This window comes from Phaethon aethereus, assembly GCF_964289735.1.
Source record: "Phaethon aethereus genome assembly, chromosome: 2".
Classification (NCBI taxonomy): domain Eukaryota; kingdom Metazoa; phylum Chordata; class Aves; order Phaethontiformes; family Phaethontidae; genus Phaethon; species Phaethon aethereus.
The window spans coordinates 39,618,200-39,690,288 of record NC_138582.1 but is presented as its reverse complement, the minus strand read 5'-3'; the positions used below and the strand labels follow the sequence as shown (position 1 = coordinate 39,690,288).

Genomic DNA, 72,089 nt, shown 5'->3' with positions numbered 1-72,089 from the left:
AGGTGAATCAGCTCAGCTGGTGCGAACAAGGGGAGCAGGCCTTGCAGCCAGGCCCAGCACGAGGAAGGCGACAGGCATGGGCTGCCCTGTCCTGCTGGCCAGAGCGGCTCAGCCGCCTGCCGTTGCTTGTCGAGGTGCAGCGCGAAGGAGGAGTGTCGCGCTGAGATGACGAAGCAGAAGACATGCAGTTGGAAGCAAGGTGTTAGAAGTGGAGAAGGTATCCAGTAGGTGAGAGGCAGAGCTGCTGTCTGCCTCCACAGACACCCCACTTTCAATCTGTTATTTCCATCCTCTCTTCATTTTCCTTCTTGCTCTCTTTATTTTTTGCAGGTGCTAGTAAGGTGGGCGGTGAAGATGAGGCCAAATTCCTCCTGATCGCCCCAGGCCAGTGCAGAGGGGTAAGCACGGAGGGGAGCAGCTGCTTCATAAGCAGAGACTTGCAAATATCTCCTCTCTTGCACACAGGTTTTGTTTTTTTCAGAATTAATCTTGAAAAACCACAAAGTGAATGAAAGGGGGTGAGTGTGTCCAAATGGCTGGTGGGCATATAACAACAGGAAGAAAGTAATTGCAAACAGGAGTTTGCAGGGGTGGGGGTAGTGTCTTTTTCTAGTTGGGCAGATTGGATTTGCACCTATTCCTCCAGCTGGCAGCCAGAGAGGTGATCCACTGCGTGTCCGGACCAGGCATGGCTCCCATGTATTCCCCCAGGGATTCCAGGGATGTTGCCCCTCCTGTGATGACAAGACGAAGGGTGGTGTTAGAAAAGAGTAGTTTCTCAGACTTCCATGCGCTTCTGACAGAATTGCTCTGAGCAAACAAGGCCACTCAGTTTTGGCTACCGGAGCACATACTGCATGCAAGAACAGCTGTGTTGTGGTGCCCTGCGATTCCGAAAGCAGGTCCCAGTGAGATGGGCCCTGCTCGAACCCAGGACAGGGCTGCAGCCAAGAATAGTGATTTGAGGCGGAACCTTGGTCAAGCAGGGAACCATCCTCATGCCTGGAGGAAGCTGAAGCTGGAGCTGAGAAATCAGGCTAGTGGCCCAGGGAGGGGATGAATACAGGTAAGATCTGGAAACGAGAAGGGGTGACACAAAGGGGTGGGCAGGTAGGGAAGGACGGGTGTGCCTGACAGTATGCCAAGCCTGCCTTTGGTGGTTGCTCCTACCTTTTGATAGCTTTCCTGGCAGTGAGGCAGGCTACCAAAATATGTAGTATTTTACAAACCTTAAGTTGGTGGTTCAGTTCTGGCTGATGGGGGATTCTATCCTTTCTTCTTGCTCAGCACATGGTGCAAGGACCACATGTTCTTTCACCAAACAATAAATCTTCCAACAAATGCCACAGAAGCCCCTGGGACTCAGGTCTCCCTGGTTGCTCCCATCCTTAGAAGACACTTCTTCCCTCCTGGTTATTGAGGGTCCAGCAGGGCCCTGCAGCTGAGGGAGGGTGCATTCAGTAATGCTTTCGATATTAAGGAGAACGAGCTGGCAACCCAGAGTGCTTGTAAGGTGCCTCAAGCTCTATGTGGAGATTTACCACATCCTTTGGTAAGGAACGAGTCATTAGTATCCAATTACACTGAAATCATACTTAATTCAAGACAGGTTAAGACAAAAAGCAAATCAAAACATTTACTCACACTTGCCAAGATAGATAAACTTATAAAAGAGGTAGGTGGAGAAATGAGAGAAAACCAGGCTTCAGTTCCTGGCTTTGAAGATTAAATCAGCAAGGCCATTCCCTCATATCCAGGCATTTTGCCGCAGGCTCTCCTGACACAGAGAGGAGCAGAAAGCCTACCTCCCTCCACACCTTACACCTCAGTCTGTGTTGCCCAAAAAGTATCTCCTCATGGGGGAACAAAGCACCTTTCATGTCTAATTTCCTCCTAAAAAATCTTCCCTTCTAAGGAGGTCCACCGCTTTAGCATGGAGCTCTTCCTATTTCTTCCCTATCCAGGAGATGCACTGGCCATTCCTCTTGCAAAAATTAGAATGATTTCATTCCTTTAGCATTACCTTGCCAGCTAACAATGCTTTGGCTCGAGTGCTCAGCCAGAGTGCTGTCTTGGGAAAGGCACTGGCTCAATGCCTGAATGCATTTTTTTCTTTTTTCCTTCTTTTTTTTTTCTTTAACTTTTTATTCTGCAATAATGTGAACATCTCTTCTCTGCCCTGCCTGCTATCATTATTCTGGTGGGCATACGGCAAAGCGTGTGCGCCCGGTCAGCCTTGGTTTGGAGGGGATGTCTTGCTTCAAGTTGGTGCTGGCAGCGGGAGCAAGGGAAGCGGTTTCTGCCCGCATGAGCAGAGGCTGCTTTTTGGTTCACAGGACTTGTCTTTTCAGGGAGAGGGTGAGACAGTCCACTCCCTCACGGCAGAAGATAAAGGAGCTGAAGGCTGATGTGGGAAGGAGGAAAAGAGGGTTGCCCTGGTGCTGCGGAGTAGAGATGGAGGTGGGAGGGTTGTGCTGGCCTTTGGGTAATCGGTTTAAAGGGAGCAGTGCTTATTCAACACAGAGGACATCCTGGGACTGTTGTGTCCTTACTCCTTTCTTACACTGTTACTGCATCTATTTCCCTGTGTATCTTCCACTTGCTTCTGCAAATATTCTCCTCCCAGTTTTGTAAAGCGGCCTCACATAGGGACCACACAGAGATACCCGTTAGCCCGCTGGCAGCACAGTTTCCTCCCTAAACTGGAAGGAAATGGCACAAGCACCTTTCTGCCCCCCTGCACGGCTCCTGCAGAGCATGGGGCCAGGGGAGGAGTGGGGAGAGCACCAGCCCGGGGCCAGAGAGCAGAGGCACTGGTCCCACTGCCTCCCACGTACTGGCTAGGCAAGCTTCTCTCAGAATCACTAGCTGTAACATGAGGGAAAGGATGAAAACGGCATCACCGAGGTGGAAAAAGGTGGAGCTTCCTGGTCTACACATTGGCCTCTTCAGAAGCTTTATTTCTCAATTTCCAGCCTCGTGCAACCTGTGAGGGTCAGCGTAACAGAGCATTTCACATGGGAACATGTTAAGTCACGAAAGGAAGGATGGGAGTGTGGTCACCTTCTTCAGGTAAGAAGTTGATGCCTGACTGGGTGACACCTGGCTTGACAAAGAGACATTTATACTTCCCTGCAAGTGAACGATGGCTGACTTCAGTTCCTGGGAGTCCACAGCCAGTTTGGATGCATTTCTGATTGAAGTCTGCCAGAAGCCCAAAGAATTCCCTATGAGACCTGACATATTAGGAGCACCCAATGCAACCTGGGCCATGACTTGCAGAGGAAGCTTTTAAGGCACCACTGTACCTTCTCGGGGCAATCACCTGTACACCAGCTGGTGACAGGTGAGAGGTCTTGCCGGTTTAGGTTGGTAAGGGTTGGAGTCTGTTTAGCTTTTTTGAGTATTCCATAAATATAATCTATTTTGAATGGATATTAATGGATTTTTCATGGATAAATTATTTTGTTTGCATTTTTGTTTCACCTCTCCTGGATTAAGTGGGATTTCAGTGCTACTGGTTGCCCGTTGGCAATGCTTCCTGAAGGTAACAGTAAACTGTTACCCTGTGGCCACCTAAATCATATTGGGCTCCTTGGCATGTTCTCTACAGTGTTAAAGGATAGCAGTAGCCATATCTGCCCCATTTTGGCTGCAGGAACGAGGTCTCTGGTCAGTTCCTCTGGATGAGGTCAGGGATGGCACAGATTCACAGAATCATCAAGGTTGAAAAAGAACTTTAAGATCATCAAGTCCAATCATCAACCCAACACCACCAAGCCCACTAAACCATGTCCCCAACTGCCACGTCTACATGTTTTTTGAATACTTTCAGTGATGGTGATTCCACCACCTCCCTGGACAGCCTGTTCCAATGCTTCACCACTGTATCAGTACAGAAATCTTTCCTAATATCTAGCCTAAACTTCCCCTGGTGCAACTTAAGGCCATTTACTCTTGTTCTATTGTTAGTTACTTGGGAGAAGAGACCAACGCCCACCTCACCACAACCCCCATTCAGGTAGTCGTAGAGAGCAATGAGGTCTCCCCTCAGCCTCCTCTTCTCCAGACTGAACAACCCCAGTTCCCTCAGCCGCTCCTCATAAGACTTGTGCTCCAGACCCCTCACCAGCTTTGTTGCCCTTCTTTGGACACGCTCGAGCATCTCAACATCCTTCTTGTAGTGAGGGGCCCAAAACTGAACACAGGATTCAAGGTGCGGCCTCACCAGTGCCGAGTACAGGGGCACGATCACTTCCCTACTCCTGCTGGCCACACTATTTCTGATACAGGCCAGGATGCTGTTGGCCTTCTTGGCCACCTGGGCACACTGCCAGCTCATATTCAGCCGGCTGTCAGCCAGCAGCCCCAGGTCCTTTTCTGCCGGGCAGCTCTCCAGCCACTCCTCCCCAAGCCTGTAGCATTGCATGGGGTTGTTGTGGCCAAAGTGCAGGACCCTGCACTTGGCCTTATTAAACCTCATACAGTTGGCCTCTGCCCATCAATCTAGCCTGTCCAGATCCCACTGCAGAGCCCTCCTGCCCTCCAGCAGATCAACATTCCCACCCAGTTTGGTGTCATCCGCAAACTTGCTGAGGGAGCACTCAACCCCTTCATCCAGATCATCAATAAAGATATTAAACAAGACCTGCCCCAGAACTGAGCCCTGGGGAACACTGCTTGTGACCGGCCACCAACAGGATTTAACACCATTCACCACAACTCTCTGAGCTCGGCCATCCAGCCCGTTCTTTACCCCGTGAAGAGTGCATCCGTCTATGCCATAAGCCGCCAGTTTCTCCAGAAGAATGTTGTGGGAGACAGTGCCAAAGGCTTTACTAAAGTCCAGATAGACAACATCCACAGCCTTGCCCTCATCCACTAGGCAGGTCACCTGGTCATAGAAGGAGATCAGGTTGGTCAAGCAGGACCTGCCCTTCATGAACCCATGCTGACTGGGCCTGATCCCTTCATTGTCCTGAATGTGCCCTGTGAGCGCCCTCCAGAGGAACATCTTCAGAATCTTCCCAGGTACCAAGGTCAGGCTGACAGGCCTGTAGTTCCCCAGATCACCCTTCCAGCCCTTCTTGTAGATGGATGTCACATTGGGATAGTCATCTGGGACCTCCCCTGTTAACCAGGACTGCTGATAAATGAGGGACAGTGGTTTGGAAAGCTCTTCCACCAGCTCCGTCAGTACTCTTGGGTGGAAACCATCAGGCCCCATAGACTTGTGGGTGTCCAGGTGTCATAGCAGATCCTTAGCTGCTTCCTCCTGGATTATGGGAAGTTTATTCTGCTCTCCATCCCTGTCTTCCAGCTCAGGGAGATGAATCTCCTGAGGATACCTGGTCTGGCTATTAAAGACTGAGTCAAAGAAGACATTAAGTACCTCAGCCTTGTCCTCATCCTTGGTGACAATGTTCCCCCCCACATCCAATAAGGAATGGAGATTCTCCTTGCCTCTCTTTTTGTTGTTAATATATCCGTAAAAACATTTTTTGCTATCCCTTATGACCATGGCCAGATTGAGTTCTAGCTGGGCTTTTGCCATTCTAATTTTCTCTCTGTCTGACCTAATGAGATCCTTGCACTCTTCTTGAGTTGCTTGCCCCTTCTTCCAAATGTGGTAAGTTCTCCTTTTTTTCTGAGTCCCAACAAAATCTCCCTGTTCAGGCAGGCTGGTTGTCTTCCCCTCCAGCTCTTCTTACGGCACATGGGGACCACCTCCTCCTGCGCCTTTAAGATTTCCTTCTTGAAGAATGTCCAGCCTTCTTGGACCCCTTTGTCCTTCAGGACTGTCTCCCAAGGGACTCTCTCAACCAGTGACCTGAACAGGCCGAAGTGTGGGCCCCGCACATGCCCATCCTCTCCCCCAGCCACCTTCTCCTGATCCAAAGGGTGGCTGTGGCAGGGGGATAGGGGGTCAGTGGTGCCCTGTTTTTCCAGCTTCTTGACCACAGAGGTAGGGCAAGGGAGTTCAAGCATTACTGGCTCACAGCAGCACCCCTTCCCTTGCATACAGCCCTGGAGGAGCCTCCCTCTCTGATGATGGCTTGGGCCACCGGCAGTCACCCTCCAGGCTGGGGACAGGCTGTGCTTGGCTAGGTAAGGTAGAGGCAGAGGGATAATGGTGCGAAGGGGGGAGAGAAAGCCCAAAACTCTTTGCCTTCTCCCCAGATCATGGTAACAGATTACTGTGATGCAGTTTGCTGCCATGAACTACTCATTCATATTGCCCCACCCTGACTGCAGGGGTGTAGGGCTTCACAGTGACAGATGTGCATTCTCAGGCAGCCCGACCCTGGCTTTCTGTGCAAAACACAAATTTTATTGCAAAGCTGACCCTTTGGTGGCAAGGTCAAAGCCTTTGAAGAGGCATCCGAAATCCAATTTGTTTTGTGGCCAAGGGATTTGCTGTCTGCCCTTTTTTTCCTTGCATTACCTAAACTCAACCAGGATCAGAAAGGCTGGCTGCTGGGGAACAGCCTCATGGGAGAGGGGCATGTAACACCGTGTGTATGGACGTGGGCCGGCATGCTTGAGATGCTTCCTGAAGTGATAATTCAAAAGGATGTTGATTTAATTGACTGCTGCTTGGTACAACAAACACAGTGTCATGGTGGATGACATCCCTGATCATAGCTTAAAGTGCATTCATTCAACTCCTGCCTGGCTTGAAGGCATTTCCAGCTGTTGTTGTCCTTGCAAACACCTGCATCTCTCATGCATTGTGCTCCCCTTCACTCACGTGAATCTTACGTGAGGGAGCAGGGGAAAGAACTTGTCTGGAAAATGTCCAAAAGGCAAACTTGGTCTTCTAATCTGACTTGCAAAAAAAAAAAGGCATTGGCACTCAGAAATGATTAGTCATGCTGGTTTTGCTATATGCCTAAAGAAACATTTACAGGGCAAAGGAACACATGAAAGGAAAACAGAAGTTTGAAAAAAAAAGCTAAAGGACAGAGATGCCACCTCTGTCACCAGTCATTTGCTAAGCAGGTGTTTGACTGTTTCAGGTAATGCCTTGCTGTGTGAAAACCTTCCTGCCCCCACACACAGTATTTTTGTTTAGCTGTAATTCTATAACATTCGATCCTTTATCTTCCAGCACTGAATCTCTATTCTGTCCTGGAGGAATGACCATGATGGGGATGGATGAAAACATAACCTAGACCAGCCTAGGGAGCTAGGACAGAGTGCCAGCAGGTCTCTGATGTGGTGTAAAGTCATGTAAGTCAACCTTAAAACCAGTCTCTCCTTTGAACCACAGACCTCAGCATTGTCCTGGAGAAAAAAATACGTGTGCTCCTGTGCTCTGCCAGCTGAGCTATGGAAGGGATATACTGAAATAGCATCAAGAGTGGCTTATGTTGAGCAGACCAAGGCTGGGGAGAAACATGACACTGGGACAGGGCTGTATCTCTGTGAAGTGATGAGCTGATGCCAGCTGGGAAGTCTGAGCTGGATCTTTGCTGTGAAACGCAAGTCACTTCTCTATTGAACATCACTCTCCCTTCCTAATGACAGAGCCAGGATTGCAGCAGCAGCATTTAAAGGGGAGCGCTATGGCCTGTTAAGGCCAGAGCAGAAATTAAATCCATCCCCCAGTCAAAATTCCTAAGGTTAAAACTCTGCAGTCGCCTTTTCCTTTAATTCTGGTATGCTCGGGAGGCCCCCAGCACTGCCCCGGCTGTGCCCAGCCCCGCTGTCACAGCACCAGTGTCTCCGCTGCTAACCCAGCACTAAACAACCATGTTATTCCATAAAATGCAGGGACTCAGGGAGGAACGGCCATTCCTTATTCAGGAAGGGGAGAGATGCAGCGGTGATTTACAAACAGGCTCCCATGGGACACTGATAGCAAAGTAGAGGGGAAAGGGGCAGGGCTGCATTTGAAAAGCAGGGGACTACGCTAAAATAGTAAAGCACTTGGTCGCTTACTCTCCAACACGAGGCGGGATTCTCCCACTTTTCTCCCATTTTTCGAACTGGTTTTGTTTTATTTATATCCTTTTTTCCTTCATGTCTCATTCTCACTGCAGGGCATATTTGGGGGTGTGGAAAAGAAAGCCTGTTCCTGTTATCTGTGAAACTTGCCTCTAGCCCTGGAGAGGACCTATTTTTAGGTAGGCAGTAGTGTGTGGCTATTTCTTCCCCACATGCAGTATTTCCTCCATGCAGTGCTTTGGACATACTTTCATGCCTTGCACTGTGAAATGTAGACCTTTTTCTAGCAGTAATGTGTTGAGGAGGTGAGGGTTTGGGAACCTTTGGGCTCATAAAGTTGTTTATTGTTTGGAGAGGTGCTGAACCGCTAATCTCATGTTCATTATTCCACAGCACTGTCAGCCTGTCTTTTCAGTCTCACTGATATTGAGACTTTTGAGAATACAGATAATTGCAGGGGAGATGGTAAACACCTCATCTTAATCACCAGTCAGGGTTGCCCTGTCTCCCTGAAGAGCATGGCCTGACCACCATTTCTCATCCTGAGCACGAGGACTGTGAGGAAACCAGGACTTTCTGTAGGGAGGGCTTTCTGTTTCCCTGTGGCCCCTAAACGCAGGTGACCCTCGGGTCCACACTGGCCTGCTGGCATTGCCAGAGGGCAGCAGGAAGCCACAGGACCCTTCTTCTCTCAGGCAGGCATCTGGGAGCAGCAACACCACGGCTTCGTATCCTGCCAGCAGCAGAGCCATGGCACATGGAGGTGACTCCCTGATGGAATTCATCCACAGACACTCCCTGTTTCAGGATCTTTTAATCCAAATCTCTGAGGTTTGTCTACTATAATTTGTGTTGGTACTGCTGATGAATCTGGAATAGAAATGGTAATGTAGTTCATCTGCCCATTTATCTCATGTTTCCGTCTGTTCGCTGCAAACCATTGAAGCTCCTTGAGCACAGATAAGCCCAGAGAAGGCTGCTTTTGAGCACGATTCAACTCAGGTCAGTGTCCATCCCCTATTCAAAAGAAAAGGGCAGACATCATCCCTCTGAATGGTCTTTGTGCTCCTGCACATTTGATGTGCTCCCAGTGACTCACCCATAGAAATGCTTTAAGCTTGCCCCGGCTGCTGTGATTTTGTATGAGCAAAAGGAAATTTTGGAAGATATCATTAGCTCCTCTGCTGGCCCTTGTTTTCCTGGAGATCTGAAACTGTCTCTCAGACTGTTTTTAGATGGTCTAAAATATTGACCACATATGGCCTGTCGTCATATATGAGGTACACAAAGATGAATAAATATGCCTAGTGGAAAAATTTCAGTCTCAAAGAGCAACTGTTTTTGAAAGCACTCCTCTCTGTTGCAAAGGTTCTTTTGCTGCATAACGAGTGATGTACAAAGATAGTTTCAATATTTATCGTGGGTTGTTTAGTGATCACAATAAAATCATGAAATGTGAGATACCATTTGCACTTTGCATGTGTATAGATAGGAGGGCTTCATCTTATAGCTGGCTCATCTGCTCAGTGAGTTGTTGCAAATGGAAGTGAAATTTGAGTTTCTGAAATATGCCTGCCGTAGGTGGGAATGTCGGTGCTCACCATCCGCTGCTGAGGACTGCTCACTGCAGGGTAAATGGGCACAGATGAAAGGTGAGATGGGTGGAGAGTCTCCCCCCTGCCTCCAGAAGGATGCTTGGCTAAAAATGCAAGTATTTATCATAGAATTGTACAATAGTTTAGGTTGGAAGGGACCTTTAAAGGTCATCTGGTCCAACCTCCCTGCGATGAGCAGGGACATCTTCAACTAGATCAGGTTGCTCAGAGCCCCATCTAACCTGACCTTGAATGTTTCCAGGGATGGGGATCTACAACCTCTCTGGGCAACCTATGCCATTGTTTCACCACCCTCATTGTCAAAAATTTCTTCTGCCTAGCCTGAATCTACCCTCTTTTAGTTTAAAACCATTGCCCCTTGTCCTATTGCAATAGGCCCTGCTAAAATGTCTGTCCCCATCTTTCTTGTAGTCTTTAAGAAAGACTTCCCCTTTAAGTACTGGAAAGCTGCAAGAAGGTGTCCCCAGAGCCTTCTCTTCTCCAGACTGAACAACCCCAACTCTCTCAGCCTGTCCTCATTGGAGAGGTGCTCCATGATCACTCTGATCATGTTTGTGGCCCTGCTCTGGACCCTCTCCATCTCTTTCCTGTGCTGAGGGCTCCAGAGCTGGATGTAGGACTCCAGGTGGGCTCTCAGCAGAGTAGAGTAGAGGGGCAGAATCACCTTCCTCAACCTGCTGGCCACGCTGCTTTGGATGCAGCCCAGGATATGGCTGGCCTTCTGGGCTGTGAGTTTTTATAGTCAAAACAAGTATAGTCAGCAGGAATGAGGAGAGGGGAATGCTACATTGTTGTTTTACTCTAAATCTCACATTCAGGTGGGCAGAAATGGAGGCAGCAGCCTCATTTTTGTTAGGATATTGTATTGCTCGGGCAGCTAGGACTTCTCACCAGAGGTGGGCAAGGCAGGGCAAAGCTGGGGGAAGACAAGCAGATGGGTCCGGGGGTCCCCTCGCAGTGACAGTGGCTGCTCCCCTCTCTTGCCCCGCAAGCGTGCTTGCCAGCCTTGTCCTCTTCCAGCAGCTGAACTCTCGCACAAAGCCCTCAGGTGAGCCCCGCCGGCCTCGGGCATGCGGGGAGCTGCTGGGGGCAATGGGATGGGGGGCGATCCCTGCCCAGGGGACGATTGGGCAGCTGCCCATCTCTTTTAGGCTTTGGCCACGGCAGGAGGGAGGCAGCTGCCGGTGGAGGGGCCTGCCTGGCCCAGGATGGGTGACATGGGTGGCAGGGTGCTCGCTCGTCCCCGAGGACAGACGGGAGGTGGGGTGGCAGCAGGCCAGGGCACTGTCGCCCCATGGACCAGGATGCTCCACACCACACACCGTGTTTGGGTGAGGATGCCCAGGCAAGGAACCTGGTGCTTTGTCTCTGATGGGCTCAGTGGTGAGGTGAGTCACATGGGAGTTATCTTCCATCAAAAATAGACTTTTTCTCTTTGCTTTCCACTCATGCAAGAAAGCCATAGGGCAGATTTTCTGTGACTGCCACACAAAACCTTCACACTGCTGGTACAAGGTAAGAGGTTGCAGAGGGGAATTCTGTGAATGCAAAACCCAGGGATGTCATTATGGTGTTGAAACCTGAACCTGGACATCGCTCAACCTCTCCTTCCTCCTCTAAATCCCTCTCCTAAACCTGTTGCTTTGTAGCCAGCCTTCCAGGTTCTCCTGGCTGTCAGTCCACAGCTCGCAAGCTGTTATTTGGCTGCAAAAATAGAGGAGTTAGAAGCCATGTCTGTAAAAGTAAGCATATGTCTAGGAACCAGTGTTCTGGTTGTGTCAGCAAAGCCAGGTAACATTCCCGGGCAAGCAATACTGCAAAAATAGATAATTAAAAATTTATATTTTCTTCTTGGTGATGGCTGGCAGACGTTCAGATTTTCTGTCCAGGAGAGGGGTTAAAGCAGGTCCTCTTGCCCTTTGTTAGTCCCTTGAGAGATGGCTTGGCTTGGTGGGTCTTTGGAGGTGGACACTTGTGTGTGCTGGTGGTCTTCCCTTGCAGGTGGGGAAGGGGAGGAAGAGGAGGGTGATGAAGCTGCCAGAGAGAGACAGGAAGGTGCCACACTCTTTCCTAGTGGGAGTCCTTTGAAGCCTAAACAATCCCTACTGAAGACCAGCTGCAGGACCATCCCAAGCCTCTTGGGCTTTGCTCTCCTCTTCCTCCTTGCTGTAGCGTGGTCGTACAACACGTGGTTTTCCTGGCAATCCTCATCCAGCCTTCACAAACATAACCAATCCTTCACGTTTCTTTACCTAGCAATCACTGCTGTGGTTCGTAATACTTTGACAGAAAAACCTGTATTAATTTTTCACGTGTCCAAACCACATATTCCTGCCAGAAAAATATTTCAGTTTAGGCCTGGCTGCAGAAGGTGGGTTTATCTTTGCTTTGTCGGCTCCTTTTTGCAGTTGCTCTGCTTATTATCTGTTCTGTGTTAGCATGCTTCAGCACACGGTAAGGGGGAAAACCAGCAGCAGACTGTCCCTTAGTTTGTTGGAATCAGGTGTCCTCTGCAGATGCATCAGGTATAATGTTCAGCCTGTTAACAGGTAAGTAAAAATTTGCCAGAATTCTAACCCAGAGGCACATTATGCCCTGAGAGGTGCCTTAGTTCATTGTCCAAAGTGCCAGTACAGCGGCACAATCCCTCAGCTTTTTTCCATGCCATGAACACCCCCTTCCCTACATAGAGTCACAAAATCACAGAATCATTAAGGGTTGGAAAAGACCTTTAAGATCATCAAGTCCAACCATCAACCCAACACCACCAAGCCCACTAAACCATGTCCTCAAGTGCCACGTCTACAGATGTTTTGAACAGTTCCAGAGATGGTGACTCCACCACCTCCCTGGGCAGCCTGGTCCAATGCTTGACCACCCTCTTGGTGAAGAAATTTTTCCTAATATCTAGTCTAAACCTCCTCTGGCGCAACTTGAGGCCATTTTCTCTCGTTCTATTGCTAGTTACTTGGGAGAAGAGACCAACACCCACCTCACCACAACCCCTTTTCAGGTAGTTGTAGAGAGTGATATGGTCTCCCCTCAGCCTCCTCTTCTCCAAACTAAACCACCATACGCAGGTGTTTCTGTGCACTGACATTTCTAACCTTCAGCTTTTCCTCCCAGAATTTCTCCATTTCTGCCTGTGCAGCGAGGTGGAAGGGCCTGCCTCACCGGGCGAGGAGGGCTTTCCTCATCTAATTCAAACCCCCTTATTAAAATAGGTTTTGATGCGCAAGGGGCAGCTGACTCAGGGTAAGGAGGGTAGGAATGAGGCGTTCAAATTCCTCCAGATGCGAAAGCCACCTCTGACCTGGCTGGGGAGGGAAGGGGAGAGGAAGAAGAGAAATACCTTCTTGCTGCTGCCAGGAAAGGCTCCCCGCCGCCCCTGCCAAAGCCCCAGCTGTCTGCGGCTCAGCTGCCGGAGCAGCTTCTCCCGCTCAGCTCTGGGCTCTCTTCTGCACCAGGCAGCCAAAGCAAAGGTGTGATTTCAAATGGGTTTAACTAAGCTATCACAAATTTCTCATGAATGCAAGACTTCAGAAAAATCTATTCGACTGCTGACAAATGTATATGTTTACATAGGGGAAATTCCTGATCGGTGGGCTGCAAATGGGTGCAGGATTTCACCCAAAGACTAAAAAAGTATGCAAGGCATTGAAAATAAAATAGTCAATAATACATTGAATTTAATGTGATTCATTGTCATTGCATGCAGAGAATAGTATTCATTTTCATGCGGAAATCAATGAAAACCTTCACTTTTTATATTTCCCTGAAAGGACATAGTTTCCAGACTGGTGTTGTGTACAGATAAAGGGTCCTGTCTCTGGAGTCAGGGTCTGTCCCTGGATGCGTAGGGGCCTCGCTCAGCCGCTCTATAACATATCTCAGATGCAAGCCCTACGCAGTCATGAAGTAATATAAACGTGTGAGCTTTCTAATAGATACTTAACAGAGGAAGTATTGTAGTTACTGATTTAAAAAGAAGACAATATTCTGATTACATGTACGTACAGCAGCGAAGTGATTTTATACAGTACATGTGGGGACTTTGGCTTAAATTTGAGGATGAGATATTTATTGCTTGTACAGTTGTGTGATAAATTATTGGCAAGTAGAAGCACAGATGGCTTTCCCTCATCACATGCCACAAATTATCTGGGAATTTGTCATTTTAAAAATAACTCTGGAACAAGTGCCAAGCTGAGAGGGATATCAGTGTCTAATAAGCAGAGATAAACACAGCAGTGCCCAAAACTAAAATATATTTGAATTAAACTATTCGGAGAGAGAATATATACAATTAGCAGATATTCTTTAGCAGTACAAATGAGATACTGTATTTCGTCTGTCACTTTCTCATCAGGAAATTCAAATAATATTTTTGGTGCATATTTAAGCCCCTGTGGAGTTAATGGCTGGAATAGTCATGTTAGATTCTTATGTTACAGCTCCTAAAAAAAAAAAAATCATACCGGAAGAAAGTTAAGCAGTTATAGGCAGACAATTTTTTTTAACTGGTTTTCAAGGTGATGACATGTTTAGTCCCTGAAGTGGCTGAGCTCCGGCGCAGCCGTCGCTCCTATTGTCTTCTCCAGCAACCGCGTGTGCTTCACAGCTTGGAAAGGCAAGATCCTGGCGCCGGCCGAAACACACAGGCAAAATTACGTCGTGTATCTCACCGCCACGGCTGCTTGCTCAAAACAGAGTATTTATTAGGTTGCAGCGTGTGGCTGGGCAGATTGGGCAGCCCTACGCTCTCCGCCGTCGTACAGAGATAAGGGAAGGAGCGGATTGCATTTGCTTATCGCTCACCCTCCTCCTCCTGAAGGGATGAAGGCTGCCATGTGCGAGTGAGGAGAGCCAGGGCCCCGCCGGCCGCCCCCCCGTCCCCCCATCAGCCGTCACCTGTCCCAGCCTGTCCCCCTCTCACGCGCTTATATGGGCACGGCAGGATGGCATCTTGTGACGCCGAGCTGCTAAAAACAGCCCCGGCTCCCTTCGGCCCCTTCGTTTAAACAATGTCCTCCGGCCAGAGCAACCCGGAGAGCCTCTGACTGCAGCACAGCCTTGGACTTATTTCAAGGGAAATTAACCCGGAAACCCCTCCGCGAGGCCGTGACCCTGAGCGTATGCCCCTGGAGCAGCTAGGGATGAGCACTTCTCTGAACTACAAGTCCTTCTCCAAAGAGCAACAAACCATGGATAACCTGGAGAAACAGCTGATTTGCCCCATCTGCCTGGAGATGTTCACCAAGCCTGTGGTGATCCTGCCCTGCCAGCACAACCTCTGTCGGAAGTGTGCCAGCGACATTTTCCAGGTAGGTTTCTTCCTGCAGAAAGCGCTTCTTCCCGAGTGGCACTTGCTGAAATGAACAGAAAAGCAGATTTTTACACGTTTCAGTGAATTGCTTTTCACAGACGGTAAGACTGGGGGCATGGGGGGGCCAGGGGGGAGTGATTTAAAGCGAAAGTTGAGAGTCCCCGGGGACGAGGCTGAGCTCGCAGTCTGTTAGCCGGGGGACATGGCCACACACACAAGCGGGGCACTGGCCCCCCAGCCTGCAGTCACTGGGCCCTTTCCTGGGGTCAGCTGGCTGGAGCTACCCTCTCCTTCGACATACTGACAACTGGTTTGCTCCAAGTGTTTTCGCCCCAGTGCTTTTGAAAGAGGTTTTCATGGTTTTTCATGGCCTTACTCACCTCTCCTTGGGCTGCTTGGCAAGAGCAGGCCTCCAACCCCTACCTGCCAACCAGGGGAGGCACAACCGTGGCGTCGGGAGGCCGCTTTCGCTGTCCCTCCTGCAGGCACGAAGTCGTCCTCGACCGGCACGGTGTCTACGGGCTGCAGAGGAACCTGCTGGTGGAGAACATCATCGACATCTACAAGCAGGAGTCCACAAGGTAACGAGTGAATGTGTGCCCTTCAGAGGAGGTTTGTCACAAAAGCAGACGTGTCTTAGGAAACTGGTGGCCTTTGGTCTTTCCGTTTGGCACCCGTGAGGTTGATTTAGTTGTTTTCTCTCTTGGAAATACAGAAAGGGATCGTACTGCCATGCATGCCTGTCTGTTTGCTGTCCAATGAAGTCAGCTCCCACTGAGCACAGAAAACCATATCCAAATAGATGCTGAATTTCCCCGCTTCCACTTACAGCAGAGGATTGTGCTGTGCTTATTCACACGAGCAACACTTACCCATGCAAGCAAAGCCCTTGAGGTCAGCGTGGCTACTCACATGAATAAGGGAAAAGTAGCTAGCTTCACATTGTTTATTTTAAAAACAATTCAGATGATTCTCGTTTGACTTTACCCTGGGTGTTCTCATGCTAAAAAAGGAAAAGAAATTTCAAATCTTGTTAGAAAATCCTGAGAGACAGACAGCGCAAACAAGAAGAAAACTGAATTTTACACAGAAGATATCCTGCATCATAATGTCAAACCAAAACTCAATAAAAAGAAATCTCCATTCCTGTCAGCTTGGGATGTAAACTCAAGAAATCAAGTCTTATTTAGGACTCCATAAAAGAGAAAGAATAGCCAGAAATAATATATATCAGCACTGTGTAGGGTCTACACAAGAATCAGGACCCCAGGGCAGAAGAATGGGTTAATCCTAAAAAGTAAGATTACTCCTGAATGTTAACTGCCTGCATAGGGTGTGTAATGAATCCAGCAATAGAAGAATGTTGCGTTCTCGTCTCTCTTGCCCTGGGGTGGGGCAGACACACGGTATCACCTTAGGGAACTTAGTAGGGAGGAAGCTAAGCCTGGTCCCAGGCTGCCAAGCAAACAGCTCTCACCCAGGCAAGCTGCCTATTGTCACCAGTGTGCATCCATAGGGCCAGTTTTGTATGGCAGGGTGTTTTGTACACCTGAAAGAAGGTGTAATCCTGGCCATGCTCCCCGAAAGTCTTCCCATCCCATCCCAACAAGGAGCTAGCTTTCACAGGGACTATGAGGTGGCATCACTGGAGAAGGTGGCCACAAGTGTCAGAGCCTGGCACCTTGCGTGGCATAGGGCACTTCTACCCTCCGGCAGAGGAGGACAGTCACCAGCAGAGAGGACATTTTGCAGCCCAGTGGTGGCTTTGGCTATTCTCTGTCGTTTGAGTCCCTTCAAGGACTGTTGTATCTGGGCATAGGTTGGAGCTCCAAAGCGTCGGAGAGCACGAAGTTGGCTTAAAATTGTCCTTTCTGCTGCCCTTCATGCTCAGTGCCAAGGGGAGGTCAGCTACCCTTGTGTGTGTCATTGATACCCAAATATTATTTTAGTCAGGAAAATCTCTGAGGAAATGAATCAGCAAAGCTACAGTGGTGGACTTTGCTTTTGACCAAATAAGCTGGGCATGTGTGGCTTTATGTGTGTCTTGGTTTTGTTTATTTTTTTCAGCTCACAGTTGTATTTAACTTAAAAAGAAATGCAGCTCCTTTTCCCATGTAGTTCATGGGCAATTGGAACAAAATAGCAGTTAAACAGAAATGGAAGAAATTTAATAGATTTTTTTTTAATTCCACAAAAGTAAAACACAACATGATGAATAAAAGGGGACAATAGAAAAAAAATATAAATATGAACATATATTTGCTTAGATATTTGTCCAAAAGGTTCATTTATTTAGTCTGTTAAGGTACTAATGTAACCTTCATGTATGTCCTTAAAATGCAAGTTATCATTAGGGTTACGTAGCAGCAGCAATGCATAGAAGCATTATCTAAACTATTTGGCACTTTGTAGGCCTCAATGCCTATCTCCCTCCGCCTAACATTCCTCAGGCTCCCATGAGAATGTGAGCAAGATCTGCCATGGCTTTACCCCGTGCTGTCCCACTTAAACCAAAAAGTCATGGGAAATCAAGTTTTCATGCTTCTTCCTTTTGTACCAGACTCTTCCAAACTGAGGGCTGGGGTCTGGCAGAAGTACATAAGAAGAAGGGTGAGATGTGACCTTTGCATTCTTGTTTCTTCCCAAGACAACCCTTCAAACTGGCAGCACCTGTTATTTCCAGACAGGAGTCTCTTCCCCTGAGTCCTCCTGTGGGTATAATTCACCATAACTGTGAATGCCAGAGTGATGCCAGCTCCCAGCTGCTTTTCACATGAACTTAGGAGAGTGAGGGGAATTCAGCCAGGTAACAAGCTTTGTCTCCTGCTTCAGAGACAAATATTTTTTAAAATTTGAGTTTCTATTTGAATTAAGGAATTGGTTGTTTTTAAATAAAAGCTGGGGCAGGAGCTGGGCTATGAAGTTGGGAGGGTCTGTCCAAGCCTTCACATGCAGCCCCTCCTATTCCTAAAAATCACATCATATGGTCTTTTATCCCATTGTTCATCAAATTCCGGCTGATGGCAGAGTAGGTTGTTGCCCAATTTAGAATCTATTAGCAACACAAGGAAAGAAATCTTCAAGCAGGACATGACTCTTACAAAGCTTTAAAGGAGGGCAAAGGACTGAACCCAGTGGAAATAGAGTTGGCTAAAATATTAAACCAATGTTTGAAAATCTGTAGGCCACTGATTACCTGAACTATCTGAGGAACATCAGGGTGCCTGCTGCCACCAGGAAAGGGTAGCAACAGGAGGCTGTAACTTCTCACAAGCCCTGGCAGCCTCTAACGAGCTCAGCCAGCTATTCCTGATCACAAAGTGCTTTGGGCTTTGTTACCAGCTGAATCCCGACCGGGGAGGGTCGAGCGCTGTTTCTGCCTTGCACCTACCAGGGAGAGCCCTAGGTACAGGCTGTCCCTGCAGCCCCGAGCACAGATGGAGCAGTGTGTGCAGCAGTGTGCACAGCAGGGACCAGGCGCTGTGCTGAGGGCAGTGTGCGTTGGCTCTGCCACAGTGGTGACATGCTGCAGGATGGAGTAGTCAGCGCCACCAAGAGCAGCTATCCCTGACACCTCAGAGGCCTCGGTCAGAGCTCCCAAGGGAGCACATGGTTCTCCAGGATGGGCTGCCGGGATGCCTGGGGATCTCAGGATCGGCAGGGCTGGGGAGATGGGCTCCCTGCCCACACATCTCTAACCAAGAGAGCTGCAGGAGGAGCTCCACAGACTGTGCAGTGAAAGAGATAAGGAGAGAGACCACTTGGATCTTCTCCAGCTCCCCACAGAGACAAAGCCCCAAGCTCACCTGCACCAATGGTTTTCTTGGTCCAGGCATTCACGACAGTACTAGTGTAATGGAGTTTCAGGAATCCCTATGTCCATATGAACTTTTTTGGTCTTCCAATTTTTCAAGACCCATTTCTACCATGGGTATTGATGGGCTTTTCACTGCTTTTAGGGGAGTCCATCATTGAGGTTGATTTTCAAGGATTATTTCATCCAAGCTCAAGAAAGGTCCATCCCCACGTACAGGAACTCAAGCAATGGTGGCAGGATAATGCATTGACTAAAAAAAAAAAAAAAAAGCACATCATTAAAAAAGAAACAAAAATAAGGTGGACAGGTGACTCAGGAATATTTTGAGACACTGTCCAGCATGTACAGATGGAGTTAGGAAAGCCAAAGGCCACCTGGAACTGAATCTGGTGAGGGACATGAAGGCTAACAAGAAGAGCTTCTACAGGTACATCAGCAGCAAAAGGAATATTAGGGAAAGTGTGGGTCCACTGCTAAATGGAGCAGGGACTCCTGTGACATAGAAAGGACATAGAAAAGGCAAGGCATTCAATGCCTTCTTCACCTCCATCTTTACTGGTAAGATCGGTCTTCCGGAATCCCAGGTCCCTGAGACCAGTGGAAAAGTCTACAGCAAGGAAAACTTACCCTTGGGGGATCAGGTTAGGGAATATTAAAAAAAGTGGACATCCTGATAAGAGGCACCCATGAGTGGTGAGGGAGCTGCCTGATGTCATTGCAAGGCCACTCCCAATAACCTTTGAAACATTGTGATAATTGGGATAGTTTCCTGAGGACTGGACTGGAAGAAAGCAAATGTTGCTCCAATCTTCAAGCAGTGCAAAGTGGGAAACTACAGGCTGGTCATCCTCACACTCTTGAGCAAAATTGTTTGAGCAAACCCTCCTGGAAACCATTTTCATACATATAAAATGCAAGAAGGTGATTAGAAATAGTCAGCATGGCTTTATAAAGGGGAAATCATGCCTGACCAACCTCATAGCCTTTTATAGTGAGATGACTAACTCAAAGAATGAGAGGAGAGCAGTGGATGTTGTTTATCTAGACTTTCTGATAAGACATAAGAGAAGATGATCAGACACTGTGTCCTGTAACATCTTTATGGACAAACTGATGAAATAAGGTCTACTGTGGACAGTGGACAGTGAAGTGGACTGAAAACTGGCTGAACTGCCAGACTCAAAGGGTTATGGTGAGCAGCATGAAGTCAGGTGGCAACCAATGATCAGTGGTTTATTGCCCAAGATTGATACTGGGGTCAATACAGTTTAATATCTTCACTGGAAGTGTTAAAAAACCATGTAGACGTGGCACTTCAGGACATGGTTTAGTGTGCATAGTGGTGTTGGGTTGATGGTTGGACTTGATGACCTTAAAGGTCTTTTTTAACCTTAATTCTGTGATTCTGTGATTCTGTAATGACCTAACTGTGCCTCATACAGTCATACAGATTCCATCCCCTGACCAGGTGCAGGCACTAGGTGATGTGATGGTACAGGAAGGACTACAGCTATCTTAGGTTCCTCAGTAAAAACACTATCAAAGTTGGATTCAGGATTTCAGTACAGACATTTCTGGATTTTTAAAAATCCTAAGAAAAACATGCTTTCTAATAAAACAGCAGTTTTCCTAAGGTCTTACTATATCCTTAATTAAAGTGTGCTCTTTTATGTGCCCAGCAACTTTGCACTTCCTCACCAAATCACGGAATCACAGAATGGCTGAGATTGGATGGGACCCCTGGAGGTCAAGCCAGTTGCCCAGGACCATGTCCGGATAGCTTTTGTGTATCTCCAAGAAAGGAGACTCCACAACCTCCTTGGGCAACCTGTGACAGTGCTCAGTCACCCTCACAGTAAAAAAGTGTTTCCTGATATTCAGAGGGAACCTCCTGTGTTTCAGTTTGTGCCCATTGCCTCTGGTCCTGGCACTGGGTGTCACTGAAAAGAGCCTGGCTCCATCCTCATCACACCCTCCATTCAGGTATTTAGATAACTGAGGGTATTGATAAGATCAAGGTTATTGTTAAGATCCCCTTGAACCTTCTCTTATGTAGGCTGAAAGTCTCAGCTCTCTCAGCCTTTCCTCACAGGAGACATGCTCTAGACCCTTAATCATCTTCAGGACCTTTTCCTGGGCTCTCTCCAGTATGTCTGTGTGTATCCTGTACTGGGGAGCCTAGAACTGGACCCCGTAAGGTGTGGCTTTACCAGTGCTGAGAATCCTCCTCTCCAGAAAACATGAACAGCACTCCACACATTAAGGTTCAAACCTAATTTTAATGGAAGAGAATAAGCCTGTGGCAATCAAACGCAGGCTTGGCATCTCAAAGAGCAGAGTCAGAGTATGAGAGCACAAAGTTATTTCAGCAACCTGCTGCTGCTTTGGTCACAAGCACATCTGTGATGAATCTTTTCTTCTGCTAAAGCCATGCTGTCATTTTCCTATCGGTTACTCTTTAATCTCCTGTTTTAGGAGCAGCAACCATTTTAAACTTAGAGGTTGTGTTTTGGCCTTTGTTACACCAGCATAGACCTAGAGGGTCCCCTCTGAAGTCAGGGAATGTTGTGCTAGAAATGTCTCCTTCTGCACAGCTTAGGAAGGAGACTGTAGATCTGTTTACTTCTAGTCTTCTGTCACTGTCTTCAGGACCCGATTAGTTCAGGGAGTTCTGCCAGGTTTCTTCCAGCTCTTTGCGGCACCTTTGAAGGTTGGCTACTTCTGGGTGAACTTGCTTGACACCATCACCTTTTAGTCCTGTGCGATGTGCCTTTCATGCTAGTGGCACCATTCCAGTGTTAAATAACATTTTAGTAGTTTCTGGTTCTGGTCTTGTAAATATTTGCAGGAAGAGCAGCTATTTCAGGCTTAATTAATCACTTTGAAATTAATTGTCTGTTATTGCCTTCACATGTGGGCCCTCCCACTATAATATGAATATGTTAGGGGCTGTTTGCAGTCAACTGCAAACAATGTAAAACATTTTTTATAGTGGAGACACACCTCTTTTGACTAACATTGAAATGATGGTGGATGTGATGTACTGAGACCCTTATGTAAATGTATGCTGGAAATCTGACACAAATAATACAGGCTTCTTCAGAATCGTCCGTCTTGTTTTATCCTGGTGTATCATGTTATATTGCAGATTACAGATTTTCCTTATGAACCCTTTAAATTCCAGTGCCCTCCTGAAATTAAAAAATATGAATGCATGAGATTTTCTTTGTTGCTTAATCCTTTTTAAAATGCATCTAATTGATGACATTCCATTCCCTTCAAAAGGGAAAACCTGTACTTTGTCATTAAAAAATAAATGCCATGTCTACTCTATCAAACTGTATAGAAAAACTCTATTGTAGTATAATCTAAAATAATGATTTTTCCATACATTTTAAAACTTGAATAGAATGACTGGTTGCCTCCTTACTACAGAGCTCTGTAGAACAGCTTTAAAAAAAATATTTCCAGGTAATTCCATTAAATCTTATAGCTCTGGAAAATATTTTCTATCTAATGATGAAAAGATACTTTTATATGATGCCATTGCTCCACTTGCTACAGGTCATAGTCATACTTCTCCTTACAAATGGTAACAGAAGGGGATAATGGCTTATGTTGCAAATAATATTTAAAGTTGCCACAGTAGGAGGGGCAACATTTGGAGGCTTGAACCCCCAGGCACACTCCCTCCATCAACCTACCGACTCTGTCATCCGGTACCACATCCTCACGCACTCACATGCTTGCCGCAGATGTGCTCAGGGTGCTAAGCCTGAAGCATGGGCTCAGAAAAGCATCAGCCTGCCCACAAGGACTCGACCAGAGCTTTCACTTACACTTGGGGAAATCAGTTAAGTAGCTCATTTAAAGGAAGCTACAACTAAATTATTTCCTAAAATAGCAGGGATTGACTTGTATGTATATGGCTGAATCATTCTGGTGAAGAGAAGGTCAGGACTGAGCTATAGTCTGGTGACAGCTGGCTTAGCACAGGAGAGGAACGCTTCTTGTGTAACCCATGCTCTTGGTGATGGGTACAATCAAGTTACCTACTGTTAAACACTTAGATTAGACACTGTACAAGCTAAACATGTGCCACGCGGCTAAAATTAATTTGTGTGAGACCTTATTTTGGTTGCTGGCCTAGTGTAAAGGCCGTAAGGACCCAGTCCTGTCTGATATTGCCAGTCCTGACCTGGGCCTCACAAACCTCACCAGCAGAGATATAAAGTTAAGGGCATACCTAAAACTCTTGCTTCAAATTAGTCCCCTGCATAAGAGCTTTGCTGCATTAAGGCCAAGAGCCCAACGTTTTGCATGATGAACCCAAAAGGAATTACATGTGTTTCATATTTCAAACAGATGTTAGGTAACATGCTAATTAAAGTACAGGAGTAGTCTGAGATCAGTCTTGGTGAGGTTATTTACATTTTTAAATATGAGTGAGGGTTCAGTCACACTCCCAGCTGGAATCCTCGTATGAAGTCATGTTGCTATATTGTCATCACACCCTGTTGTGTCAAGACATTAAACTGTTCCGCTGTCTATTTAGTCATCCCGTGTAGCAGGTTTAAGTTTATGCTGAGTGTGCAGGTCAGCCTTGGACACTGCTATACGAATGTACCGTATTTCATGCTGATACCTTAAGTGTTGTCGCTAGAAACTCCTGAGCACCAAGTTTGTTTTAAACTTGTTTTCTTTTGCAGACCCGAAAGGAAGTGTGACCAGCCAATGTGTGAAGAGCACGAAGATGAAAGAATTAATATCTATTGTTTGAACTGTGAAATGCCCACCTGCTCCTTGTGCAAAGTCTTTGGTGCCCACAAAGACTGTCAAGTTGCTCCTCTCACAAACGTTTACCAGCGACAGAAGGTAAATATCTTTTTGTATCTCATGGTCCTCCCAGCAACTGACAGGACCGTTGACAGGAAAGTATTCCCATGGGCTTCCTGCGAGTTTCCAAATGGACCTAGGGGTGCCTTTGCCATTCCTGTGTGTGAGTGAAAGGCTCACACAAATCTGTAGGAACTGTTTAGAAACACAGGGAAATAAATTTATGAAAAATCACACAGAAAGATATCACAGTGTCTCAATTTTTGCTAGTATAGTGAGTAAACATTTTAGACAGCGATTTATGTGAAGCTGAGGATCTCTCTTTTGAGGTTCCTGATCTCTTCCAGTGCTTTTGATCAGAAGAACAAGTGGGATTTCCAACATATGAACTGGAAAGAGAACAGATCATTACAAATCAAATAGTTAACTATCAGGCACTTTTGCCTTGAAGCATCCCATTTTTAAGAAAAGTTAAATGAAAAATCTCCTCCTGCAAGTGAATGCAGGAATATTCAATAGTTGGCAGCACAGGATGTACCTAACATCCCCTGCCCTTGCTGTCACCAGTAAAAGACTTGTTTATTTTTAATACAGTATTAATTTAAAACCTGACTCACTGGGTTATCCTCCTGAGATAAACAGCTCATTTTTCTGGAGGGCCCCAGTGGGGCAAGCAATCAGACAGGCCAAATTTGCAATACCAGCTTCTAACTTTGTCACACAGTTGCTTGTGTGTGGAAACTACAAATGGGAAGTCACTTTAGGAAAGTAATTACAAACATCCTTTTCAATCAAAAAAGGAGGGAGAAGGAGGAGAAGTTTCTTGGACCGAATCCGTGCCCCTGATCGCTCCCTTTGCATGTAGATTTGCAAGCAGTGGTTTCCTTCCCAGCGTGCTTGCAGAAAGGGGCTGTCAAGCCCAAGACTGGAGGCATAACCCAGAGACTGCAGGATCCTTCAGAAAGCTGTGGAGGCCACAGACATGGTTTCCTCTGTCACTGCAGGCATGTGCCAAGGGCCCTTCGCCCTCCCCAGCACACTCACCAAGTTCCCTAGGGACTAGCTTCTCTGTCTCTACTCTCTTAAGGATACCTCACAGTCATCCCCCTCCCCACACTCAGGCCATTTCCTTCTTCCACTTGTTTCCCTCCTGCTCGTGGCTCAGCCTCCACCTTCTCCTCCCCCTTTTCTCCCTTCCCCTCTCACCACAGCCCCAGCCCTACTGCCCTCATGCCAGGGGCTCTGTAGCGCCCTGGTCCCTCCAGGCCCATTGGGCCACCTCTTCTTCTCTCCAGAGCCGAGAGCTACAGTCCCTAGGGAAATACCACAGTGGTGTGGCTAGAGCCAGACACAGAAAAACCCAACCCTTCAAGAGACAGAGTCTTTTCTGTCAAGAAACCCAATGGGAATATTTTGGGGCTGTTGAAACATAGCACTTCAAACAAAAGCATCTAGAAAGGCCTCCTAGAACAAAGTGCTTCCTCCTTTCAAAACCACAGCTGCTTCTCCATAGAAAGTTTCAAATTATCAATGTTTTCATAGTGTTTTGGGAGAGGAAACAAATGTCAAAGTACTAGCAGGTAACTTGTGGGCAGGTAAAGCTCCAAGTTTCCTTGGTTCTGATGGAAAGAAGAGCTCTTTCGTCCCCTGCTCCCCACAGTTAGATGTGATACCCTGAAGTGGGACAGTGTCTAACCCCGTTCCTGCTTGCTCTTTCCTTCCTGCCTAGTCTGAGCTGAGTGATGGCATTGCAGTCCTGGTGGGGACCAATGACAGGGTGCAAGGGATAGTCACACAGCTGGAGGAGACCTGCAAGACAGTTGAGGTAGGTACCACCCCTTTAAATGCAGTTATTTCAGTGTGAAGCCACATCTTTTAAACTGCTGGTAATGACCATTCTTTAACAGACCTCACTTTACCGAAATGCATTCCCACATCATTTTGCTAAACCATTACCTGCGGCTTTGTACAGTATCAACTTGTACCACCTCAACCAAAGGATGCGTCCTGCTTGGCACCCTGCCTCTGACATAGACCATGTGGTTGAGCACAAAGAGAAAGGATAATCCATATCAGCACAACTTGCTCAACATTTTTAGTTGTATAGGATATCACTGAAGTTAAAAGCAGATCCAACAAAATGTCATCAACTCACAGTTCATTTAGCATCTAAGATCAGGTAATAAATCTGTAAAAGACCACTATTAGCCTAAGGTCTGACCAGTCCTGTGAACCGAGCCTTAGTCTCAGCCACAGGGTAGCCATAGCTCCCACGTATGTCAGTGATCTCTGTATTTGGTTGCTTTGCCTCCTGTGCAGAAGCTGTTATTTAATAAACTCATGTTGCCCTTTAAGGAGTCTTATTTTTGCTCATGGGAGGGAAGAGTTTGGGTTCTTACTGTAAGTCTGAATTTTCAGGTAAAGGTTTTACTCTGATGGACCTGGAATTAATTTTGTGTCATTCAATACCAAAAGTGGCTTTCATTTCCTCCAAGAGGTTTGCACTAGCAAAGCAAACACAAATATCTCTGACCAACTTGAGCATCACAGTGCAATAGGCTGAAAGGAACTCATATGAATTGATTTTATGATCAGAGTTTGATGAAGCATCTAGTGAAGGAGTTGCATCCCTCTCAGGCCAATTAGAATTATATTGACCATTCAGAGCTGGAGCAGAAAAGAGAAACTGCAGAGAAAAAGAAGTTAATCCAAAATGTATAGATTCTAACTGGTAAGAAAATTTGATTCCACAATCTATGTACACAATTGCCCAAGACTCCTATCTCCTCAGAAAAAGGAAGATCAGAAAATGTCCAAGTTTGGTTCAAAGAACATAAAACCATTAGCCCAAATAAATGAGAGAGCACATTAGCAGCAGTCAGAACTTTGTAGTCAAGAAACATTCACATCGCAAGAATGAAATTGGCTGCTATCAGGATTTTGCAGACAGAAACAAGCCTTTCATGCAGGTTAACTGCAGAAATTTGAATAACACAAAAGCAAAAGCCTATACTCATTTAAGTTGAACTAGCTGAACCAGAAACAAAACTTCAAACATCTAGTCTGAAGTATGGAGAAAACATTGTGCTAAAAATACCTTAATAAATAAAACAGTTTCTGAAACTAGCTTCCTCAGAGTCATTTACTCAGTTTAAAGTCTAACCTTTAAACTTGAAGCCGAAAGAAAGGGCAGCCATTTTACCTTCAGATGTCTTAACAGGCTTTTCACCTTTAAAGTCAAAGATTGCAGAAAATAGATCTTAGAGTTTACCTTGGCACTCCTATGTTACATTTCAAGCAAATCACATTTCCTACCATACAACAGCTTTGTCTGAACTGATATCAGTTTGTCCTTGAAGATGAAAAGCTACAGCTGGAGCTGAGAAATGTGCACACATGGAAATAACGCTTATAATCGAGGATTGCCTCTTCTCTCTGCTCAATGTTTTGCAAGAACAATAAATATCTTCTTTAGCAGAAAATATATGATCATTTTCCTTTTAGCCGGAGAAAGCAATAGCCTACAGTTCTCTATTTAGCTATTGCTCTGATCCAAGCCTAAAAAAGCACAAAAACAAACAAAAAATTTTATTAATACTTGTATAGTTCTTAACTGTTTAAAAGGTAGTCCAAATTCACATATTATACTGAAAATAAAAAACGGTATATAAAATGCTAAATATGGGAAAACAATAATAAATAATTAAGTACTCTTTATTCCTGTGAACAATAAGAGTCAAATAATGAAGGAGAAATTACAGTGTTTCTTTCAAAAGCTGATAGTGTAGGACAGTCAATACAGATACTTCAGAACAAGCAGTGCAACTCGTGCACAGTGGCAAGGACTGTTTTCTTTTTGCTGTAGCCGTGCTTTAAAAAAAAAAGGCTGAGAACGTTTTAGAATGGAAAGTCATGTATTTGTTAACCTTTTTCATTACTCAGAATCTGATTAGGGTAATTCTATCAGGCAGAGACTTCATATGGGAACATTTTATACAGAAAGATAGTATTTCAGAAATATTTCAGCATTTGCAGTTAGGAACTTATTTTGCACTCTCACTCTTGAGATTCACAAGTCTGTGATATCTGCTGGCAGGAAATACTATATATTAGAGCTTAGAGATGGGGAAGGACCTCTCAAGGTACCCTGTTACCATTCTCTTGCTCTTCTTCCCCAAACGCTTGTTCTGTGTCAAATGGCAAAGATAGCACACACGTGTCCTGAAATTAAGCTTGTTTTACAAGTGATCTGAATGACATTTCAGAGGAGGTCATTGTAGGCTAAACTGAAGAGGAGTGTGGAGCAAGTGGAAGTGCAGGAAACTGGGAGAAAGCTAGAGGAAGGAGTGAAAGAGGAGAGGAAGATTATTCGAGGTCTAAACAATAGAATGACACTTGGGAACCGTGACTCACTTGATTCAAAAGCTTCCTTATCCCCACCCTATAATTCACTAATCAGGAATTTCTGGGAAGTGGCAGGGACCTCCAGAAGGGCAGGACAAGCCTGCACCCTGCAAAGAGTTTTAAATTAGGAGTGCCTGTTTAGCCTAGTCTTCCTCATTGGGAAGCAGAGGTGGATACTTGGATCAACCCAACAAGATCTATATTTGCTCCCCACTCCTCGATGTAGACAGTGATTTTTTGCCACACATTCATCTTTGAAAGGCTTTCTCCTTTGAACAATACAGAGCAGACCGTCACCACTTGTAGGAGAGAGCTCTGGCTGAAAGTCAAGAAAAAAGTTGGATTCTCTCTGGCCAAGTGCTATGAATAATCAGTCTTATCACTTCCAAAAGTACCATGGGACTGTTAATAATCCTGTGCTGCCAGGATCTCAGCATTATGCCTAAAGGGACGAAGATGAGGAATTGATTCAGCCTCAGTTCCTAAGAAAGAGTTTTGAATAATCACCATCATCCGCAACTAGATACAACCACAATAAGGTTATGCCCATCTGTGTGCCCTGGGGCACAAAGATGACTCAAGTACTTCTATTTGGTAGACCTCAGACATTATAGATAACCTGTCTCTGATTTCCTCCCCATAAATCCTCCCTTGCAAGTGCAGTGTGTTCTTGTTAGAGAGCACTCAATGAAGCAGTCATCAAACCCATCCTCCTTACTCAGTGAAATACGCGACGTTGTCTGGTTGGAGGGACAATAAAAGTGTCTCAAAAACTGATGTGAAAATCAGTGTCTGAAGGTAGGGTTGGAACCTGGTTCCTCTTTCTTGTCTGTGTGCTTTGTCACACACCATCTTCGTGGTACCTTTACCTCATTCAGTGCACAGTAAATGGAAAATAATAGACACTTACTGTCAAAATAGAGTCTAAGAGTGTGTATGTGAAAATCAAACCTAGCCAGGTTCTCCTGTAGAAAAAGAAATTTCTCCAGAGCTGATTTGAGATGATCGCTCATTTAGAAACCATTCTGTTCGTGCAAAGGAACCCAACTGCTAATATGGTGAGGGTTTTTACTCTTTTCTGCAGGCTTTGATGTATCACTACGGACATCATAAATACCTTTCACGATTTTTTAGCAGACTGGCAAGTTATACAATAACCTGTTTGGGGGTTTTCAGTGGCTTGAAACTCAGAGTTTGAGAACAGTTTTAAAACTTTTGTTCCAATAGCTTGGACTTTGAAAATTATAAAAGTCTCCGGGGTCATTCAGAATCCATTGCAGTGTTCAGAAAGAGGAATTTCTTTGATGAAAATGCTTCCAAGTAACTGTAAAAATAGAAACTCTTTTAAGAACATAACATCTTTAACATAAACCAAATGATTCACAGGAATGCTGCAGACGACAGAAAGAGCAGCTGTGTGAAAAATTTGATTATCTCTATTCTGTACTGGAAGAAAGAAAAAATGAGATGACACAAATAATCACTAGAACCCAGGAGGAGAAACTGGAACATGTCCGCTCCCTGATGAAGAAGTATGCGGATCATTTGGAAGCTGTATCGAAGCTGGTTGAATCAGGAATCCAGTTCATGGAAGAGCCAGAAATGGCTGTGTTTTTGCAGGTATAAAGTCTATAAATAGAGATAGAAAAAGAATGATGGGTTTATCAAACTACTATTTAAGCATTTCTTGATTTTAGGCACATTCAGAATTTGGTCATCTTTGAGTGAACATTTACACAAACTCATTTTTTAAACACTTGCATCAGCACAGACAAATGACTAGTCTTCTTGTGAATAGTATCCAAACCAAGAACGTGAGTATTTGCTATTTGCACCAAAATCTACTACCCTGTGTATGAATTTCTGGTCCCCAAAGAAGAAACATGAATTTTAACACTTTCCAACATATCTTTATTGTCCCACCACTATAATATATATGTATATGAAATTCAGTGAGTTATGGATTTCATATGCATATTGACAGAGTGACTAATTTCCCAAGAATAAATATTTATGTTCTAAGTCACATTTTTATGGCTTTACTTCATTTTTTCCCCTTCTGTTTTCTTACTATAAACTTAGGAGAGCTGATTAGGAAACCATTAGCAGCTTGTCCACTGAATTAATTAGTGTAGAATTTCTGTCCTGCAAGTTTACTATTCCTCTATATTCAAGGCTGGAAAGGTGTTTTCTAAAAAAAACACCCTTATTTTCATCAAAGAATTCCCTTTGAAGAGTACAATATTTTTTCCAGACAAATAAAATTTTGTGTTTCCAGAAGTATGCCCTTACGGACACTCAAAGATACAGTTACTGTGACTAAAGATGGCAATGGAACAATTGCTTTTCACCACAAACACACAAAAAAAGAGCAAAAATATTTCCATTTAATTTTTGTAGAAATTGTACATATTTCCTATCATATTCAGATTTTAATTAAAAAGTCTTCAATGTACTTAAAGGTTTACTTAGCTGTATACTAATTACCACCCAAATTTGATCTCATTTATAGATCTCATGGTTGCCATTTATGAGATCCATATTAATGTGTTTAGAAGCAGCCAGTGTAAGAATTAAATCTCAATGCATAAAATCTCTGAAAAAATGGAACCATTTAAGAAGTCAGTTATTTCCTTTTTGTTTTCACAGAATGCCAAAACATTGCTACAAAAGTAAGTATTTAAACTTGAGACTCTCTATCTTTATAATGAATTACAAATTACAACTGTGTCTGCAAATCCAAATGCCAATAACCAATCTCTCTTTTTAGAATTACTGAAGCATCTAAAGGATTTCAAATGGAAAAAATAGAGGATGGGTATGAAAATATGAACCAATTCACAGTGAACCTCAGTAGAGAAGAGAAGATAATCCGAGAAATTGATTTTGACAGAGGTATATCATTTATTTCACCTAAACTACTTTCTTAAATTGCAGCTGTGTGTAATTTACATGATGATACTGAGTAGGAAAACTTGAATAAGATATTTCTCTCCATCTCAAAGTGTAACTAGACCATTTTGTACCAATTATAATCAAAAGCAAAATCCATCACAGTCAAAACTCACATAACCTGTTGACACCATTAATCTCAGTTTTTATGTGGCCTCGACACTTTCCCAAGCCCATGATTTTTACTGACTCCTCATGTGAAGGGACCACAAAATTAAGCTTTTATCTCAGTCTGTAAAGTCCTTTGTTCCCTAAAAGATGTCATTATTGTATGACCTGTCTGGTCTAGATAGTCATTAAAGAAATAGAATGTTTACTATTAAAAGAAGTGCTTATGAAACATACTTCTTAAAATCTTTTAAAATAATTATCGATAAATTTAACAGAAACATAATCAAAACTCAAGATCACAGATTTATAAATGGAAGCAAAAAATTGTAGTCTTTCATGCATTTAACATCTTTGTCATGTCATCTGTCATGACATCATAACTAAGCATGCTTTATATGTCTATATAATAATGCAAAGTTGTAATTCTATATTTACCAAATTCACCTGAAACCTAGGCTCATCTATGCTTTACCTTACAGAGTAAGCCAGAAGAAGTTAATGGAGATAGATGTTTCAAATAAGCAGATCTCTCCTATTAAAAGGCAGCAGTAATAGTCATCTGGATATCTCTAATTTTCTTGCTAGCACTGGCTTCTGCCAGTACATTTACATTTACCTTTATCAGCCCAGTTAAGTCTCATGCAGATGCCACCCATCGCTTACTCCCCTGTCATGATTTATACTAACTTCAGAGTGCGTGTCTGCTGCCTGCGAGGGACCTTGCGTGCCTACTGTGCAGCTCTTGGTCTGTAGGTTGGGATCCATGAACTAGCTGTACTTGGCACAGGGACCCATGTAGCGGGCACAGCAGCTGTGACACCAGTCAGCAGCAGAGGAGCAGGTGCCATCTTGCAGGGCCATGAACCTCCAGGGATTTGTCCTGGGAGTGACAATCCCTAGTCACAGCCTCATGCCCAGTTCATCCCTGCCATCAGCCACAGCTGCCACATCCCTGCTATGCATGTGCCTCTGCCAGGATCGTGACCTCGAGCTCTAGACACACACCCCCACCATGTGATGGGGAATGTGACACTCACCTCTTGGGGACAAGGCATTAGTAAGGGCTTTGGCAATCAGGAGTTCAGTCCTGCATTTGAAACTCCTACTACAGTCAGTGAGGTCCTCTGCAGCCAGGGGACTTGGAAGCAGAGATTCAGCACTCTGCTTACAGGAGTCCATTTGCCTGCAGAAACATTTCTCCATTATAAGGGCATTACTTAATTTGCAGATCTATATTCCTTCTACATACTCAGGCAGAACCACAATCTGTGCAAAACACAGAGCCAGTTTGTAGCTTGGGTTAGTCCATCCATCTCTGTTTACTTCTCTGAAGTGCTAGCATGGCTCTGAACAACATCTGACATTTGTGAGGATGAATAGTGTGATTATGCAAAAGAAAATGCATTGTTAGGGGGCTCCCTCTGGAAATGACCCAAGCCATGAATGCTGACAACAGGAAGTGTCAGATGATGCAAAAGCAATGATTTGACCAAGTTTGACAGTCTGATTTTAGGGAGGTTGGTATCCCAAACCTCCAGTCATGTATTTCAAAGCACTGACATTGTAAAGATCTATTATGATGGCTTCAATGGTGTTTAAAACAAACATAGACATAAAATTGCAAGATGGAATTTTTTCCTGTCAGATTGTGCCAGACCAAGTATCACAGAATCACAGAATCACAGAATCATTAAGGTTGAAAAAGACCTTTAAGATCATCAAGTCCAACCATCAACCCAACGCCACCATGCCCACTAAACCATGTCCCCAACTGCCACATCTACATGTTTTTTTTAATACTTCCAGTGATGGTGATTCCACCACCTCCCTGGGCAGCCTGTTCCAATGCTTCACCACTGTATCAGTACAGAAATCTTTCCTAATATCTAGTCTAAACCTCCCCTGGTGCAACTTGAGGCCATTTACTCTTGTTCTATCATTAGTTACTTGGGAGAAGAGACCAACACCCACCTCACCACAACCCCCATTCAGGTAGTTGTAGAGAGCGATAAGGTCTCCCCTCAGCCTCCTCTTCTCCAGACTGAACAACCCCAGTTCCCTCAGCCACTCCTCATAAGACTTGTGCCCCAGATCCCTCACCAGCTTTGTTGCCCTTCTCTGGACACGCTCCAGCACCTCAACCTCCTTCTTGTAGTGAGGGGCCCAAAACCGAACACAGGATTCAAGGTGCGGCCAGTGCCAAGTACAGGGGCACGATCACTTCCCTACTCCTGCTGGCCACACTATTGCTGATATAGGCCAGGACACTGTTGGCCTTCTTGGCCACCTGGGCACACTGCCAGCTCATATTCAGCTGGCTGTCAACCAGCACCCCCCAGTCCCTTTCCACCAGGCTGCTCTCCAGCCACTCCTCCCCAAGCCTGTAGCGTTGCATGGGGTTGTTTTGACCAAAGTGCAGGACCCAGCACTTGGCCTTGTTGAACCTCATACAATTGTCCTCGGCCCATCAATCCAGCCTGTCCAGATCCCTCTGCAGAGCCTTTCTGCCCTCGAGCAGATCAACACTCCTGCCCAACTTGGTGTTGTCTGCAAAGTATCCTCTCCCCAAAAAGTACAGGGCTATGCTGCACATCCCTCGTGACAATAAATGTATTGGCAGGATTTTCTGTCCTCCTTCCCATGGAAAGGGACAGCTTAAGATTTTAAAAAGCATGTGTGTTCGATGTCCTCCCTGACATGAAGCAACTGCTGCCAGCTCCATGGCAGTGGCCAGTGCAGACTGGTCGGAGCAGGCTCCTTGCTGGTGCCCTCTTCCCAACCTGTGTCCTCTGCCAGCATCAATAGCTGTGCCGGGCAACTGTAAATGGCTTTCAGTTACATAAAGATGGTAGCCATCTCCATGTGGTGCTCAGCCGTGTCCTTTGATTTGTCCTATTAGTGGAGGAGGGAGAAGAAGAAGAGGAGGAGACAGTGGATGGTGAAGATTTGGATGAAATCCACACAGAGTCATCAGGAGAGGAGCAGGAGGAAGAGGTGGAGGAGGAAGGGGCTGAGAGAGCATCACAGCCACCTCAGCAGGACCCCAAACCGCAGAGCACAGCGGGGGAGCCCCCAGTTGAACCTGCGTCGGCACCGCTGCCCATCACCCCAGCTAGTCAGGTAAGTGCTGCCGGTGCTTCACTGCTCTGCCAGCTTGCTGCACGCACCCCGGCAGAGCAAGAAAACACTTTCCTGCAGTCTGTAGGCACCGTACATCAGGAGCATGGCTAAGGGAGTTGCTGCACTGGAGAGCAAAATCGTTTATTGCCCTTGTACACATTTACGCAACTGTACCCTGTCCTCTCAACCTGCGTATATATTGCTTGATAGGCAAAAAAATTATGCTGCTAGATAAATTGAGATATATATGGGATACATAAGATATAAATAAAAAGATTCAATTTGGGAGTTAAGCACATTACAATGGATGTTCTGCTGGCTGTTATTTAACTCAGGCTATTATAAATGAAATGCTGTTAAAATATTTATACTAAGAGAATTTGGCATTCCCTCTGGATTTAGTGAGCTTTCCACCACCAATTTTTAGATTCTACTTCTAATCTGTTTTCTGTGAATGGCATTTGCTGCCTTCTGCTCTGGTCATCCCAGGGATATCGTTTACACAGATGATACACCAAACAGAAGAGGAAACTGCTTCTTACAACCTAGCAGCAAACAGGTGCAGGGTGTGAATAATTTAGGCCATCACTTTTTCGTAAGGAATGTTATTAGAATGAAACCATGATTTGCTGCATATTCTAAAAGATCTACATAAAAAAACTATACTTCATGTACTGCTTTAGCTGCCCTTAGATACAAATAGCTTAGAAAATTCTCCTCTTATGCAATTTACCCAGTGAAGTTTCTGAGTGGGTAAAGGCTGCTGTGATGATATTTGAGGAGGTCAGTGTGAAAACAAGTTTTGATTGTAGCAAGCTCCCCATATAAAACGAGGAGAAATAAATACTATAGATCCATTCCTACTTTGATTTAAAAACATACGTGAGTTTGTCCCAGTTGTGTGAAGATGCTCTTAAATCAGATTTCATTGATTTAACCAAAGTTTGTCTTCTGAGGATTTGTGCTGACTTAACTAAACTTACGTAGCCTAACTGATACAGGTTTTTATGCAAACAAGAACTAGACATAAGCAATTCTGACCAGTATCATTAAGTCCCTCACTTCTAAGGTTAAAGTGGGAAAAGTATGGCATGCTGCTGTAACAATTGCAAATGCCATTAGGAGTTGGTCAGATGTGGAGTCAGACACAGCATGTGGGCGTTGCACTGTGTGGGATACCTGTATTTCAGCTTTTGCCTTCTGATGTAACAAAGGCAAAGCAGAAATGCTGTGATGATAGCAGGTACTGTGTGGGTGAGCCCCGAGAGCTTGATGCAGGTAGAGAGATGCAGTTCAGCCAGCTCTTCCTGGCAAAGGGCAACTGTGCTTGGCTTATAGCATTGGTAGGAAGGCTGGTGGGCAAATGTTTCTCTCCAGTGTCTTTGTATTTCCCTTATTCTGACTGCTGATATCAACAGACTCATTGGCAAATGTGTTCGTCTTAACCCAAAACCCAAAAAAACATTCAAAGGTACCTACACCTGTCGTCCATGGCTGGTACCTGTTCATGAGGCTCTTATGCAGAATTTCTTATATTTTTAGGATTGAACTGGGTGTTCATCTGAATGAAGAAATGGCTTGCTCACTCCTTTCTCAGTCAGCATCCCCTTCCCACCTGAGTCTACCCTCCTATCTATTTTTTGTGTAACATATTTTCTTTCCCATATCTGTGCTATTCAAATGATAGTTGCTTTTGCTTTGCATTTTGATTGTAATTCTTTCGGACCATATACTAGGACAAACCTATTCATCACAGTGAGATATAACAAGCACGGCATGCAGAGCAACATGGCTACAGCAGGAAGGTAACGTCGTGCACTCTGCTTGTTCTTCTCTTTATCTGTCCTGATTAAGGATGAGGTTGTGACACCGAGTGGTTCTCAACAGACCCCAGAGTCTGACACTCAAGTGCCGGCCACAGCAGAAACCATCGACCCCTTGTTTTACCCTAGCTGGTATAAGGCTCAGTCACGGCAATCAAGCAGTCCAAGCTCAACCCCGGTGAGTGGGTTGGGCAAAATAGGGCCTCCTGTTTCTCTGGAAACAAGCGCAAAGAAGGCAGAAGCCCCTTCAGCGGCAGCGATTGAGGAGAGTGCACCGGGGAGTGGTAAGGAAAGTAATGCCACTGCAGCGACGTCCAAGGTCAGTGCTACCAAAGTCACCCCAGAGGGCTGTGACGTGCAGCAAGGCGGGAACGGCAATTCTTAAGGAAAATGTGTCTTAATTTTCCTCTGCATGCTAAAGAATAAGAATAATCTCGGAAGTATGGAAACAGCATAAATTGTCATTTCAGCAAATCCACTGGATTTTCAGATGGTTTCAAAATGTGTCAGGCTGACCTTTCAGCTTCAGAGTAGCATGCCGACGGTTGCTTGTGCTTAACTGCCGGTGCACCTTGCTTGTGCAAGCTGTTATCCAAGGTGCTCACACACACGCTCAGGAGCTGTTGGAGAGCCTGGCGATGCCTCTGCGCAACCAGATATTTGCATGCATTAGTAGCAGACAAATCCCGTGCATGAGATTATTCTCATCACCTGTTGAAAGCCTGTGTACATCATATACCGTCCTACCACTGCTGGTAGAGCAGCTACGGCTTGGCTTTGCCTTCTGCAGTTCTGTGGCTGCATCTGGAGCATACGGCTTCCCCATGTGAACATGAAGCTATGCAAATACCTGGAGCCTTCCTGTGTGTTTGATTGCCTCTCAGTAAGCAATGTGATTTCCTGGGTTCAGATCTGTTGCAGAGGGTTTCCTCCAGGATTGTTGGGACTTGATTAAAGGAGAGCATGAAGATAATATATTCCAGTCCTGTGTTAGACTACCAGCAGCATGATGGGACAACAGAGACTGATGTGCTGGGATACAGGAGGTTGTTTCCCTTAAAATGACAATGTTAGTGTTGGGATAACCTGAATTTGAATATTATTTTTTCTGCGTATGTGTGCAAACTCTACATGAGTCAAAGATTCAAGGAACAGAGCTGAGGGAGTTGTGTGCGAAGGACTGGCACACTACACCTGCTCCTGCTCTAGTGCCTGGCAACCAGCCATTGAGCATCACTCTCTAAATTAGACCGTCCTGCTTTACAGTCTTAAGACGTATGTTTTGCCAAAGCAATTACCTGTATGTGTGTGACAAGAGGAGATTGTGTGTATGTGAAAAAGCACAAGTGGGTATTAAGTATTTCAGTGCCGTTTCCTTTAAAGTTGGAGTTGGCCTTTCAGCATACATAAGAAGCCCTACAATGAACCATCATGTGGCAGGCAGAAAGTTAGGAGTTCATACCGATATGATAAAAGGGCACTTATGTTTTAGCTGGAGGCTTTAGTCAGTGACAATTGAATTTGGTGGAAGGATTCTCGACAACTTCAGTCTTAACAAAAGCAACATTTGATCCCCAAATTTCAGTAGTTATTTTTCAAGTCAGGGTTTGATTTGAGAGCAAGAGTGGAATAAAAAAAAAAAAGTATTTTAAAATTATGAAATCTGCTATGACCTCATCTTCTTAAGTATATTCCAAATGAGCTGGCAAAAGTAGGTAAATTCACAGTGAAATTTATTGCTGCTGTTTCTTCCTATCGGTTCCACTGATGACCAGGCAGCCAAACCTCACCATAGGCAGGCAAAATCTGTACTGGGTTAATTCCCTGGGAACTTGGCTGACTGTGGTCTGATTCCCTGGGTCCTAATTTACCAATAGCAAGTAAAGGAGCAAAACTAACATTTGTTGTGGGCAACTGTCTGAAAAACAGCAGCAGTCTGGTACCCAGCTCTCTTCCTTGTTGGGTACCAGGAGTAAAAACGGGCACATGGGAAAGATGTCAGCTCCTGTTGGCATGTGAGTTTGGGGGTGCTGGGTTTCGGTATCTTCCCAGATCACGAATGACACTGACGTTTTGGGAGGAGGAGGACATTAAGAAGAGTAGCGCGTGGATGGGGGAAGGAAGGAGCAGGGGCTACTGCTGAGGATGGAGTCATCTGTGGGCTGGAGGCAGGGGAAGCGATAGGAAAGTTCAGGGAGCAGAAAGGTGCAGCATGTGCTGAAGAACAGAAAAACCGGAGTGACCCAGCTAGAAAGGGTGATGCCAGGGGATGATGCTGAGGTTAGATTTGCGGATCTGAGCTGAAATGTGTCTATGTCATGAGCAAAATGGCCTCTATTGTGTGGCAGTGATCATTTTTAAGTATGTGAACTTCAACTCTGTTTTTTTCCTGCATGTGATTTTTACACAGCCCACTCTGAAATGCCATATTTGTTTATTTTTTTTTAAACCCTGGCTGTTGTTCCCCACACCACTGTTTTTACTTCCTTTCTCCAATTAAAAGATATAATGGAAAAGTGCTGTGGAAACAGAGCTTTTTCACTGAATGTAGTGATAATGACTAGTTTGTGTCGTGACAACACTGGTGAAGCACTCTTCTTATTTTCTCACAGGAGTTAGCATTCTGCATATCACTTTTGGCATTTCTTATCATACTACATCATCTTTGGAATCTGATTCAATACATGATTTGTACTTTCATGGGTAGGAAATATTTCATTTTACCATTAACTAACAGTTCAAATACTGTCTCTGGTGATGTTCCTACGTGGTTTTAAAGGACTTTTTCCCTTTCTTCCCATCCAAAAACATCATGCTAGTTCACAATACAAGCTGCCTAAAACATTTCTTCCTTGCGCCTTTGAAACGCCACCCTTCAGCTTACTCCTGCATGGTTAAACATTGCATCTCCCTGGTTCAAAATGAAGAGAGACATTTACTCCTTCAGACATTATGGGCTTATATTTCAGTTGCTCTTCAGATGACCAGCAGGATGGAGAACCTCTGGGTTGACAAGAGATGTGAAGAGCCCCGAGCTTGTTCAGTCCAACATACGGGGGAGGAAGATCTGGAAAATAATAGTTGCCATCAGAGGGGTAAACATCAGGAAGAAAAATCCACTGAATAAACCTACTGCCAGGATTCCCACCGTGAGCAGATCACCAGAGCTCCCTCATGGGGATGGATTGAGCCCTGCCCCCTGGAGATCCCGATGGGACCCCTGCAGGGAGCAAGGCTTGAACCATCCCCTGAGGGAGCACCACCATGGAGAGAGTCCCCTCACACCCCAGCCAACACAGCACACCCCACACACTGGCGACTCCTCTTCAGGTCCTTTTTCCACCGAAGGTATCCACAGCCATCCCTCCCACATTCCCAGTGAGTGTTGAACACCAAACATGGCCCTGAAATGCATACCCATATAGATGAGGGGGATCACAACCCTTTAGACACCCAAGGCTCTGTGTGTACTTTTAAAAATCCATGCTTAAAAAATGTTTTTCTATAGGCAAAGGGTTTTTTTTCATTAGGCACTACTTAAGAGCTGAAATATCTAGAAGACCAAGGACTGAGAACTTCACTACCCAGTGAAGTTGTCCTGAATGCAAATACTGTAAATGAAACCTTAACTATTCCATAACATCTCTTCTGGAGTAGCTCCTTTTTTGGTAGCCACTGTCTATGGTTTAGTTCTTCCAGCTCCAATTTCACAATCTTCTTAGGTAAGGCATATATGTATATTCAATTTCCAAAGTGATATGGCTGATCTGCAGAGAATTCTGTTACCACTGGGGCATTTAATCTTATTTACCAAAGACCTCTGACACAAAACAACTGTAGTTACATTTGGGTATTTGCTCTAAGGACAGATGAATTCAATTCTGGTCTATTCTTCAACACAAAAATGCTTGTTTTTTCGTGCTCACTTTCTGTACTGCACTCTAAGCACTGTACAGCATGATATGGTGCATCTATGAAAAATGATAAATTATTATTCAGCTTTTATGTGCAAAAATTCCAGAACTATGACTGAAGTATATCTCTCCATAAAAAAAAAAAGGGGGAGGGAGAGGGGAGAAGCTATCACCTACTCTTTAGCTGCATAAGCTATGCAAAAAGATGTGCTGTCTGGTGGTAGTTTGAAAAGCATCGGACACTGTGAATCTCAGTTAAATTTATGGTGTTTGGTTTTGAAAATTGGTTGTATTATTACAAGAGGACCTAGAGCTTGTTTGTACTCCTATGAAATCAGGCATGTGAAGAGCATTATGCTCTCTTCCCCTCTCTTTTCTAATTCAAAATACCTTTTGAAATTAAAAATAGACAAATGCAGAAAACTCGCATTGCTACCATTTGAGACCTCTATGTGGTCTCTAGTGACAGCTTTATGATTTATTTAATCATGAAATAGAAAGGAGGTGAGGGAGAAAGGCATTTTGGTCTCAGACTCTATTTGCATGAAAATGATTTTTTTCTCCATGTGTAGTGAGGTGGCTGTTTAGACAGTTTATGTGTCTTTATCTTTCATGGGAGATAACAGGTCACTGCCCTTTTTTCTTTTTGTGTAATAAGCTCCTGAAAGCCAAATAACCAAATTACTTGAAATAACTGTAATAATAATTTATTATAATAATAATATAAATCTGAATGACTGTCATCATATAAGCAGCATATAATTTATTTTCAGGCTGTTTAAATAGAATGCACTGATAGGGATTTCCTTGTTTTTCAGCAGCAAAAAGAGGTCAGTTCCACCTATTAATCCCCCAAATTTACATTATTTAAGGGCTGTTTCACTCTAAGAAATTGTGTTGATGCATCAGGAAATTTCCTCCAGAGTGCAGGAGGGTGCATCAGGAGGGATATGACAACAGGAGGTGCAGCCCACAGGTGTACAGCTTGCTTGGTCTAAGAAGGGACGGCAGGAGATGATTCAGCATGTACAGAATAGGAAACTCCACACTAGAGAGATGCATCCCGCTTCAGGGAGTGCCTAAGTCAGAAACATAGTCACCGCAGGCTGCTTCTGCGTCTGACAGAGGACGAGAGGCATCTCCAGCAAGAGAGGCAGTTCACCAACTGCTGCTGGTTCACACTTGGCACCTCTTCACATCTACCTGCTGAGTGAAAGGTGATATTGCTCTTAATCCAGGTGCCTCTGCTCAGTGTCTAAAGTTGGGGGGCAGGGGGTCTTCTAAAGCAAATCTGAGCCTCTGTGGATGACAACCGGGTACAAATGATTAAAATACAAGGGAGTGGGAATAGTATCAATGAGCTGCTTTGCCATCACAGGGAGTAAAGTATGAGTGGAGAGTGACATAGACATTAACAAGCAGCCCTTTCTAGTGCATGGAAGAAACAGATCTTGGAATCCAAACCAAAAACTTAGAGAGCTTAGAGCGTATGTGGTGAGTTACAGAAGGAGGTGAAGCAAGCCTCCCCTGAGCCTTAAGTTGTCTTCTTGTGTTCAGTCTCAGAAGACAGCCTAAGTGAGCTAAGAAGAAGAATACATATTTTGTACGTTAGACTTCAGAAGCTCATTCACCTGCTCGGCATTTCAGGACTCAGGCATGTGTTTCTGTGCTCTTTATACCTGAAGGATGCTACCAATGGCATATAGGTGCGAAGCTTTAGGCTTATGAGGAACAATGTTTGTGTTTTATAAATGTTTGTGGCATCTAACTGTTGGACTTGTGCACCTGAAGAGGCATATGGCCCCTCAGGCTCTTGGAAATCTGACTTCTGAATATGCATTGAGTCATCTTTAGAAGTAAGATTAGTTTGCAGGAGTGCTGAACATGTGTCACTTCTAACAGTGCAAATGCTCAATACTCCCAGCTAGCAAGCCAGGTATGTAAGCTTCTCTGGCTGCCCAGCTTTAAGAAACCAGACGTGAAAAGCTGGCCCTAAGTTCTGCCCTTCAATTCCCTTGTACAGACCTCTGATAGTAGAGAAAGCCATGCACATCAAGAACAGTAAAACCACTTTCCAGAAATGTGTAGTCCTTAAAAATGTCTTCACAATGCACTCTATCCCTTGGTTTGTAATAGAGGAATGCCCAAAATCAGCAGTGACAGGTATTTTGTAACAAAACTTAACTTGTGTTTTCACTGAAAGAAGGCAGACCCCAAAATACTTTGCATCTGTTCTATTTATTTCAGTCTGGTTAAAATACAGAGGGCAATGGATGCATAAGGAAAAGTTTGTTCAGTTTTTTCCCTCATCAGAATTTTGTAGGCAACATCTCTCATACAATGACACCATATAAATTTGTAAGAGTTTGTGAAAGTCTTGTGTGCTCCTGGGTCTCTGGTTATCCAGCTTATTTCACCTGAGATGAAGTACTGGATCTTGTATTCTGTTCCTCAAATTTCCCGTCAGAGAAATGCCTGTCTATGGCTCCGAAGGACTGAAGCACATACATTTAGTTAGAAAGGAAATGCAAGTCAATCATCCACAAACAGTATTCTGATCTAATTTCCCTTTGCTGCCAATAAGTACAGTTCTTTAATTTCATGAGGATATAAAATATAATCATGACTGAGCTGTTAGGGAGGAGAAATACTAATGGAGTAGCCTATGTTAATCTTATTTCATTAGTTATAAAATTTTCTATTACTTGCTTGCAACCTTATGCCATCTGCCAGAATTACCATAGGGACAGTCCTCTCTGTATTCATGTACTGTAGTTCTCTTTGCCCTGCTGCTGAATACTTCAATTTCAGCTGGTGATCCTTCAAATATTTTTCCATGAGACAGCTTTAAATCACATGTCAGAGAGGTCAGTACATAGCTAAGTTTTAGCTACTTGGTTGTTGTGTCAATATGCAGACAACAGGGACAAAATAAGGTCATTTAAAACCAAAATAAGCCCAAGAGAGATCATGCTGTGCTCATTGCCCATGTACCTCTGCTTTTCCACTGCTCTGTGAAAGGTACAGTCCCACATTTTAGCACAGGACTGCTCTGGAGTGATTGCACAAGCATGGCAGTGGTATGCACATAATAATTTCCTTTCTCTACTCCAACTCAGTCTTGCCAATCTGCTCAGGTAAAAGTCCCCACTTCAAGCCAACTGCTCCAAGAGAGGGAATTGCTTTCTCAAGAGAAGGCAATCTTGCAAGTCTGGATCTTGTGGAAATGACACTGAGCAAGGGTCTCCCTCCCCTCTGGCCTACTCAACACAGCCTTCCCCCAGTTTGCTCCCAGAGCAGGACAAGAAGTTTGTTAGTGTCAGCAGCAGGCACAGCCCAGGCAGCTCGCTTCCAGGAAACCAGCTGCTGCTCCGAAGGCTCCCTGCTCCCTGCAATAACCATGTTTAGTGCTAAAGAAGGATCTGGGAATGCAGAGAGCAAAAGTCAACTTGATATTTATCGTCTATGTCTGGATATACTTGTACTATGTTCAGATAAAAAATCTGCAAATTTTGACTGAATGAAAAACGGGTCATCTACCTTCCGTGAAGTTGAGCCTTTTGCAGCAGACCCATGAATCTGCTAGTATACAAGCCCAAATTAATTTCTGTTTGAAGTTTCTTCCTAAACATCTCTTAAATTTCACTGGGGAAAAAAAATTGTTCAGCCTGTAGCTGAAATACAGGGCAAATGCTAGATGCAAGAACCTCTGTTAATGGTAAAAAAATTCTGCTTTTGCTTCTCTGTAATTTGACTTAGTGAGTTGGGACTCAGTTATAGAGGCCAGATCTGAGGCCACTCAGGCTGATGTTTAGTTGTTGGCAAATTCTGCCTGTAAATTTCCATTTTGCATCTTCACTCTGTGCTTCAGGTGAGACTTTTTTCTCCCTCAGTTTAGCAAATACATGCAGAGAAAATCAGGAAAGTCTTGATTGTTCCTCTTCTAACACCTCTCTCTTCCTTGCTTCTGAGAATTATCAGAGTGATTCAGAAGCAGCAGTGATGAGTCGTGAGGGCAATGCATTAAGACCAGCTTTCAGGCAACAGTTTCTCATAATTAATATGAGTGGCAAATACTCCACCTGAAGTTTTACCTCGAATAGTCTGCTCTCTGATTTGTCTGGTGAGTCACAGATACCACCTGATTTATGTATATTTCACTTTTTTCAGTTCATTACTAGCAAAAGGACCTCCACAATGACAGCATAGGTAAAATTACTTCTCCTGTTCAAATTAATACAAAGCCAGGCTCACCTAGATGTTGTTCTTCTGTGACTAGCGCATTTAAATACTGAAATTTACCTCCACTCGACCTCTTCCTCCAAGCATCGCTTGTTCTGCTCATTGTTAAGGCATTTGGAAAGGAAAATTGAGTGTAAACAAAAATATTTCTTAATCATGGAAGAACCGTTGCTGTTTTACATCAGGTAGATTTATGTCACAACAACACAAGCCATCTGTTTGTAAAATATTTGGTTAGTTGTCACCCTACTGCCTTGAGACAGCTCAGGCTTTCAGTGTAAGCCGTATGCTTATCTATGGAAAGCAGTGCTTGTAATCCTGTAACCATTAGGGATCAATTGTCTGACTGAAAACCCCACTGGCAGGAATTAGTAAACTGGGCCTGAGTCCTTGTGTTTGGATATTGTATCATGATACTTCTAGGCTTTCCTTACTTTTGAGCAGGCGAGGGGCTGGACCACAGCACCCTGCAGGGTTCGGTGTCCACCTACCTGGTGTTTGAAATGGAATTACAGGTGGGGTTGCTGATTGTATAGCCAAAATGAAACAGAAAAAAAGGAGAGGGACATATCAAACAGCATTGATTCAGTCTTAGATCCCTTCTCAGATGATATATATTCCTGACATCTTTACAATAATCTTCAGGTCATTAAGTAAGAGGCCAGTGACCAGTTCAGAAAACCTGTTATCCCAGGCTACCAGCCAATGGAGACAGATAGGTGCCGCAATGTTCAAACCATGCTACAGATGTCCAACATAGATGTCACACCTTTGACTGAGCAGAGAAGGAAGATCTCTCAGTCCTGGAGAATAAGTGATCTCAATTTCTCATTCTTCTCTTGTTCAACATCTGGCACCAGATGTATTTTTTAAAATACATTCATTTTTATATTTATGCACTATTTCATAATTTGATTTTCTATTTTTCTTTAATGGAACTGGCACCCGCCCAGATGCAGGTCAGTTCCAAACTTGTCTCTGGTGACAGTTGCCTATGATCTGTGCTCTATACTCCATAATGACCCAGTCAATAACTGTGATTGAATCTGGGGCTTTAAGAGCAGTATTTATCACAGCTTCCTTGGACTTCGCCTGGGAACAGTGCGAGATGGGCGGAAGGAAGCTTGATTTAATATCCTGCTCATCAGTCAGCCAAGTGCTGTGCAAGCAAGCCAGTATCGTTATGGGTGAGCAGATAGTACAATGTGAGATGTGATATGACAGACGTCTGTCCAGGAAGTCACAGTGCTGCTCACAGAGCAATGTATTATTAGAGTTATTTCTTGACTACCAGCTTCAGTTGCTGTGGTCATAGTAAGGAGAAGATTCAGGCAAACGAAGACATAGAAAAATGAGCACACTAAGGAAAATGAGCAGCAGCAACAGGTGATGAGAGAAAAATTGTTTAACAGTGGCCAAGAGTTTCTTTTCCTCTTACATGGTGGCTTTAAAGAATGGCAACCTGTTGCTTTAGCTGACATTACAGCTTTCCTTCCTGCATCTGCAGGAGTGTGGTTTTGTCTTGCAAAGGTGGTGTGTTGTGTCCACAGCTCACATATACCACCCCCCACATATTTACAACAGCCCAACTAAGTCAGCTGTTCAAATGCGAGCACTGCTCCAACCTCCAAAGCATGGTATGTGTCTACACACCTCACAGCTATGCTGGCTCCGTTATCTGATCCTGTGAATGGAGCTCCGGGGTGAGTCACGGTCTGAACTGGCACTCTGTCTCATGCATTGGATTTACAAAAATACCGTTTGCAGAGGAAGAAAAAGCTTTAATTCACAACACTCTGTATTACTCAAAGGAAAGACTACATGACAGAGACAAAAATGACGTTAAACCATTACTAGGTTTGCTACTTCTCTCTGAAAGCTAATGGCGACATTTCTCTGACATGGACTAAATGGGTTACTGCCACAGAGAAGTTCTTGGAAGGTCTTTACTTCATATTTAACTTGGTGATCTGAAGTTGTATCTACTTGTCTGATGAAGCAGAAGGAGGAGGAGGAGGGGAGAACCGGTAGCCGTGAGTAGCTTTCTGGTACTGGTGTCCAGTGCATACCATTTACTCCTACAGCCTCTCAAGATGATCCTTCCTTTGCTAGACAGTTCTCCAGCTGGGCTGGAAAGGAGCAGAGATGATAGATGGCTGATTGATCAGGAGGTCGTCAAAAACTTCTGTATAAGAGGAACAAGGAACTATGTGTGGGTAGATCCAGGAAAGATTGTTCAGATCATGCAGCCTTAATATTCATGTGTTTGTAGGACTCTCCTCCTGCGTTTCCTTCATTTTCCTGGACAGTGGTGGGACTAGGTTTTATGAAGATCCATAGTTACTCTCAGCAAAAAGTAATGCCAGTGAGGAGCAGCAATGGGTGAAATATTAAACAAGTATCTTATTGCTGCCTTTTTTGTTTGAGCCATGAAAAAGACATAGGTGACATAAATAAGGGGATTATATTTCCTTTGTCCCCAGCAACAGATAGAAGAAAGCCACTCTCTCACACTGTTCTCTAATACTGCTTCTACTGGTTCAAGTGTCTGGACCTCCATATCCCATGGGAGATGTGCAGATCCTATACCAAAATAAGCTAGCCAGGCTGTTTTCCTCTAAACTGTATTTGACCTCTTTAAGGTCATTATGTAAGACATTGCATTAGAAATTAACCACATAATGTTAATTGTAATATAATGAAAATCTATTGAAAAAAGGCATTTCCTCCCAATGGACTTCTAAAATTCATTACTGACCACTATTAAGAGAGTGACATATCTAGTAATGTGACTGATCGAGCTTGTCTGTGCTTATTATTTTGTCTGCCACTATATGTTTTTTCTGTGGCAGGTAATTGTAGCAATTATTTCAGAGAATATTCTGTTGGTTCCCGCTAATAAAAAGAAAAGATCCATACAAAATAAGCAGCCTCTTAGCTTGAAACAATATTGTTGTGATATATGTGACAGCTGCCAGGTGTTATGCTGAAGGAGCTAGACTGCATAAAAATATGAAAACAAAATGCTTGAACTAAAGTTTAAACTGTTTAAAAATAACCTGTTGTGCTCCCTTTGTTTCAGCTGCCTGGAAGTGTTGAGTGCCACAAGTGTAACACTTGACATTTGAGGTAGACAAACATAGCCTACAGATTCTGTGATGGCTTTGTGACCAGCTAGCATTTTTTAATCATGCCTGTTTTTGTCAACACTGGGGGTTGTTTCTAAACAAGCCAGCTAAAATAGGAGAATTAACTTTAATTTCTCACTCATTTTCTGAGGCTACAGAAACTGTAGAAGCAAGAAGCTTGTATTTTCACTGCTTCTCTCTCCAAGACCCACATTTTCGAACAAATTCATACTCTTGCTCTCCTGCTGGATCAAGAAGAGGCAGCAAAGGCATTGGGTAGTTCACATGCCTCTAAGGGTGTAGATCCATTTTTTTCTCTGGCAGCAAGGGTGATTTAGGAGCTTCTTGCCAAATGGCCCTGCTTCTTATTCCTGCCCAGATGCCACCACTCACATGGCATTTGTGTTGAGGCAGCTGTTTGTTGGGCTGTGTTGGAATCAAATCATTCAAATGGTCCAGGTTTAAAAATATCTTCCCTCACCCTAAAAAACAACAAAAAAAATTTATGTCATTCCAGTGACATTCCAATTCTTAGCACAGCCCTGCAAACAGCTGCAGCAATGCAAATGGACAGTGAACCATGGATGCAAAGTGGGAAGAGGTGGATGGGGAGCGAAGGGGTTGGATCTGCTTTGGTTAACATTGTTGCTCCAGAAAACATTAGTATAGGTGCACAAGAGGATGATTTCTAATCAACCAGTGCAGCCATGTGCATAGTTGTAAGAAATAACCCTCTTTCCTAGAGCATACTGATTTCTAATAAACCACATGCATTCTTCTGTCACTTATTTCACTGTAGATCTAGACCTTTCTCATGAATTCAGTCAAAACCGAGATCGTGATTCCACAAATACAGTTTTGGAGAATTCAGCACTAGGTCAGAGCTAACATACTCGGGTGACACGAAGTGTTCAGCTACTACAAATTCACCAGGTAGAACCATATTTGTTCAAAAAATGAGAGGAGGTCAGTTTTTGCTTTGCCAACAAGGGCATAATCTGTTCTCATACGGCCAGCATAAAACCAGCAACCGTTTTTGTTTTCTGATTAATTACAAAAAATTGTGATCAATTAGTCATGCTCAGTCTGGACAAAGTGTACTGGTGGTGATCTACAGCCCTGGAGGAAACAACCATTTCAGCCCTCATTCCTCTTATTTCCCACATCTCCTTGCAAGCTGTTGTGATAAAACCTCTGAGGAGGCCATTATAACAATGGTTTCTCCAGATCCTACATTACCAGAAAGCATCAAAAATAAGCAAAAAAATGCCAGAACAAAAATCAGACTGAAGAAGACTATGAATACCCTTCACCTGTCCTCCCCACTTCCTAAATTTAGGAGTTATTGATCTTGTAAAAAGTACTAGTGCAGGTCCAAGTTTGCAATTCTTATCAAGCAGTTTTCTGACACCGTGAAGTATTTGACTAGAATCTTTCTTGTGTAATTACTTAAAAGCCAGATCTAGTCTAACCCACCCACGAAGTGTGTCTCTACATTCAGAGAGAAACAAGTACCTCCAGGGGGCAATCCACCCTATAGACACTTATTTTAGGGTGGGGCAAATCACTCTCTGATGGTGCCTTTCTCCAATCGCTCCCATTAGAGGGGATGAATGCAGTTTGCCTGAGTGGATATCTCATTTCTGGATGACTGAAGTTTGGTAGCATGGATTCCAATCTTTGTACCTAAAGGCTGTGGAGATTAGTGGTGGTAAAGCAGGAAACTGTGTGTAGACTTCATCGTGTTTCAAATATCTAGAAGGCCTAGACTGCCTATTTTTCCCCAGCATCAACAGGACAACTGCTGGGCCCTAATAAATGAAAACATTATGACAAAGCTATCCCACTCATCCCTTTCCTCCCCTCCACACCCTTCAAGAACCTTATACAGATTTAAGTAGTGCTCTGCTTAAGGAAGCAAATGCTGAAAGATGCTGAATACCTGCAACTTTGATACGACTCATCAGGTTAAAACTCTAAGATCCTTATACTGTTTATTCATGCAAATTCTGGTGTGGCAGATGCTGAGGAGTGCTGAATGGCTGCTCAGTGGGAGTTGTGGTTGCTCAGCACCTCCAAAGAATTGGCACATAAACTTCAGCCTGGACTTTGCTTACGGGAAAAACAAATTCAACCATCAGTCATGCAAGGTGTGCTTCCCTCCCCACTTCATGAGCTGGCCTGGTGAAAATTCCTGGTGCTTACTGAAAGCATCATCTGATGTCACTCGACACCACAGGGGAAAATATAAATCAAAGTGTAAGTATTCAGCACTCTCTCAGCATTGGCCTGATGTGATTAGTGTAATCTGAGGTAAACACTTTAGTTATTCCTTATTACTGTTAGGGACCCAAATCAAGGCTTGGGAACTTGTTATTCTAGGTAATGTGAAAAACAAGCCCTACCCATGAGATCTCCAAGACTAAGATAAAGCTGGGGTAGAAGCTTAACAACAGTTACCTAATAGCAATGGATAGACACAATGAAGTGTTGAATCTGAACCGTCTGAAAGGCATGTGGCAAAGGCTGTGCCGTGCTCAGCAGAAAGCTTTCCTCTGGCAGTGAAGTAGGGCTGTGGTAACACAGACAGCGAGGTGATCTGGGATGAGATTGCAAGGGCCTACGGAGGGGTCGGATGCCCAAATCCTCTTGACACTGAAGAGACCTGCTTCTGCTTTCTACCTTTTGGAATCGCCTCCTGGTTCAAAAAAGTTGTTTTCTGTAAAAGTCTACAGCTGGAATCTTTGTCTCAACGCAGTCCCAGCACACTGTATAACTCTGAGTTGTGGGGGCTGCTACTGGAAGGGGGGAAGGGACTTAATAATATGGACAGAGTTGCTCCTGGCATCTTTCGATGGTCTCTTGCCTCAGAAGAGGGTAGCATACCTCAGTCACTGTATGACTCAAGAGCACAAATACGGAAGTGACACGGGTGTGAAAATGCAAGTCTAAAAGCCGAGGAATGGCCCTACTGTCATTTCTGTGCTGGGTGTGATGGCAAATGATGGCTCTTGGAAAGGCCCATCGAGGTATTGCAGACTGGCAGCCTGCTGAGTCCAGCAGGGTACAGGGAGTAAATGCTTCATCCAGCCAAACCCAGTGGGAATATGCTGGAGCTCTGACATTGTTTTGCTGACACAGGAGGATGTCATCACAGCAGAATATGAAGGAGTTAACACATGATGAAATACATTTTTGGCAGTGATGCAGACAAAGATTGTTTTGTTTGAAATGCAGTACCAGCAGTGTTGGTTAACAAGGTAATGCAGTCACTTGGCCAGTCTGGGTTATTAGATTGTGCTTTTTTTCTTCTAACATGTTAGTTCCAAATCCTATGAAACAAGCTACTTAACTTTAAGCCCATAAATAGTTTTTTGCTTCAAAGTTAACCTTAGTTTAATGTATATTTCTGGATAGTGGCTGGCTGGAACAGCAAGTGGAAGTCCTAAAGGAAGCCTGTCTTGCACAGGAAGATAAATAACAAGATGACAGTGTGGTTTTAAGTAAAAAAGAATAAAAATGCAGGAAATTATTTTTTAATCCTCTTGCCAGTCTTATTCCTTTGCAGAGTGAGGAGAAGCGAGGAGGGCTGTCCCATGCCTGCTTAGACACACTGCTGAGGGCTCAGTGCACAAAATTGCACAACGAATTTCAAAATTACTTTTAACTAGTCCAGGTACTCTGGCTGTCCTTCCAAAAATAAAAGGCAAAATTTTCAACATCATAGAGGACTAATAAACCACCTACGCTCCTGCATCTCCCTTACGACTCAGAAAGTCTAGCCATGCATTTACTGCTGATACCTGACTTTTGTAATCAGGTTGAAAGGTTCGTATTCAGCACTTTCCAGGGCTCAGAGGCAGATCTTCTATAATCAGGACTCAATTAGCTACCTAGCTTTTCAGCTGAAGATCTGGCCCCGTGGGCCAATTCTTTACAATACTTTTGCCTAAGCCCAGGAGACAGCCCTTCTCACCAACAGTGCTGAAAATGGACTTTTGTATTCTAGTAGGAAGCTGTTTCTCCCAGATTTTTCACTATGCTTGTACTCTCGTTAAAGTACATGATAAAATTAGCAAGCAAAAGCTATATTCTTCTCCAAGATCCTTGCCCATAAAAATCCTTTCCGAGCCCTGTATTTTGCAGTGAATAGCAGTTGAGTGCCTTGGTTTGAAAATATGAATTTAAGTCAAAGATTAGTCCATATTTCAAATCAGATTCTCAGATAGTATTTCATTGGAATAAATAAGGCTATTTCAGTCTAGAGCAACTGAGGATCTGGGTCTAAAAAAGGACCTATGAACTCTAATTAGATATAAATAGAGAAATAGGGAGCTACTTTTTTCATACCTCCATGCTGTTTTGTCTGTTGGTGTCACGACACTCAAATAGGTAGTAACTGGAATGAAGCCCAGTAGCAAATTTATACTTAACATACCATTAGTTCTTACTAATTCCTGTGGTACACTTTAACATTAAGCACTTATAAAAATGCTTAGGAAAATCATCCATCCCATGCTTCAGTTCCTCACAAGCATCCCTGCTTCATTGTTTGTTCCTGGATATGTCTGTTAGCATCACTGCTTTGGTAACTTTCCATTTTAGGACAGTATTATAAACGATTGAGAGGTGTTAAAATTCAGAGGACACTGCTCTATCATTTTCCTTCTATCAAGTAGTACCTTGACATCAAATAGTTCTCCTGAAATCACACTGAAGTTCCCAAAGTAAGGTGAAAACCTGCACAGAGAAAGCTGGCAATGTTGGCTATTTTACTTTTAAGAATGTACAGTATTGTATGTGCATATCTAGGAATATAGAGGTGAAAAAAAATCCTGTATAATGCATGCTAAACTGTGATTTTAATGATGGAGGTGTAAGGCATCCCTTAGCTACCAAATACACCTATTTTTGTCTATTTTATCTTTGTTAGGTTTCCTGATACTATCACAAAGCTGGTCTTCATTCTCTGCCAAAGGGATCTGAAAATGCTAGAACTAGTAAAAGTATTTCTGTATGTCATAGAATTGTAGAATACTTTGGGTTGGAAGGGACCTTTAAAGGTCATCTAGTCCAAACCCCTTGCAGTGAGCAGGGACATCTTCAACTAGATCAGGTTGCTCAGAGCCCCATCCAACCTGACCTTGAATGTTTCCAGGGATGGGGCATCTACCACGTCTCAGGGCAACCAGTTACAGTGTTTCACCACCCTCATGGTGAAAAACTTCTTCCTTAGATTTAGTCTGAATCTCCTCTATTTTAGTTTAAAACCATCACCCCTTGTCCTAGTGCAACAGGCCCTGCTAAAAAGTCTGTCCCAATCTTTCTTATAGGCCCCCTTTAAGTACTGGGAGGCTGCAAGAAGGTGTCCCCAGAGCCTTTTCTTCTCCAGGCTGAACAACTCCAACTCTCTCAGCCTGTCCTCATCGGAGAGGTGCTCCATGATCCCTCTGATCATGTTTGTGGCCCTCCTCTGGACCCACTCCAACAGGTCCATGTCTTTCCTATAATATATCCTATATCATACTGGCCTGTTAAATATTCAGCTAGTTTCTAAAAAAAAAAACCATTCATGTGGTTAGCAGCCACAGCATATCATGCTCAAATTCCCTTTTTTACTGTAAGCATAGGATACCTGTGAAAACAAAGCAGAATTTGGCCTGCAAAATAAGCAGAAGCTTATATCTCTGTATTATTTATTTCCTGTTCTTGGGCAGACTGAAATTGAAATGAAATAAGTATTAAAGTCTTTAACGGAAAAAAAAAAAAACAAAACAAAACACATCCAAGGCAGATTTCATGACAGCAGAACAAGTATCATTTTGAGTGGCAATGCAGCGACAATACCTTTTGGCTTCGATCCACATCAATCTGGAGGCCCAGCTACACAAGCCAAGCTGGCTCAGGATCACTTCTAAACAGGCAGTTATCACCTTCAGTGCAATAACATTCCAGAGGTCCAAATCAGGAGTAAGCCCTTTGCACAGGTGCAACATGCTCACCAGGCATAATCCTTCCTCTGCCGTAGCAAAAGTCCCTCCGAATTCTGGCTGGCCTCCCCAAATTTTCATGCTCCCTGCCTTTTCCCCTCTTTCCCACTTCATTCTGTTTTTCTGTGTGCTGTGAAATCTAAAGGATTTTAATGCAATTCATCTTTTCCTCTTCCATTTGTCAACATTTCCTTCTTTTACAGATTGGTTCTGAACCATCCCCTCAAGGACAAGTGGAGGAAACTCCTGTGAGCAATGAGAGGGGTGACGAGCCGGCTCGTCATGTCTTCTCCTTCTCCTGGTTGAACTCCCTCAATGAATGATGACTCATTCGGCTGGCTTCTGGTGTGCTTCTCCTCAGCAGGACCGTGAGCGCAGGCAGCCTGGCTGCAGTCAATGAAGAAACTGGCCTGGAAAGGGACATCCGAGCAGGTTTTGTTCCCAGGAACTCAGCTGACCTCCACATCATACCTGGCCCTTGAGATGACAATCCTGAGAGGGATGGGAGCATGGGGACGCATTGCTATACTGTGTTGTAGTCAGAGTGTTTTCCAGTAATTTCTTGTTTCCAAGGGGAAAATGTCATCACTACAGCTGTAGGCTGAGCACTGTCAGTGTTTTGTTATTCACTTTTTGGCACGTCCTGTGTAGGTGTAAATGCTTCACCAATGTTGTTAGCTAAAATGCTGGTATGATACTAGTAGAATCCTTTGCCAACACAGCGTTTCTCGTCAGTACCCTCCTGCCTCTCCGCATGTCGGTGCTGGCAGCTTCAGTGGAACTATCGCGTCCTTGGCACCCCTGAGTCAGGGCTGCATCTAAGCACCTCCCTGCCGTCACTTGTGGTCCTCACGGTACCAGTGCCTCCCCGGCTGTGGAGGCCGAACACGGGAAGGGAGAGGGAAGCTGCCTTTTCTTTCTTTGCACTTGCTCTTCCTGCTAAGCCACAACAGATGATACTCACATAAACAGCTTATTTGTAGGGAAGGAGCCCAGCGAGAGGGATGAGGAAGGTTCGCATGCCGAAAGCACTGGCCACACACCACGCATGGATGCAGGACACAGCTCTGAGCCTGTGGGGCAGACATTAGCATGCTGCCCATGTCTGTCCAGCCATTACCTGTGTCTACATCTTCTCAGTCACCCCTGCGTGTAGGAAAAGGGATGTGTTCTTGCGTGAAACCAGAATGCGGTGAGGTGGTGACAGGTATGATTTGACAGCCCCGTGGTGCGCTGTAGAAAAGGCAAATGCCGAATGATCCGCCTGGCCTGCACAGCAGGTGTTGAGCCGTCTAATGAAACCAAATTTGTGTTTTAAAAGAAACTCTGCAAGATGTACCGAAGGTGACACTCTGCAAGTTTTGTCACTGGGGAGAGGGTGCCAGCACTCAGTAGTGTTTAAGAGAGATTGGCAGGCTGCCGGGAGTGCTCACTGCCATGGGGGACCAGGTGTCAAGCTCTGCGCTACGGTCAAGTGTGGATCTCTCCAGGAGTCCCAAGTCAAGCTCTAAACACAGGGGTTTGGCAAGGACTGTGCCGGAGCACAGGGTGAGAGTGGCGAGTGGCAGGCTGTGGGGGGCCGGCCCCACTCCTGGCCATCCCTTGCTAGAGGGCTGAGTCACATCGACCCTCGTTTGTGTTTCCCCTGTAAAAGGCTCCTGCCAGAGAAGTTTCAGAGGGCTGCGTGGCTGAGGTCTGCACAAAGCCTTGAGGCTGGCACAGCCCGGAGCAAGGGCCTCTCCTGGAGCAGCTTTCTCCCCGGGACTTGCTTTGGGGTGCAGGATTTCCTGTTTTCTCCCTGTTGTCCAGGTGGCTTTTCCTCCATTCCTCACGGGAAGTTTCCCCACACGCACCGTCACCTTCCCACCGCCCTCCGTGCACCGCCGGCGTAACGAAGCAGGGAGGAACTTGCCCTTTTGGGCCACTGACCGGTCCCCGGAGCCGCCCGTGGCGAAGTGGGTGGCATGGGGCAGCCCCTGCCCGGCGCCCGGGGCCAGCGGCACGTCGGGGCGCGCCTCCGGGAGAGCCGGCAGGGGCGGGGAGGGGAAAAACATCCCCGGGGGGAATTAGGGGTCCCTGCGGCTCTGGGTGTCGGCGGCCGTGGGTGCCCGCCCCGGTAAGCGCTGAGGGAGGCGGAGCAGCCCTCAGGCGTCTAGGCAAGAAAGTCTATCAAGCCATCGTTACTTTGCAGCTTTTATTAAAAATATAAATATTAAACATTCTCTTACACAACAAAATCGACCGAGCGCTGAAAAGATGTTTTATTGTGAAAATGTTTACAGGAAAAAAAGTGGATTTAAAGTAGCTTACAGAGATTCCCCCTCCCACCTCCCTGCCCCCAGCTGAAAAGTTATGTCTTCTCGGCACCATTTCTTCCAACGCTCACACATCCCTAAGTAGCGATGGCACTAGAATAACTGGGAAATGGAGAAATAAATAAAGGTAGGGGAGGTTTACGAACGACACTCGTGTTTCTGCACTTGGTACACGGTTGTGCATGCGAGTCAAGGGACAGAGGCTGTTCAGAGTACACCCTTCTAGGTTTAAAGCTATATAAAAATAAAGAGATGACATCAGAGCAGCACTATGGTACATCGGACGGTGTAATTATTCTTGTGCTAACTGCGGAATCTCTTTGGCAAGGCGGGGAGGGGCCCTTTCATTTCCCGATGATTTCCATCAGTTTCCTGTTGCTGTGAGCTTGCTGCGCTAACTGCTCGGCTCGGGCCATCTCCAACACTTCTCGCAGGAGGTGGAAAGTCAGATCCAGAGAAATAGGGGGCTCCTCGGATCGCTTCTCCCTCTCCACGGCCTCCCCTTCGGCTTCGCCCTCCCCAGGGCTCCCCAGCGAGCGCTCGGGCAGCCGCTGCGGCTCCTGCACCGCCGCCCGGAAAAAGTTGCTGGCGGAGGCTGCGGGCTGTAGGTGGCTGGTGCTGCTGGAAGAGGGGGAGAAAGAACCAAGGGGTCTCTTGTGGAGGTTGCCCAGGCGCAGGAAATACTCTTCTCCCATGCGGAGCAGGACGGGCAGAGTTTGCTGCTGCTGCTGCTGCTGGAAGAAATCCGGCTGCTGCAGAGCCCCGTGGGTGGCTGCGGGGCCCCTGCTGAGAGCTCGGCACTCCTGGCAGGGCAGGAGGGCGACCAGCAAGATTCCCGTGGAGACCAGCAGCGGGATCTTCATGGTCGGGGCCCAAACCTGCGGGGGCAGACGGGGGGGTTACACAGCCGAACCGCGGCGGCGGGGAGGGCAGCGTGGGCCGGGGCCGGGAGGGGGGGCGCCCCCGCCGCCGCTGTCCCGGTGCTGAAACGCGCCGCTCCGCGCCCCTCCGCGCCCCGCACGCCCCGGCCAGGTCGGCCCCCGCCGTCGAGGCGTCCGCCCCCCGCGGAACAGCCCCGCGGGGCGGCTCCGGGCTGCGCCGGCAGCGGCTTCCCGGGCACGGGGCTGGACTGAGCTCCTGAGGACAGAGTCCACGCGTAAGCGCAGACCCGCGCCTCTTCTTCACCCACCTAGGGGTGGGTGGGTGCGTGGGGTGCCTGCGGTGGGGCGGCTGTCCCCAAGAGCTGCGGGGTGCGAGCGCCCGGCTCCCGCGGAGCTCCCCCGCCGCCCGCGGGACGCCGCGTTCAGCCCCACGCAGGGCAGCGCGGCCAACGCACCTACCTGGGGCGGCGGCGGCGGCGGGGCAGGTGGCGGGGCTCGGCGGTGCCCGGCGTCCCTTCCTCTCGCTCTCCCTCGGAGCCGGCTCCTGGCGAACTTGGGATCAGATTTGGTCCTAATCAGAGCCCGGGCGTGGGATTTTTATAGCTTAGACCCTCTCCTGGAATCACGCAGAACTTGCCTAATAAGCTGACGCTCTCCTGACAGCCCGATTGCGTGCCCCGATCCACTGCTGAATAAATCATGGGGGCCCGTCGGAGAGGCGATGGGCCGAGTTTCGCTATCGCAACCCCAAATCTCACGTCCAATTATATCAACAGATATTTATCGCCTCTGTGGTGACGTCAGCCGGGCCGGGGGCCGGGGTGGCCCCCCCTCCCCCCCCCATTGACAAAAATACTTGAATGAGATTTCCTAGCGGGCGCGTACTATGAGAGGTCACTCCGGGGAAACTTTCCACTCGCGGGCCGGCCCGCGGGGAGGCACCCGACCCGCCCGACACCAGGGCCGCCATCCCGGGCTGCTTCCTTACCCCATCCCCGGTGCTCCCGGTCCCCCCCGCCGCCGCCTCCCGGCCCGCCCGCAGAGGGCGGCTGCCGCCAGCCGGCGCGGGAGGCTCCGCGGGGCGCGGGGTTTGCCCGGACCCCGCCTTTTCTCCGCGCCCGGGGCCAGCGCTTCTCCCTGCAAAGCGGACAGGAGCGCAGCCCAGCCCCGCGGGGCAGGGGCAGGGCCGGGACCAGGAGGGACCGGCGGCACCGCTGACACCGCCCGCAGAGGCTGCCCGGGGTCCCGCCGCCGCCGCCGGGAGAGGGGGCGGACAGCCCTCGGCGAGCCCCCGGGGGCGGTGGGGAGGGCCGGCGGGGCCGCCCCGGGAGCACCCGCCGGGGCGGGGAGCGCAGCCCGGCGCCGCCCGCCCCGCTGCCCCGGCCCTGCCTGCACTCTGCCGGCTCCGGCTCCCCCGTTCCGGCCGTTGCTTCACCCTGTTGTCTTCCCACGTCTTGCGTGGAAGTAGCAACAGCTCCTTTTTCTTTTCCTTTTCCTTCCCCCCCCCCCCCGCCCCAGCTCCACGGACTGCTGTTCCCCACCCCTTCGCCCCCACGGCCACGTGTTTCTCTGTTTGCCCTCCTCAGGCAAGGCCCTACCCCCTAGAGTGTCCTAATCCCATGTTGAGCTAGCTCGCTTTGAAGCCCTCTCCCGTCTCCATCACGTCTGCAGGCTCCAGACCATATTCCATCAATGTCTCCAGCTGGGTTGCTCAGCCTCAGATCTCCACTTCCAGGAGGTAGCATTGCCTATAGAAATAACTTCTGCCCAACACCCATTCCAGGCATAATGTGCGTTCTTTAGTTTTTGCATCGCATCAGCTTTGCCACTGCATCTCGGTCCTGCTTCTCCACTGCCTGGGTTGCAATATTAATCATCTCCTTGCCTTTAAGTTGGAAAATTGTACTGAAAACCTACTGGTTTTATACTGCCTAGACTGTAAACGCTTGGGGTCATGCACTTGCATGTCTCTCATCACAGCGAGGAGTTGCAACAGACCACAAAAAGTGGTCGCATGCTACCGATGATAAATCAGTGATGAATCTGAAATCCATTTCCTTAATAAAATAACCAAGTTCAAAAAACATGATATACAAGGTTGGCCACAGCCCAATTCTGAGCATCTCCTTAGGGATGCTATACACTTTAATTTTTGTTATACCTACCTTCAGCCTCGGACGCTGTTTGTGAAGTGCCAAAGAATCAGAGCTTGTGCATCATAACGAAACAAGTGGAAAAACAAGTAGTAATACCAGAGATTTATCTCTGCGTTACCTCTGTTAGCTCAGGCATTCATGAACTGAAATGCGTATTACAATGAAAACAGAATGGATTATATTGTGTAGATAGTCGCAGCAGAAGCTATTTGTATGCTTTTAAAGCATGACAGCACGGCTTTCTTTGAGAACAACACGAGTTTCAAAGTTCAGTCAGTTGATGGAAAATGCAAGAGGCACTTTATTAAACTCAAACTCTCCAGATGTGCTCCAGGGTGGTTTTTATCACAGTGTCTCCATTTTTAGGTTTAATATACCTTTTAAAGACATGAACCCTCTTAAAATAATGTGAACATAAATGTAAAGAAGGAAGAATTTTGATCCAAATATTTTTTTTTTAGTGTCATGGGTAGGATCTGAATAAGACATAGAGCTGCATCTCTCCAAAAGATCGATGCCAGTGAGAATTAGCTCAGATTATTTTATGTTTTTCATCATTGACAATATTATTTATGTCCCTTTAGGTAGACAGTTCCATCCCTTGAAGAATTATTGGGATAGCAAATAGAGCATAGCAGTGGGCTAGGAGAGCCCACAAGAGCTGTACAACCTGCCAGGTTCTTCTCCCCTTTTTCCTGACCCCTGGCCCTGAGCAGGGTCTGCAGTGCCTCATACATGCTTGTTTCTAATCCATCATATTACCCTGCTTTCCCCACAGATCCTGTGTGATTTGTGAGAGGGCTTGCAACAATTTAAATGCAGGGAAGACTGCGAGACATTTGGATGTCTTGATAACGAGGAATATAAAATATCACAGATACACAAACCAAAAAGTACTTTCCTCAGCACTTCAAATGCAGAACTGTCTGCCTAGTAACACAGAAGTCCTTTCTCCAAAGAGTCACTAGTTTCTGGGTGACATCTCAGCTGTTACTCCTGAAGGAGACTGCAACAGAAGAAATCCTGGATTCTCACCAGAGAGGTGAAAGAGAGACGAGGCAGATATCAGGTATATCTGGATTAGAGCTCTAAGTTTAGTGATATACTTTGAGATTAGCATACACTTCATAGGAAAAGTATTCCTATTTGACTCATTCTGCAAACATCAGGGGCAAACAGAGTTTTTGCAGTGAATCACAAAATAACATTGTCTTGAAATAAAAAGCACTAGCGAGGCCCATCTCCCATCTGCTGATTTGGGTTGGGTGCACCTGCCCTTTTAGCCTTAGTGATCTCAAACTCAGGCACCTACTGACAGGCAATTATAGCTACTCTGAGGTAGCTAATGGAAAGCAAAACATGCCCGGAGCATGATACCTCCCATGGCAAAATAGTACCTTCAGGCTTCTGGAGAAGCTCACCTCGTTCCCTTGTCTATAAAGGGAGTGCAGACAACCACCTTAGCCCAGTCACTGAATTTTTAGATAGCTAGTGTGAGGCAAGAAGAATCCTCTCCTCACTGATTGACCACAGCAGGGAGATCACACAGTTCTAAAAATAGCAGTACAGAAGGGATGATGTTAAACTGAGGGCATGGCTCTTACCCCAGGTATTTTTTAAGATGCCCAACTACAAACACAGAAGAACACGCTAGATGTAGATCAGCTTTCTACCATGCTGCAATATTTCATTACCACTCCAGCTTTTGTCAGAAGGCGATAAGGATTTCTGGTACTGTTGCGTTCGGCAAACATTTCCACGTCATCTCACATAACCATTTCATGTGATCACCATCGTTACTTGGTCCCTGTGGTCAGCTCTCTAGCATGCAATGTTACATTCTGTGACTATTTCAGGTGAACTCAGTGCATCTCTCCCACTCCGAGGTGTCAGCAGTCATACACCGGCACACCTATACGTTACCTTTCCATTTCACCCTTTGGTACTCCTGATATTAAGAAAGCTAAATCTGATGGTCATAAATGTCATGGATTATAGGGTGATCTAGAGGAAAAAAAAAAATTCAAGGTATCTTACTATGCCTGAAGTTGATAAGTCATCTTAAGAACAAAATACATTTGCCTGTTATTCCTTAGCAGACTGAATTTGCTAGACCAGTCATAGAGAACCTCAATTAAAGTGAGTTATAAAAAATCAATAAAAACAAATCAATTAAATACAAAAGAATATGTTCTAGGTCAGGATGAAGAACAAAACTGATAAGGAGCTCAGCTGTCTGCCCTTTCTTCTGAGCCCAGAAGTCTTCAAAATCCTCTCATTCAGTTTTAATTTCTCTTTCAATTTTTCAGTGATCTCACTCCAGGAAGGGAATCACATACACCTGCCACAGCTATTTTCTGTGGTACATCTCACCATCGCAGCAGAGTTCCACCTATAACTTATAACAGGTTTGACTACAGTCCTGTGAGAGAGAGGAAAGCACCTTAATTTCCCAAACTTTCCTGTGGGGAAAAACAACGTGAGAGGAGGAAGAAATTTACCTCGTTGTCCCTCAAGGATTTGTGTACAAGGCAGGAGTGAATCTTGCATTTCTGAGACCAAGTTCATAAGCTCAACCAGAGGACTATTTTCATTCATGATTTAATGTTCATACTCTTGATCCAGATGGCTGCCCACAGGATACACTCCTTTGGGCAGGGGCTCCCAGCAGAAGGAAAAATTCCTCAGGAATATCCTCTCGGTTCCACCGTGTCTGGGGAGAACACAGCCGTTCACAGTAGCTCACACACGGGTGGATTTGCAGGGATGGTTTTCCTCCCAAAGCCTGACCCCCAGCTGAGCAGAGGCCAGCACACGCTGCTCAGGAATCTCAAGCATGGAGAGAGCCCAGCAAGAGCCTTTTGTGTGCCCAAAGCCCCGCATGCCCGGGGGAAGTTCCCACCAGCGCGTGTAATGCGGAGAGGGGCCGTGCACGTAACCTCTTGGACATCACCAAAAGGCACTTTCGGAGGCCTCACGGCCTCGCTTTCTCCTGAACAGTGGAGGGAAGTTGCAGACACAGGCTGGGAGAAGTGTGCAGGCAGCAAAGGCTGCGCCTCTCTCCTCCTGACAGCCCTCATCCAGGGAGGCAACAGCTGACCTTTATATATACCTCACAAGATTTGTCAGTTGCTATTCTTGCTCTCAAATAATGGCTGGAGAAGGCTACGTGGGTACGAGTGCGAGCCCTCTATGCCGTTAATGATAATGCTGCAGGAACCCATCTCACAATCATTGGTAGCAACAAGGAAATCCATTAAACAAGCACTCCCTGAGCGCGCCGAGCAGTCGGTGCTCCTGGTTGTCTTGGTGTCTGAGTACCTTTGTGCAACGAGAGAAATTTTGCTGGTTAGCTGATCTGTCTGTCTGGGTTTGGCCCAGGCCAGGGCAAGGATGAGGGATTGGGTTTGCATCTCACACGCATCCGGAACAACCCACTGAAATCACCAGGTTCACCCCAGTTTGCAGTGACAGAGAAAATGACACACACAACCTGTATGGGCAGCAGGGTACTGGCTCGGCTGAGTGGGAGCAGGGATGCTGAACCAGAGGAGGGCAGGCGTTGAGCACACAGGACAAGCTGCTGGCCAAGGGGAGGTAGAGGAGACCAGGGTGGGCCTGCAGGGAAGGGCAGGTGGGAATACCCACATTGACCCTGGGAAGTTATAGCCCAGAGCTGTCCCTTTATTCGGCTCTGGGAGCGGGACACGGAGGGGAGCCCACAACGCTCTTGCCCATACTGCCAATGGCTGCTTGAGGGCTGGCTCCAGGGAGCCTGTGAGGAACCATCCACCGAAGGCCAGAAGCAGATGAAAGCCTCTCTGTCCTGCTAGGACATCCCAATGGAAAGGGCCACTGAGCCAGTGATGGCTTCAGCCATCAACCCCACCATTGACGCCAGGGACCTTGCCTTGCTCTCATCTCGTGCAGCACCAGGCCTGCCATTATCCATTAGCGTCAGCAGCAATATTTAGTTCGTTCAGCTCTAAAGTTGTAGCCATGTCACAAGGGTGAGGAAACCATGCTGCTGGGGTGATGGATCTGGGTATCAGTGTGAAAATCAAGAGAAACACTTGAGCACAGCTGGGCTGGTGTGGCATTTTACAGCATCTAGGCAGAAGCAATTTGAGCAAATCGCTGAGGCTATGTTTTTTCAGTTGCCAACCCACTGCTGTCCCACTGGAGGAGACGATAATGGGAGAGTAGCTGGAGTTGGAATTTGCAGAAAGCGAAACTCTCATTCATTGGCAACATATCCACCGTGTGTGTTTGTTGTGAACAAGGATTTCCTTCGTAATGCAAGACACGTGATACATTCACATGTAAGAGCATATACAACATGAGAATGAGACTGAGAAATGAAAACTGAGTAGAGAGGAAAAATAATCAGTGCAATTTAAAGGTTTGTGATACCAAGGGCAACTTCTGCTCCTGGAATCCTGTTGCAAACTCAACCGTTGAAAAAAAAAAAATGATAGTTTAGCCTTCAAGCTTAAAAGACATCACCCAACTATACTGTCAGGGCTGAGAAGCCCCAGATAAACACCAGAAGAGCTGAGAATGTCATCTTCTTTAAAAATCTCATCATTCTGAAAACAACCTCAGTATCTGGGGGAGAAGAAGATGGGGGCAGCACAATTTTGGAATACTTGAGGCTAGAGATGTTGCAACTGCCTTCTCACTCCTTTCAAGTGAGGAAATATGGGAAGAAATACAAACACACTATCTGTCTTGAATGGCTGGGCAACGGGCTATATATAGAATCTGCTCTGTCCTACTTAAGTTATGACTAATGGTAAACAATTAGAAATTCAGATGTCTGCATATTTGAAGGAGAAAACATCTCTAATGCACCATTTGTTGTTCATTAAAAAAGGGAAGAATCAAAGTCTCTCTAAGCTCCGACTAGGCTGCACTTATCAACAGGTGCGTGTTGCTGGAAGTGGAGCCCCATGAGGCTAATTGCAAGGGATAATGAACAAGATGAGGCATTTCTTGGAAAAAAAGATTGTTATCTTTATAATGACCATACTTATGCCAAAGACTGCAAATTTGTTAGGGAAGGGACTTTCTTCTTTGTTCCATACCTGCCTGGTGTCTAGCAGAGCGGCACCCTAGTCTGTGACCAGGAATCCTAAGTGCTACTGCAATTCAAGCAGCACATTATAGTAAATAGTAGCATTAAATTAGCTGGGAACATGAAGATGGTTTTCATCAGTATTTCAAATGTACAGGATCAACAAACATTTCTCTAAGCCAGAGGCCAATGGAGTTTTATTTGAAAACACTTCATTTTTATGAGGAGAAGACAATACTAATACAAAACTACAGCTTACTCTCAGGAATTTGGCAGGACTTTTTGTCCGGTTCCTCTAATACAGGGCTGCAGTGTCTGGAAGCACTGGAGTGGGTTTTGATATAGCCAGAATGAAAGACTGGCTGAAGGAATCACAGTAAAGAACAAAACCACAAATCATGCTAGCCAATAAATGGAAGAAATGATCAGTCTTCACTGGACAAAATTTCCAGATTTCTCAACTGTTCCCATTCTCACTGTGGGTTAATGTTATGGCAAAACATATACTTAATGAATTTACTTACTTGATGGTTGTGCTGGTTTTGGCTGGGATAGAGTTAACTTTCTTCACAGTAGCTAGCATGGGGCTATGTCTTGGATTTGGGCTGAAAACGGTGTTGATAACACAGGGATGTTTCTGTTATTGCTGAGCAGTGCTTACACAGAGTCAAGGCCTTTGCTGCCTCTCACCCCACCCCACCAGTGAGGAGGCTGGGGGTGCACAAGAAGCTGGGAGGGGACACAGCTGGGACAGCTGACCCCAGCTGACCAAAGGGATATTCCGTACCATATGACGTCATGCTCAGCATGTAAAGCTGGGGGAAGAAGAATGAAGACATACAGAGTGATGGCGTTTGTCTTCCCAAGTAACTGTTACGCGTGATGCAGCCCTGCTTTCCTGGAGATGGCTGAACACCTGCCTGCCGGTGGCAAGTGGTGAACGAATTCCTTGTGTTTTGGTTGTGTGCAAGGCTTTTGTTTTACCTGTTAAACTGTCTTTATCTCAACCCATGAGTTTTCTCACTTTTACCCTTCCGATTCTCTCCCCCATCCTGCCGTGGGGGAGTGCACGAGCGGCTGCGTGGGGCTTGGTTGCGCGGTGCTTAGTGGCTGGGCTGGGGTTAAACCACAACAATGGTTTCCTTCATCTCTCTTCTGCTTTGTTATTTTTACAGCTGTAATGACAGAGGCTACGGATGGCACTGCCACACACATCATCATATATTATTCTTCTAGCAAAAGAGGAAGATTTTAGTCTGGAAGAAAATACTGGCTTTATTCTCAACTCCTGATGCTGGGAGAGCAAAGACAAGTGGCAGTGGAGGTATTGTAGCAGCTTCTCTACAACTAGGAGCTTCCAGTAAACTTAGAAGCAGGTGTATCTTTGTCCTGAGGATGTCATTAGCCTCTACTCCAGGTTATTGGATATGAAAATCAAGTAAGATGGACTATGAATATTCCTAGGCACTAAGCTTTGTATTTCTCCTTCACCAGCAAAAAGCGGTGCCAGTAGCCTGACATCAGGCCACGTGATAAGAAGCAGATCTGAAACTGCTTTGCAAATATTACCCCAGAATTTAATGAAGTTAATGAATAGCCATACATAACGCACGTTGTTTAGCACTGAAATGCATTCTGTACTGTGATTGTCCAACAACACTCAGACTCAACGTCCACAGACTAGGCTAAAACTAGCACCAGGACATGTGTATGGATACTGCATCCAAGCAAGGCTGCAGGATGGGGGTGTTACAGGCAAGCCTACCTCATGTAATGGGTGCACAGATGCTTGGACTACCGAAGCTCGCACCATACTACTCCAGCAACGCAATGCTGTGTCTCATGTAAGAGTCTTGCTGAGGGCTGGTGGCTCCTTGCTTTTCTGTGCAAGAGCAGGCACGTGGGTTTGGAGCAGCAGTAGCTCAGCACTCTCTCACTGTGCTCTGCTGTACGTGTGCTTGGATCAACAGCTAAACTGAAACTTGGCTAAAACCATCTGGGTAAATGCCAAGAGCTCTTCAGCACCCATCTCTGACATAACCGGATGAATTTTTACTAAATGGCAGAGGAACGATGAGGTTTTAGGAGTGAATAACTAAAGCAGAGAGCCATAGGGTGGCCTCAAATACATTAGGAGCTACAAGTTCACAGTTCCTCCTAGGATGCTTTCAAATGGGAGAAGACAGCTGCTAGCAGAGGGGCCAAAGGTTTTTTTAAACTTAAAAAATAACATCAGAGCTATAATCAGTAAATAAAGTCTAAATTTAAGCAATAGTTGAATTGATAGTGTCTCTTTTGAGGCAGCCACATATATGGGCATACAAAGGTTGGGAACATCCCTATAAGCCTTTTTCAGTTCCCTTAGTGAAGGCTGTGTGAAAAATAATTTTAGATATTTTAGATAAATTTAAGGTGTGAACAGTGAGTGCCATTGACCTTTGGGTGTTACTGTAAGACAGCGGCGTGAATAATAATAAATTCCCTGAGGTTGTCTCTTTCCAATTTTCTACAAGTATCTTGTTCTCAGGGAAGATTTTAAAAATCTTTGGCTCAATCAGACATCTCATCTGAACCTCCAAGGGATGCCACCCCGGGAAGTCTGCTCAGCAATGCCTCTACCATAAGACACAGATTCAGACGAACCTGGAAACACATCTAGTAAAAGGGTTGACATAAAAGCACATAGAGCTTAGTCAGAATTGCTTCTAGGCTTAAGAGTGAGAAAGGTTTCTCTCTCTGCTAGTAGGAGAAGGAAGAGGGTCCCTGGGTGTAATGTGGGAAGTACATCTCAGTCCCTTGCTTGTCCTACCTGTATTAATGATCCTGAGGGGGAAAAGGTACTGGTTTTGACTCAGAGGGTATTAAATGGTGCATCCTGAAGTCTAGGGTTTTGACACTGACTGTAATTAAACTTGTTTTGGCCCCAAACTGAAAAGCACACGCTTTCTTCCTATTTGTCTTGGCAGAGCTTTTGGCAGAGCTGTGTGATGGAGGCTGGCTGACTGTGGCAGAACAGGAATGGAACAGAGATGCCAATAACAGAAAACTGGTAAACTGGAAAAAAAGGGCAGCGGTAAATGAACCGGTTTCCACATGGTAATAGGTGTTTGAACTGCGCCATCACGTCTTTATCATGTCAGCAGCAACACTGACAGTAGGTACATATGTGTGACTCAAAAAACCCTCCAGCTTCACTACTACAGTGACTGTGCCTAAGAGGTGGAATTTCTCTCTGTATCCTTTTGCTATTTCTATTAACAAACAAACCTCAAACTAAAGAAATTATCAAGAAGGAGCATTGTACATTTCACAACCAACCAATATTTCCAGCATAGCTCTATCTAGACCCAGAAAACACTCAAGTAGGTCCTTCAGGAAACAAGGAAAGGGGATATTTATCCATACTGAGAGTGAAGGAATTGTGGCACACACTTTTTTTGTAGCAGTGTCACTTGCAGCAGGCACAGGACTATCCTCCCCCCTTCAGCTGCTTAGTGACATGGGAGGACAAAATTCTAATAAATAACACATCCTAGATACCTAGCTAAGGGGTAAATATCCCAGTTTTGGCCCCTCAGAACAGGTCTTCATTTTAAAAAATGAGCTACTTTATAATCTCTTCAAAAATCCGTTAGAGTCAACACCAAGCAGACTCAAAATTGGCTGATGGAAAACAAGGCATTATTTGACTCTTCCTTTGTAATGAAAACAAAGTCACACATTGGGTTCAAGGCCAGATTTCATATGTTGAACATTATCCTGAAGTGCAGCCTTGTCTCTGCATGATTCTGCTTGAGATACTACATGGAGCTTGAGGCAGAGCCGCCTCATGCTCCAAAGAACAAATGCTGTAGCTTAAATATCTTTACATGCTATCTGTCATTGTGACTGGAGCCATAAGGAATAAGTTTTCCACCTGTACATACTTCCACCGGAGCATCACAAAGATCCTATTCAGTTTGACTTTTGTTTTCTAAGAACTGGACATGAACAATACCAACTGCAGAAGAGTCACAGACAAGAGTCTAGTGAATCTTTTCATGCTCATTGCAACCTACTGATAACCAATCTCTGTTCATTACCAAAACCAGATAGTCTGCTTATGCTTCAGCCTTCAGTTGTGGCTAGGATGTAGCTTGAGACAGACTACGATGTTTTCAAGAATCTAAACTGAAGTAAATCTTCCAGTGGCTTGTCTCCTCTGACAGTGAATGAACTAGGTTGTTGTGAACTCACAGCACGTATAACTCCTGGTGGTTTTGGAGAAATAAAGTAATATGTTGATATTTTGATAGCACAGTTTCAGACGGGGCACTGGCTTTCTGCAATTTGCCAGGCACAGTACCAGTATCATGCCACTAGCTGGGATGCCAGTCTCAGACTGTATCTCCTGACTGCACTCATCCTGAATTAATTTTCCCTTGGGAACTAACAGATGCCTCACTTACTAGCCATAAACTAGCTGTGCCTTCAGCTGTACCACCTTTCTCAGTGCTGGAGAAGTAACAACTATTGCAGTGCTTACCATACTTCACACATACAGCGCGGGTCTGTCATTCATTTGACTGAGCCTTCGGTCAAATGGTGCTCTCTACCGCCTGCGCCACATTCTAGGGCCCGATCACGCAGCTCTGTGTGCAGGAGATCCTATGGGAACTGGTCTGTGGCTTAAGGAATTCATGATCCAGCGACAGGCTTTGTGTTTAACAGAACAGAATTTTAATAGAATAATATAGAATTTTCTTTCATGAATCTGTCTGAACAAAGATTGATTGAGAAGTGTTCTGTCTGTGAATGACCTGCATTAAAAATAAACAAGTCCCATAACAGATCTTAAGATGTAATGTAACTGTGACAGGAAAAAGAGAACTTCAGTTATACAACCCATCCATAAAACCAGCGAGATCCTTCTTTTCCTAGGAAAGATACCTTTGCATCTGACATTGCTTGTAATTGTAGCGGTCCTGATTCTTCCACAACATAAACGATGCAGATGATCGCACAGCTCAGATTTCCAGTGGAAATACCAGAAATTCCAGCAGTGCTTTGTAAGGTTGGTAGATGGCTTGCTTTGCATCTCTAGCTGAGGAAGTAACATCTCTCCGAGCAGAAGAGAAGAATGGGATGACCTTTATCCAAAAAGGCTAGGCTTCCTGATTCCCCATTATTCATTTATTTAGCTTGAATCATCCCATACCTACAGGTGGGAGCCAAGAGGTGGTGCTAGAACTCAGCTATCTCGTACCCAGCAAATGTCTATTCCATCTGGTTTTCAGGTGGAAAGATGTAAAAGATGGCTGCGCTCATTTATAATATTACCAATCTATGTTGTTTTGTCGCTCTCAACCGTCCGTGCTGTTAGGAAGAGCATAACCTGTTTTGTAGTTTTAGGGGCTAGCTGTTCTGGAAAGCAATCATCCTCAATTCTTCCTGCTCGCTTGCTAGAGTTGTTGAAACTGTTCGCTCCTCAGCTACATCCAGAAACACTCATGATCGATATAAAGAGAACAACTACCTCACACGCAAATATTCATGAGTTAATCTCATCTCATTGTCCCTAAGTTGAGCACTAGAGCAACACACTACCAAATATGCCTGAGTCAAATCATGCTTAAAACTAACATCAGGCTTTTCATCAGTGACAAATGTCCTACTTTGGGGATGAATTACCAGAAGCTCTTTCAGTGACAGTGAATTGCACTACATTTCGGGTTAAGGGCCTCGACTAAGAAAACAAGAACACCACCGGAGGTACTTACAGCATCACTGACAGGAGCACCTGCCATAGCTGAGGCTTTTCTTGCCCTGCTGGTGTATGGCTGAACTTGGAAATCAATCCCCTGGGAATTGTTCCCTCTGTGCAGCCATCCTCAAAGGGAAATTTCGGTGCTGACAGTGGAAATCTGAGCAATGTTAGGAAGAGCAGGTACGTCTCTGCTGAGAGAACCACACAGCGAGGTTTCAGTGGCAGTTTTGCAGTGCAGACCTTTCCAAATGAAACTAAGCAGAGACCACAGGAGCAGTGAATAACCTTTTTTTTTGTTTTATTAACCATTTATCAGCTAATGGTACTTATCACTTGCTACCTGCACCACCCTTTAGCAACTGATTTTAAAAGGCCCCCAAAAGAACCCTCCTCTTATAGCTTCCAGCATGTTTTCTATATTTATCTCCATTAAAACTGGACAACTAAGCCTCCTTCATCAGCTTCATTTATTCTATGAAAAGAGCCCACTAAAGACTGTTACTTCAGAATCAACAAGATGTAGCAAATAAATTGTAGCATCATGATCAATGGTTAGGGGATTTCCAGAAGAGCTCCTAAACAATTAGTTGATAGAACACTTGAAGTGAAATTTTCGTAAGCTGCTCATGAACAAACCTGGTTTTATTTCATCATAAAAAGAGCATACTGAGATAACAAATTGAAATGCTGGGATATTACGTAATTTGTCATTATTATATTCTTATATAATCGTTTAACATCACATCGTTATGCACTAGACCAGTTTTCTTCAAAACAAATGAATGTAACAGCCACCTACCATTTTGGGATAAATGTAAGCATCAATTATAGTACTCTAGACAATGATACCATAAACAATACTATTCTCTGTCCCCGAAATGCGCACACGTCACCAATAAAGCCATATATCAGCATAACTAGGGAAGTTTCTTGAATGTTGTTTTTGGAAGGCTAACCATCTGAAAGAGATTGGGAAGACTAAAGCTGCTGAGAAAGAAAAGCAGAAAAGCTCATGACATGATCAGAGCAAGCTCCAGGCACACAGCTCTGAGTACTCAGTACTGCAAATCTGACCTGGCGCCTGCCAGTATTGGATCAAAAGTGCTGCAGCCACCTGGTGCAAAGTGCTGCTGGATCAAAATTCTTCGAAAGCAAGTTAATTTTGTACCAGCAGAGTTTGTGCTGCTCTGGGTATCATCTGTTCCCCCTAAAGCTGGCACAGGAGATGGAGGCAGTATAAATACCATAGCACGTGATGCAAGTAATTTGACAGAAATGAGAGCATATATTCATGCTCCAGCTGGATCGGTGGGTGATCTGGTGGTGAGCAGCTCTACCAGCAATGAATGTGGCACCACCACCAAAAAAAGAGCAGGGACTTCCAGGCTAAGAACTGACTGAAAAAGGAGTCCGAACTACTAACAATTATCCTTTGTCGCTTGGTTCTTTCACCAAGGTTTTGACAAAGGAACACCATTTCATCAGCTTTTATGTTTCAGTAGCTACAGACTCATGTCCAAATGGGGAACAATAGTACATTTAGACTACAAAAGAATATTTTGCTTAAAATAGCCCATTTGGCAACATATATCCAAGTTTCATAATAAAACAGCAATAGCATAGTTATTTAGTATTTTTAATGAACTGAGAAGACCAATGTATTTCAAATAAGGTACAAACCAACAGATAAAAGTGTTTTGAGCTCTCACAGTCCCTCTCTCTGCCAAAGAACACATGAATAAAGCTAAGTCACAAGATCAGAGATTATTTCTTTCTTTTTTTTCCCCTAAATCTATTCTGTTACCAAGTTATGTCCTAAAGGCCTGACTTCGGTAGGACATCCTTCACCATTTAGAGTTTGCCCATGACTCAGTGGACATAATCAATTTCCCATAGGAAATACCTGGAGCCAACATTTCCACGTGGGTTCTTTCATTAGCAATTGTTGAATGCTTGCTAATGCATTATCACAAGAATTTTAACCACCAGAAAGACCACGTCGGGTGACCTACAGGCAATTTTGTAGTTCCTGGTCCTTCCATAGTTGTGTGCTTACTATTGTCTTTTTAAGAGGTTTTATTTCCCATCTTTTTGTGGACAGCCACTTCCACCCTTGCATAAGAAACAAGAACTAGAGTTAGGCTAAGACTTGGAAGACCAATGCTCTATTCCTTTATCTGCTACTGTCATCCTAGGTGACTTTGAGCAAACCATGTACTGTTTCAGTGCCTGACTTCCTTACCTCTGATATTCTTTCTGAAGATGCTTACAGTAAAGAATATCGGGTACACAGACATTACTGTCCTGGAAGCCCTATGACCCTGTACGAGGTATGCATGGCCCAGTATCTTCCTAGGTCATCTCAACTGTGCCAGTCCCTCAGTGCTGTGATCTCTCCTCCCCTCCTACCAGGTTTATTTTGGAGCTCACAGATGGGTGTCTCAGTAGAATGCCTCTAATCAGGCACAATATTTTGCATGCAGCTAATCATTCATATGGGACTCTACATTTCAAACAGTTGAGATTTTTCTAATTAATGTTTTGCATCATGATCGTATTTACAGTAATTGGGACTGATATTTGAAGTACAGTAAAAGCTGTCATCTCATTCCCTCCTAAAGAACCCAATTACCTTCATTTGTTAGCAAATTCATACTAACATTTGGGTTTATTACACTTGACAAC

General features: G+C 45.2%; 2 protein-coding genes across 2 annotated transcripts; one reads left to right on the top strand and one right to left on the bottom strand.

Moving 5' to 3' along the window:
- Nucleotides 1–14,689: 14,689 nt before the first annotated feature.
- On the top strand, nucleotides 14,690–53,552 carry TRIM55 (tripartite motif containing 55; the record flags this gene model as incomplete). Its single annotated transcript, XM_081996944.1, has 10 exons — nucleotides 14,690–14,890; nucleotides 15,301–15,473; nucleotides 23,419–23,584; nucleotides 25,275–25,370; nucleotides 29,336–29,569; nucleotides 30,599–30,621; nucleotides 30,720–30,844; nucleotides 33,912–34,132; nucleotides 35,987–36,274; nucleotides 53,433–53,552. The coding sequence occupies exons 1-10, from the start codon at nucleotides 14,702–14,704 to the stop codon at nucleotides 53,550–53,552; spliced, it is 1,635 nt and encodes a 544-aa protein (XP_081853070.1). The 5' UTR covers nucleotides 14,690–14,701.
- Nucleotides 53,553–55,888: 2,336 nt separating this feature from the next.
- Nucleotides 55,889–56,407, bottom strand: CRH (corticotropin releasing hormone; the record flags this gene model as incomplete). Its single annotated transcript, XM_081996925.1, has 1 exon — nucleotides 55,889–56,407. One exon carries the CDS (start codon nucleotides 56,405–56,407, stop codon nucleotides 55,889–55,891), a length of 519 nt encoding a protein of 172 aa, XP_081853051.1.
- Nucleotides 56,408–72,089: the final 15,682 nt, after the last annotated feature.